At 38.4% G+C, this 72,089-nt stretch overlaps 1 protein-coding gene and 2 non-coding genes across 4 annotated transcripts; 2 read left to right on the top strand and 1 right to left on the bottom strand.

Annotated features, from left to right (window-relative positions):
• Nucleotides 1-1,340: 1,340 nt before the first annotated feature.
• LOC121247956 lies at nt 1,341-1,447 on the top strand. Its single transcript, XR_005937356.1, has one exon. It is a non-coding gene; the product is annotated as a small nucleolar RNA R71 (small nucleolar RNA).
• An 18,315-nt stretch (nt 1,448-19,762) lies between these two features.
• Nucleotides 19,763-19,870, bottom strand: LOC121247961. The gene has a single exon (XR_005937361.1). It is a non-coding gene; the product is annotated as a small nucleolar RNA R71 (small nucleolar RNA).
• Nucleotides 19,871-35,470: 15,600 nt separating this feature from the next.
• LOC121246673 (hydroxyacylglutathione hydrolase 2, mitochondrial-like) lies at nt 35,471-60,692 on the top strand. Of its 2 annotated transcripts, none has more exons than XM_041144905.1 (8): nt 35,471-35,625; nt 36,757-36,939; nt 57,558-57,761; nt 58,343-58,466; nt 59,342-59,442; nt 59,878-59,952; nt 60,052-60,150; nt 60,418-60,692. In XM_041144905.1, exons 1-8 carry the CDS (start codon nt 35,497-35,499, stop codon nt 60,562-60,564), a joined length of 1,062 nt encoding a protein of 353 aa, XP_041000839.1. In that variant the 5' UTR covers nt 35,471-35,496; the 3' UTR covers nt 60,565-60,692. The 2 variants fall into 2 exon arrangements, with proteins under 2 accessions (XP_041000839.1, XP_041000838.1); XM_041144904.1 differs by having other exon boundaries at nt 59,869-59,952.
• The last annotated feature ends 11,397 nt before the right edge of the window (nt 60,693-72,089 follow it).

The raw sequence follows: 72,089 nt of genomic DNA, 5'->3' as shown, positions 1-72,089 counted from the left end.
ATTGCATCATATATGTCATGAACGGGAGTAGGTAACCTTGTGTTGCATGTCTCGACACTTCAAAAGTCCGTCCAATCCCAAGTGAAATTTGGGGTTGTCACAGAGGGTGTTGAGGGGGAGAGTAATATGGTGGAGTTAGGTGAGATTGTGGAGAATCAGTTGCAAGGTGGATCTCCACTGAAGGATCCTAGTGCTTCTCCTGTAGTAGATTTTTTTATCATGGATGGTGGTAATAGATTGGCTTGGGAGGAGGGAGGTTCGTCCAGGATTGTAGATGACTTGTTGGCTCTGGAAAGAGGGGATGGGGCTTTGGATTATATAATAGAAAAGGATCACATGTTGGATCATGATGAGGAGATCTCATTAAACCACTTTGCAAAGGGGGAGGGGCTATGACTCCAATAGTGAAGCGAAGTTTTCTCAAGGCCATTGGAAACAGAGAGGTGGTATGATTTTATGTCATTCTCAGCAGGTGTTATCCCGTTCTTCTAAAATGAATTGATGATTGGTACTATACTAGTGTGGAATGTGTGGGGGATTAGGTACGTCGAAGCGAATGCTTAAGAGTTTTGTTTTGAAGTTTAAGGTATTGATTGTCTCTATTGCGGAACCATTTGCAGGGGAGGAGAAACTCCCAAGTTTGGCAAATTTCTTGGGTGGGGGGCAAGCTTTGGTTGTTATGGCTTGATGATTTTACATTGGATATTGTTGATATGTCGAATCAGTTGCTTACAATTTTAGTTGGAGGAGTGAAGTAGAAGATGTCGATAACTTTGGTCTACGCCAAATGTAGCTATTTGGAAAGAAGGGAGTTATGGCATGCTTTAAATTACACTAACAGTGTTTAGGTGTCGTGGTTGGTGGTGGATGATTTTAATACCATCCGAGATGATGGGGAGAGGGTGGTAGGTAACCTGCGATCTTTAGTGGCAATGGGTGATTTTAATGGATGTCTAGACTCTTATGGCTTATTAGACCTTCCTATTAGAGGTCGCAAAACGTCTTGCTGTAATGGCCAGCAGGAATGATTTCTTGCGCAATGATCACAAATAACATTAGTTTGAATAGCATTAACATTCATTTTACCTATTTGTTTGGATAGATTTGCCAACTGAGCCATAATTGCAGAAATAGAGTCATGCTCAACGACGCTGGCTGCCTTCTTTGGTATTGCTCTATCCACAGCCCACTGATAGTTGTTAGACACTAACTCTTTCAGAAGTTCATATGCGGCTTCAGGGGTCTTACTGATTAATGCTCATCCTGCGACTGCATCAACCATATATGAATTTGTGTATCCCAAACCATTGTAAAACGTCTATACTTGGAGGCAGGCTGGGAGGTCATGATGTGGACACTTGCGTAATACATCCTTGTATCTCTCCCTTCCCTCACATAATGATTCACCCTCAAATTGGGTGAATGTAGTGATATCATTCCTTAACTTTGTTGTCTTGGCTGGAGGGAAATATTTCCCTAAACATTTTTGTGACAACTGCTCCCAGGTGGTGATGATGCCAAGTTGCAAAGAATTCAACCAAGCTTTTGCTTTTTCCCTAAGTGAAAAAGGAAAAAATCTCAATCGAATTGCATCATCTGTCACTCCGTTGTATTTAAAAGTATCACAAATTACTAGAAAATTTGCAATATGGACGTTTGGATCCTCTTGTCAAAGCCCGTCAAACTGGACGGTTTGTTGGATCATTTGAATGATGGCCGGCTTGATCTCGAAGTTATTGGCTTGTATAGCTGGCCGCCTTATACTAGATGTTGCCTCATTGACCGAGGGCATTGAATAGTCTCTTAACGTCTTATGCTCCTGATCGGCCACATTAACTTTAGATGCGACGACCTCTTTCTTTTTCTCTTTATTGATTCAACGTAAGGTTCTACCTATCTCTAGATCGAAAGGTGTATGCTCTAATGATTTAGATTGAGACATACACTTCTGATTCCTGAAAAGAAAAACCAAACCGAGATCTAATTTAAACCAATAAATAAAATAAAATCCAAAGTAGTAAAAATCTAGGTGGTATCAATATCAATAACAAATAACTATTCCCCGGCAATGGTGCCAAAAGCTTGTTTGCTTAAAAATATATCTACAAGTGCACTGAATTGTAACAAGTACTAAATTGTTTTAAAGAAAACGATTATCAAACCCACAAGGAATAGTTATGCTATTGAGTATTGAGTTTGACTAAATTAATTACTATTTGGAAAACTAAAATTTGAAGAATGGTTTATTTAAATTAAACTGAAAAAAAGAATATTAAAATTAAGATTTTAAAAATAATAATAATAGATCTAGAGCATTTGACTTCACCTAACAAATCCTATACAATTTATTCTTGTTATAGAATCCAAATTATCCAAAGTTGATGATAAAAATCCCGTAATTATTCAATATTTTCTCTCGAACAATACCAAAAATATCTCCAACTAATAACTAGCTTTCATAATGGAATTGAAAAGAAAAAAAATAAAACTGGTGTGCTTCGTTGAAGTCGGTTGATGAAGCATGTGGTTCTCGCCTCTGCCCTCCAGTTCCGCCTTCTTAAAAGGATACTTCAAGAATAAATTCTGGAACTCTAAACTCAAACTCAGACTCTAAAACATAAAACTAAGATTAAGAATCAAGACTCTTTATTCATCCCACAAGACTCCCAAATAAATGTCAAAACTCAAATCCGAAAACAAAATAAACGTGGCTACAATCTAGCCTAAAAATCTGGAAAATAGTTTCTGAAGATAGATGTTAACATAAAAGGAAATTATCCCAAGAATATCTGAATTATCTAAAATGGAAGATTCAGTGATATGTGGCTTGAATTGTGAAATTCAAGAGGATTTAGTTTTCAATAGATTGATTGCAGAACTCGGAAGGGTCACACCAGGTAGATGCCGTGTGCATTGAATATAACTGGTGGGAAGATCACAAATGAACGGGCACATAGGTCACAAAGACCACACGGCCCTCTCTTCGCCTACTGAGTGGAAAGACTCCCGACCGGGATTAAAGACTCATCTCGCCTTTTCTAGTTGTTGCCCACGATGTCTTTTAAGTTGGTCGTTTAGACTAGTAGCCCAATCTAACTGCCTAGAGACTTGTTGCCAAATCTTCGTGCCTTTTGGTCGCGAGTCTACTCGCCTACCGAGAGGTAAGTTTTATCGCCTTTGGGTGAGAAAAATCTCTTTGCTGCCCACGAGAGAAAAAATCTCATCGGCTCTCTTCGATCTGTATCCGTAGTCTCTTCTTTTGTACCAAAATGCTCTCATTTTGCACTAAATCTTCTCATTCCTTGAAATCCAAAAAAATAAATAAAAATATGTAGAAATAAAATAAAATCAATAGTATTAAAGGGAAAATGACACTTTTCATGAATAAAATAGTGATAAAAATCACATAAAAATTATACTTATGAAATACCTCCAAACTTAAGTTTTGCTCGCCCTTGAGCAAAGAAGAAAAGAAAAGACAATTAAAACAAGCATTTGTTTGATTCATAAAATTCATTGCCTCAAAAATTGTCTAAAGTATATAATCCAAATGAATCAATCAAGTCCAAAAGTTAATTCAAAACTCAATTTCACCTCATTATCCAGCCCCACATTCATGCATACCCATCATTCATTCTCACTTCATTATTAGCTCCCCGGATAGTTTTATGCAAACAAATAAATAAATAATAGATCTCTAAAAACTCTATAGGCTTGCTTTTCAAATCACTCTCCACTAATGTAGAACATAAACTATTATCAGGGATCAATATGTCTTTATTAACCTTGTAATGTAAGGCTAGGGTGAGGGCTACAAAGAAAATGTAGGATTCAAACAAAGAAAGAGAACTTAAGTTTGAACATCAACAAAATAAATAGAGCATTCTCACTTCTAACCTAAACATCTCTTCTCAATCATGTAAATCTCTCAACATACCTCTATTTACTGTACTTTCAAGTATCTCTCTCTCTACCCCTCTATTCTGCAGATCGGATTTTTTTCTTCATTTTTTTTTTGAAATATTCCATACCTTTTCAACTGCCTTTGTGGATGACTCTTGTCAGCCACACAGTAGATGAGTTGACTTTTCACACCCCCAAACTTATGATTTTGATAATAATGCTATAATTACTTGTAGACCTTCTACCTCTCTTGCCTTTCATGCTCTTATGAGTTTGTGATTTTGTGTAAACTTAGTTCTCTTGAAAGGTAAGGATATCAATGTTTAAGCTCAAATAAGGTAGGGAATATGAGGTCTACAAGAAAGAAAAATATAAGGCTAAAATATATTTCAATAAAGCTCAAAGGTGCGACTAGAGATAAAGAGAATAAACAGGTAAGCTTGAAAAGCTCAATCGGTCCAAAGAATGCCTTAATCATTTCCCCAGTAATATTATGTCTAAGATTTCACCTCGAGTGTAATCAAACAAGTTCTAGAATAAGTTGAGACCATACAAATTCACAAAATTTGCGTAAAATTTCTCGAGGTACTCAAAACAATTAATGATCATAAGAGACATTTATTAAACATAGGAAATATCAAATTAAGTAAGATCAAGTAAATAATTAACAACTAGACTTAAGCAATGAGAATTTTTCCTAAAAATTATAATCAATTTCAATCATATTCTTATCATAGGTTTTTTTTTAGTCATCAAACCATACTATTTTTATCATCATTATTATTATTTTATTATTTTTTTAAATAAATGAAATAATATAATTTCCCCCTAAACTTAAATATCACATTGTCTTCAATGGGAAAAAGGAAGAAAAACTAAAGCAAAGAATGAGAGAAGGTAAGAGATGCTCCTCTGATCATTTCCAGTTTTGCTAATTGAGTATTTTCATTGAAGGTGTAGCCAAGCACTCCTTGGAGATCTCTTCGCCTCTTTGTTCCTACAAGATGAAAGAAAAGGGATAATATGAAGCAAACATAAAACTTAATAATAATAAAAAAAACATGGGTTGCCTCCAAAAAGTGCTTTATTTAAAGTCTATAGCTAGACATTGTCCTCTCATCATTTATTACTAGCGAGATCGACGGAACACTTTTCCGAGTTAAAGGCTCCATCGATATAGGGTTTTAATCTCTTTCCATTTACTTTAAATGTACCTTTTGTCTTGTGATGGACTTCAACCACCCCATAGGGAAAGACACAGGTCATCACAAATGGTCTTAACCACTGAGAGTGCAACTTTCCTAGGAAGAGTCGAAGTCTTGAGTTAAATAATAGAAATTTCTTCCCAACTTTGAATTCCCTACTTAGAATATGCTTATCGTGCCATCTTTTTGTTTTATCTTTGTAAATCTGAGCATTGTCATAAGCATCATTGCGAAACTCATCCATCTCGTTGATCTGTAGTATTCTCTTTTCGCCAGCCGCTTGTAAATCGAAGTTCAGTGTTCTCGTCGCCCAATAGGCTTTGTGTTCTAGCTCCATAGGTAGATGGCAGGCTTTCCATAAACGAGACGATAAGGTGACATCCTGATCGATGTTTTTAATGTTGTTCGATAGGCCCATAGGGCATCCTTTAACCTTCTCGCTCAGTTCGTTCGAGAGACACTCATGGTTTTCTTTAGTATACGGTTCAGCTCCCGATTAAACACCTTGACCTGGCCGCTCGTTTGAGGATGGTATGGTGTTGCCACGTGATGGGTAACGCCATATTTAGCTAGTAGTTCTTCAAATTGGCGATTGCAAAAATACTTCCCGCGATCATTGATTATGGCCCTCGGCGTGCCAAATCGGGAAAAAATGTTCTTCCGCAGGAAATTCACTACGACCCTCGCATCATTGGTTGACAAGGCGACTGCTTCCACCCATTTGGAGACAAAATCTACAGCAACCAAAATAAATTTGTTAGAATATGAGGATGCAAAAGGACCCATGAAATCTATACCCCAAATATCAAATAATTCAATCACTAAAATATTGTTTAAAGGCATCTCATGTTTCCTAGAAATGCTGCCAACCCTTTGACAATGATCACATAAATTAACAAAATTAAAGGAGTTTTTGAAAATAGTCAGCCAATAAAAGCCGCATTGTAAAACTTTTGCTGCTGTTTTTGCTCCATCAAAGTGGCCACCTGCTTCCAATGAGTGGCAATGTCTGAGTATGCTCTCTATCTCTTCCTCGGGCACACATCTCCTGATTATCTGGTCCGTGCAATGCCGACATAGAAAATGTTCCTCCCAAAAATAATATTTCAAGTTAAAGAAGAACTTCTTCTTTTGTTGATAGGTCATCTCAGCTGGTAGAATTCTGGACACCAAATAATTTACCATGTCGGCATACCATGGAACAACTTGTATAGCCATTAATTGCTCATCCGGGAAGGTCTCATTAATTGGAAAATTCTCCTCGCCAGCCCCTTCTGTAAGTTCAAGGTGAGATAAGTGGTCGGCCACTACATTCTCGATACCTTTTTTATCTCTTATTTCTAAATCGAACTCTTGTAGTAGCAAAATCCATCTTAACAGTCTTGGTTTGACATCCTTTTTCGACAGCAAGTATTTAAGAGCGGAGTGATTGGTGTAGACAACCACTTTCAAACCTATCAAATAAGAACAAAATTTGTCAAAGGCAAACACAACTACTAACAATTCTCTTTTAGTAGTTGCATAATTAAGTTGAGTTCCTGTTAAAGTCCGACTTGCATAATAAATAACATGAAAAATTTATCTTTTCTCTGAAAACAACACCTATAGCATAATCGCTAGCATCACACATTAATTCAATGCTAGGTTATATCAAAGTTCTAGAAAATAGAATTAGTTCATAATAGAATTGAAAAGAAAAAGAATAAAATTGGTGTTCTTTTTTGAAGTCGGTTGATAAAGCATGCGATTCTCACCTCTGCCCTCCAGTTCCACCGTCTCAAAAGAACACTTCAATAATAAAGTCCGGAACTCTAAACTCAGACTCAAACTCTAAAACATAAAACTAAGATTAAGAACCAAGACTATCTATTCATCCCACAAGACGAGATTAAATAAATGTCAAAACTCAAATCCAGAAACAAAATAAATGCGGCTACAATCTAGCCTAAAAATCTGGAAAATGGTTTCTAAAGATAGATGTTAACATAAAAGGAAATTATCCCAAGATATCAAAATTATCTAAAATGGAAGATTCAGTGATATGCGGCTTGAATTGCCGAATTTATGAGGATTTTGTCGTCAATAGATTGATTGTTGAATTCAGAAGGGTCCCACCGGATAGATGTTGTGTGCTGAATATAACTGGTGGGCAAGTCACAAATGAACAGGCGTGGAAGTCACAAAGACCACACAACCCTCTCCTCGCCTATCGAGTGGAAAGACTCCCAACCGGGACGAAAGACTCGACTCACCTTTTCTAGTTATTGCCCCACAATGTAGTTTAGGTTGGTCTTTTAAGTTCGTCGTTTAGACTATTAGCCCAATCTAACCACCTAGAGTCTTGTTGCCAAATCTTTGTACCTTTTAGTTGCGCCTTCTGGTCGCGAGTCTCCTCACTTACCGAGAGGTAAGAGAAATCTCTTTGCTACCCACGGAAAAAGGCTTCTTGCCCAAATCTCATCGGCTCTCTTCAAATCTCGCTGTCTCTCATCGGTCTGGATTCGTAGTCTCTATTTTTGTACCAAAATGCTCTTCTTTTGCACTAAATCTTCTTATTTCTTCAAATCTAAGAAAATAAATAAAAATATGTAGAAATAAAATAAAATGAATAGTATTGAAGGGAAAATGACACTTTTCATAAATAAAAAAGCGATAAAAATCATATAAAAATAACACTTATTATATATCGCAGTGGAAAGTCAACTTAAGTCAATTTAAAAGAAATATTAGTCATGGTACCGTAACATAAGATTCCAATAATTTTGCATAATTCCAAAATAGTCATCATAGTTGATATGAGTTTCTAAAGAACTTCCAAAACGCGGGGCCGAACATTCGAAAATTGAAACAGACAATCTTTCCCCAAAAGTGGTCCCATAATATTGTCTTGATCTTCAGTGAGACTCGGGCCTTACTCACTTTTCTAAAGCCCGGTCCTTGTCCCTATTGTGGGACCTTCTAAACTTTTCTATGTCTTCAATTATCTCAGTGATTGCTCTATCAATCGACTCGAGATGGTCCAAAATGGAAGGCTCGGACGAGCCTGTAACCATCTTAGATGCGATCCTCTCCGGAGAAAGTATTGCCCTCTTGCGCTTCATCATTTGCATTGACTAAACCTGTCACAGCTTTTATCATTCTGAGTTAGGAATGATAATGGATAAATACAACAGTGAGATGTGGAGAAATCTCAGTAAGTAAATAAATAACGTGTAACAAATATCATAAGCATATGAAGCAAACTTAACAATGAATGCATAGACATGGACTTGTACATATGCTCTTGACCTTTCAAAGACTTTGTATAAAAACATGACATTTCATAACCTTGACTTTCGAAAATATGCTTTCTTCATTTCATACTTATGAGCTTGTAGCATTTCTTGACTTATAACATATCATAACATAACATAATATTGGTTTCCTCATGGCTCCCATATGCACTGTGTGTTTCCTGCTAGTTACCGTATCAACCATTGGCCACTTTGACTAAGGTGACTATGTCTTGACTTTCATTGTGATACCCCATATGATATGGATATGGGTAGGTAGTGTATGAGATTCCATATTGCTTGGGACTCTATTGTGATACCCTATATGACATGGATAAGGGTAGGTGGTATATGAGATCCCATATTGCTTGGGAATGCGAAGTTCTTGCTCTTTATAAGGTTCCAATGGGGCTTCAATTGCATCATTGACTAGTCCTTTTGGAGTATAGGCCATGTGGTTTGGGCCTTCCATTGGGGTGTTACATTCATATATGGCAGCTCTCATTTTGCCTTCACCGTAGGTGCACCCACTAGCTTTTGGTGCTATCCCGCTCCAGTATCCTTTTTTTTTTAGGTACCATTCGAGATCCGCTGACAGTACTTCATCGATCCAGGGGTATCCCTCCATTTTAAACACTCCTAAGAGGACATAAGAGTTCCACTAGGATATTTTCCCGATCTCAGCATTTGGGGTTGTGATAAAAACTTTACTTTTTAAAAAGACTCTTTTTCCTTTCAAAAAAGGTTTTCATAATGCCAATGCATGTGACATGACAATGGACCTTAGAATTTTCATGAGACGCATGAAATACCAAAATGCTTCATCATAACCATTTGATGCCGAAATGCTTTATCATAATAACCATCAGACATTCATTCATGAAATACATATCATGTTACGGCTTGAAAATATTAGAACATGCGAACATGTTCCTTTATACTTACTCGAAGGCATGCATATCAATCAGAAGCATACATTCCAATCATCATCATGTAAGGGCTGAAACACATAAAACCCTAACCTAACCAACCATCATTTGTATCACATCAAACTTAAGATACCAATGATCATGCTTCATCCATTGGGTTAGCCGAAACCTCTTATCTTAGTAAACATGCATTTCAATCGATTTTCATGAACTTAGAATCTTCTAATGCATTAAACAAAAACCTTTAATAAATAATTTCTCATGGGTGGCCAAAACCCTTCCTTGTGATCATGGACAATATTTGCTTGAGTATAGTCCCATACTAAAACGTTTGAGTGACAACCATTCATGTATAAACAAACATTGTAAAAACCAAATCCTAGCATGGCATTCTTACTCCCTTTTTGATATCATACACGTCTTCCTTAAACCTTTTCAATCATGCTTTAAAATAACCATAACAAAAGAAGTTCATAACACATGGAAAAACATCAAGTCCCAAACCATCATACAAAAACCGAATCAACCAACAAGTTCACAAGCCATATGCATAAAATATCCAAGTACAAGTTAGAGGTGTACTTACAAAAATCCTAAATGTATTTTTATAATAAGCAAGCTAAAATACTAGTTAGGATCTTTGCTCAAGAAAAACCCTAACTATATGTTCATGTGTAGTGCTTCTTACACCTTTTTCTTTCCAAGAAAACCCCCAAGTTTTTGGACCCTTCCCTCTTGAATCTGAAACTTGCCCTCTAGTAGAAACCCTATCTATAACTCACTAGTGACGTGACCCTCTTTCCTCAAGACACCATGTTTTTAGAGCTTTAAGACAAGTAGGGTTATATTATCTTTCTTGAAGACAAAATCCTAATCTAACCATGTGAGTGTAGACGTGGTTCATGTGGAGTAACCTTTCAAAATACAAGCTAAATCCATCTAGCTCAAGTGTGCATGTGTGAGAGTATAACTTTCAAATGAACTTGGCTTAAACCGAAACTTCCTCTCCTTTCAATCCATGTGTGTGTGTGTATAGTAAGGGAAACGTTGCTTCATACCTTCTAGTCTCCCTTCTTGAAAATATCTCCTAGCTTTGCTTAACTTCCAAGTGATGTTTGAATGTGAAAAATGTATGGTGGAGAGTGTTTAGATGGTGAGAAAAATGATGGAAACTTGGGGAGGAATTGTGTAGCGATCGAAAATCAAAAGAGAAACATAAAATGGCCAAAGGTCCTAGGGTTTTTGGTTTGTCCCCTTTTATAGACATTTGAAGAAGCCTCTTGCATGAAACAAGCTCATGCATGGATGACATATGGCGCCTCCCTCTTCCACAACCGAATTCACCTTCCTCATTTGCCCATCATTTCATGTCTTGGTTCAATGTATCTAGTGGCTAAAATGTCCTTCCTCCACTCAAATCCTCTTCAATTTCTTACATGTGTTCTGAGTGCCAAGTAGCATGTGAAGAGTGTGTGTGTAAGAGCATGGGCTGCCGAACCCCTTTTTCTTCCCTAGGAGATCTTATTTTCACCATATTTTTGGACAAGCATGTGATTGGTCCTCTTTTGGCACAAAGATCTTGCCCTAGCTGACCACCTCAAGGGTTTCTTACACAAGCTTCTCTTCTAGAAGCCCTTAGGCATGTAGCCTTCTTCCCTCCTTGTTCTCGCTCCTTTCCAAGGTAACTTTTTACTTACCTTCATGCATGGAAGACACATGGCAAAAAAAAAAAAATCCTTTATCCTCTCCTTGTTGCTGTCCAAGGCCTCTTGGCCTTCCCTAGTTCCCTTTTCCCATAATCCTAATCATTTCCTTCTAAGTTCCTTTCCCCATGGTGACATATGTCAAAGGCTTCATTCCACAATCAAAGATCTTCATGCATGCGTGACACATGGCAAAAAGTGCTAGCTTTTCCTATGATAGGCGTGTAAGCCAAAATTCCTAGCTCCTTCTAAGCTCCCTTCCCTTATTTCCATCTAGATTCATCAAGTCCTATTCTTAACCTTATTGGATGTCAGGCACTATGCATACACCTCAAGTTGGGTGTGAGCCCTAATTGCATTGGGCTTCAAAACCCTAATTTCCTACAAGGCCGAAACTCTCATGGGCTCTTTAAAAAAAAATTACACAAAAGCGTAGAAAGTCTTGGTCGTCACATCTTGGAGGTTGTGGCAATGGCATTGTTCAGCAAGGATGGAAGGGAAATACCAATTTGTAACACCCCGCTCCTTCCTTCTGACGTACGTTCTTTCTTTCTGACGTAAGTACATTCTAAGGATGGGGTTATGCAACAGTCTGCCCCTTCTCTCTAATGACTGCGAGCCTTGTTATGCATGCCGAACCCCGATGGCGTGTTTTTAAAAATACCATGTGATTTCTAAAGCTAGCTTTGTGTTATGAAGTTATGTGTATTTTAAATGGAATATTCCCATCGTTATTTAACTAAGTAATATTTTAAATAACTCAATTATAATATCTTTGAAGAGCTCCAAAAATATTATAATTGTGGGGAATCATTTTATATAAATGATTCCAGTTATTTAAAATATTACGTGATTTAAATAATGATGAAATCTTTAAACGAATTTAATGGTTTTATTCTCTTAAATATGTTAAGTAAGATTTCATTATTTTATTAATGATGAAGGAATATTATTTTAAATAATATTCTACCTTAATTCCTCTCAATGTTTTAATTAAGTTAACGTTTACGTATTTTCAAATCAGTATTTAAGGGTCACCGTTAGATCGTTTTGTAGATCCCCAGATGTTGGGTTTTAGGATAAAACCCCAGCTCCTCTCTCTTTCTCCCTCACTTTTCCTTCCCCTCTCTCTCTCTTCCCTCTCTCCTTCGGCTTGCACTGCACAACACCCTCTCTCACCCAATTCCTCCACTGCCTAGCCCGGTGCCGCCGTGCGCCGGTGAGCCTCACCGCCCCTTCCACCGGCACCACCTCACTCCGACGAGTTCCCCCACACCGGTCTCCCTCTCTCACGCTCTCTCTTCCTCTCTCTCGGCAGTGCACAGCCCAAACGGGCTTGATGCTGCTGCGCCGCCGTGCGCCGTCCTCCAGCACCACCACCACCACAGTAGCCTCCCCTCCAACCCGCCATTCTCCTCCAACAAGCTCGGCCTCCATCTCCCTACGGTCTGCTCCCTCGAAGTCCACCTCTCTCTTGCACGGGTTCTCCACACCCACGGCGGAGCTCCACTTCCTCCAGCCACCGCACCACCACCGGGACCTCCTTTGGCCACCGACCACCTCTCCTAGCCATCCCCAAGTCCAGCCGAGCCACCATGCATGCTCACCTTCCCTCACTCTCTCACGGACGCCCATTCCCCTTAGGCCACCTCCACCACCATACGCCGCCACCCACGGCATGTGACCACCCTCTTCGGCATCCTCAGGCCACCACCGACCCATCCCAACCACCCATGGCCTCAATCTGCCACCTATGCTCTCTCACTCTCCCTCACTCTCTCACGGCATCTCCCCCTTTCGCACACGGCCAGTTTCCCCTCCACCATAGTGGACCGCCATGCCACCACCACCGAGCCTCCACAGCTCCACCAGCAGCCTCCCTTGACCTCCCTTAGCCGAACCCTAGGTCCAAACTACCACTTTATGCAGTGGGTAGCCACTACACGTGATGGACAGCCACTATAGACGGCCAGATCTGCCGTGTTACGCTCCTTGCCGCCATCACAAGGCCACCACGAGTCCTTCCAAGACCACACTTAGCTATCCAAACGCCCAAACAACCATTGTACGTGGGTTAGCCGCCACGTACGACCCTTCCGGCGTCATCGGTTGTGACGACCAGCGAGCAACGCATGGGTTATCCTATCGATGGTATAACCTTCTATCCCTCGTTATTTACATTAAATGTTAGTTAGTTGATTAGGCTGTGGACTGTATTGTTAGTATTGTGGAGTTCACTGTGTTGTATGGAGATGTGATGTGTTGTGTATGTGAAGTGTTGGGCGTATTTGTGTACTGTGTTGTGAAGTGTGGTTGTGGAGTATGTGTTGTATTGGTGACGTGGCATGTGTAATGGGAAGAGTACACGTAGAATGTACTCCACGTAGTAGAGTGATGCACCATATGGCGGGTATGCCATAATGGTGATGTGTGGCATAGTGTGTATGAAGGGAGTACACGTGGAGTGTACTCCATGTGATGGAGTGATGCACCATATGGCGTGTACGCCATAGTGGTGATGTAGCATAGCGTGTGAGAAGGGAGTATACGTGGAGTGTACTCCAAGAGGTGCAGCGACACACCATGCGGCGTGTCGCAGAGATAAGGATGGTTGTGTGGTCAATGGGCGTAGAGCATGGTGACTAGTGTCAAGAACTGTGGAACAGTGTTCCGAAGTAGTTATGGTGTAGCCTGTAGTCTAAGGTGACAGGTGTCACTGTAATTGACTTATGGCTAGGAGTATGGGTGAAGTAATAGAACAAGCGTAAGAGTGCGCAATGGAAGCATGACTGGGGAATGTCACGAAGTGACATGCTTACTAGCAATCATGCTTATGAGAGGTGAGGAGTTAGCATAGGAATGGCGCAGCAGGATCGTGACGAGATGTCATCCTGTGATAGGAGTACGTGAGGAACCGTACTCGTGATGAGTTAGGAGTTGGCGTAAGAATGGCATAGTGGGATGTCAGGTGATGTGACAAGGTCACGGTGTAGCTTGGGAGTAGTCTCGAGCTGTATGACATGACGTAAGGCATGGTTGTGAATGGAGTCTTGTCGTGTTAAGTGTTGGGATGAACTGTCAAAAGGGATGGATAGCGTGAAGAGTCATGCTAGCCGGGTTAAGAGAAGGTCGGTATCGGAGTATGACCCTTGTCCCTACGAGCAGGTGATCAACATGTTATATGTTTGTCTCAGGTGATAAAGGGGTAAGGTACATGTGTAATCTGGTTAGACACATGTGCTGGATGGATTCACCATATGTAATGGGTAATCTGTCCTGAGTACAGTTACACGGTGCTTAAGCCTCAGAGTTGGCTTAGAGCCATGTGGCTTGTATGGATGGGAATGAGGATTTAGTATAGGCTTAGATGCATAGAGGTAGTGATGGGTGTACTGTTAGGATTGGGATGCATGATTCTGTCAATTGGAATCATGCGTCGGAATGTGGTTAACAGGAAAGGTAAGACGAACGTCTTAGTGTCTTGATCCTAAGGTGAATCACCTTAGAGGATGAGCACTCGAAGTAGAACGTCGAGTTTGGAAGAGGTAGTGACTTTAAGTGGTCCCCGGAGGTTTTAGCATAGTAAAGGACACGTAAGAGCACGAGATAGGAGGAAAGTGTTCCAAGTGAGGTGTAGCTTATGTGTTTTAAGTTTAAGTTACTTATATACTAGATAGAGAATGACGCTAAGGTTATGTGTATGCATGTAGGTTGCCATCTGACATGCACATGAATGGACTGCATGATATGAAAGTAGCATGGAGTCCAAGTAAGTATTACGTTCATACTCTTCTAGAGTTTTCTAAAATATAAGAAACGAAAACGAAACGCTTTTTCTTTACTTACGAAACAAAAGATTTTCTTTACTTACGAAACGAAAGACACGAAAGATGTTTTTCGAAAAGCATGCTAAGTGTTCAAAGGTATAAGTATGTACAGCCCCTCCTTGGCAGCCCCTTTTCACACACCCAAAATATTAATTGTACGCATGTGAATGGATGACTATACGCTATATCTATTGTATGTATTTTCGAAGAAAATCAATGAACTGATGTTTTACGGAAACCATGAAAAGATTATGTTTAAGCCCATGCTTTCAAATGACGTTTTTCCATAAACGAACTATTAAATGAAAAGGACTGGACTGAAAGGACTGAACTGTAAGAAAGGACTGAAATGAAATGAACGTTTATTGTATGAAGATACGTAACGGCCACATGAATGAATGGAAAGGGTACCAATGAATGGGCAGATTGCAATGCCGGGTAAGTAGTACTAGTAGTGCACCCAGTGCTGCCCCCTGACTGAAAATGGATTCCCAACCCATGGCCACGGGCAGAGTCTGGGTCCAATGGAAGACCGTTAACCCCAACACACGGGGCATAACAGAGTATACCGGCCAATGAAAGTGATAAAAAATATGAATGCATGAATGCACGAACTCTTTAAGAAATGAAGGTACTGACGGGAGACACGTTTTACGAAAAGAAAGCCCCTTTTTAGAAAGAAAAACCATGTTCAGTGATGTTTTCAAACAAACACACGTATGCATATATGCATGTACGTATAATATGTATGAATGATGAATGCATGAATGAAAACCTATGTTGTTATATTTTAACTGTATGAAGTAATGCTTATGAGTCATCGACTCATTTTAGTTTTTATGTATGCCCCTTCCCCCCACAAGAACTGAATGAGAAGTATGCGTCAGGCGGACATGGCCCATGGGGAAGAGCACAGAAGTCTAGGCATGAGCGTTTAAATGTATGAGAGGCCTTTTTATTGTTAAAATTGATGATTTCCGTTGTAAACCTCTTTTATCTCAAATCACATTTTATTTTATAACGTAGAGTCTTGCACCTTGGGTATAGACGCAAAAAGTTTTAAATCGAACGGTAATTCCCGTCGTCTTTTCTAAAATTATTTTGTAAAAAGTACCACCACAAGGACGGGCGTTACACAGTCAGTGGATAGTGTATGGCTTTCGATAAGAACTTGGTTGTGGCAGATTTCTGGAAAAATTATTAAAGTGAGTGTCATTTCTCACTTGGACAGTGCCATTCTTGCTGCTTTAGATGTGTTGGTGCATGATATACCAATTCGGCCTCCTCTACAAGTTTCATGGAAGATACTAAGGGATGGTTGGTTCAAGTTAAATATGGATGACACTTGCAGGAACAACCTAGGTAGTGGGGGGGGGGGGGGGGGGAAGGGTAGTGTGGAATGATAGAGGAAAAATGGTGGCAACTTTTTTGGCTAAGTTTGGTTATGGTACCAATAATGAAGCCGAACTATGTGCCTTAATGCATGGTTTATTGCTTTGTAGGGATCTTGGATTAAAGGATAGAAATTGAGTGTGACTTGATGTGGGTGGTACAGGGGCTGAGAGATTCTTCTTGTACAGCTTGCTATTTATGGGATTTAAGGGAAGAGCTCATCAAGGCTATTCATGGTTTTGATCACACGATTGCTCATCAGTTTAGGGAAGGGAATAAAGTGGCGGATTTTCTGGTAAAGTAGGGGGAGGAGGGGAAGAATTGTACATATATGGGTATCGATGATTTGCTCCACCGTGTGAGAGGTTTGCTTAGATTGGATTATCGTAGTTTGCTTAACTTTAGGCATTAATTTTTTTGGTTTGGGTTTTCTTTGGTTGGATGTTATGGTTTATTAGCAATATTGTTTGTGAGGCTTTGTTAGTAGTATTGTTTGTTTAGGTTTTCCTCGGCCAAAAGTGAGGGTTTGATTCAATAAAGTTTGGAGGTGCTGTCCTCATTTCATAAAATTAAAAAATCATGTAATAGAGTTGCAAAATAATCATGCAAAAGTTCCTTTTCTAAACCATATTAACCATTTATAACCATTTAACCCAATAACAATGTGGGTGGATACCTCACAGCTCCCCTATGCACCGTGGGCTTCCTGCTAGTTACTGCATCACATAACTGGTTCTCTTAACCGGTGTGAGTACATTGAGTTCATATAATACAACTATTTGCAATTCCTATTCACTGCATTTTCAATGTGTTTCACCCACTAGCGTTAGGTGTTACTTCGCTCCAGAATCTTTTAAAAAGAACCCATTCGAAGTACGTTGATTGTACTTCATCAACCTAGGGGTTACGACTCCAATTTAAGTACTCTATAGTGGACATAAGAGTTCTACTAGGATATTCCCCCATCCTAGCATTTGGGGTCATGACAAAAACCGTTTTCTTATTCTATCTTTTCTAAAATGCATAATCCGAAATGCATGTGACTTGTACTTGGGTCAAAAACTTGTTTTCCTTTAATGCATGACCCGAACATATATAGCATGAAACCATGTGACTCTTATGCGATGAAATCATCTACTCGTGCCATATATCAAAAGTGCATCACGATTACGGCTTGAAAGAATTAGAACATGCAATATACTTGGGTGTATCATACGAAAATTCAACACAACATACATCATTTCTAAAGCATCAAACATGTCATTTGAGTCAACATATAAGTATACGATACAATTATAGCATGTGACAAGTAGCAATTCCATAATCCAATTTGAACAACAAATGCAAAGTTTACATAATACATAAGTACACTATTCAAGAGTAAGTTAGATTTTAACTTACAAATATCCAATGTAAAGACAATGCCAACGATCGAGAAAACTAAAAGTGTATTATTTAAATCATTAGACTTAGTATAATCAATTATACTTCAATCCGAGTGTTTGTGTGTGATGAGTGTACGAAAGTGCACTCTAAATACCCAATTATTGGACTAAAATGCTAAAATGTGACTAGAAATAATATGAATTAATATGTATTCTTGAATTGAGTTTTTATTTACTTTGAAATACTCCTGAGCAGATTTTTATGTTTAATTTCAGAGTTTATAAAAGAGCAAGTCCAAACCCAGTCAAATTTAAAGGACTTTCAAGTGGGAATGGCATTGGAACAACCTAAAAAATTTCAACGAGTGTAGGAATCTTCAAATAAGGATAATGATGGGGTTTGAGAGTAATTCGGATCAAGAGAAAATGTCAGTATGAAATTTGCTAGAAGGCAGCCTATACATACTTTAGTATTTTGATCAGATCTTTCCATTCAAATATCAGATTAGTGTGATTCTTGATGCGTTGGAAATCTATCTTAAAGGGATACAAAGTTGTCTCTAATAAGGATTTTCAAATTCAAACTCCTGAAGTGCGTATGTGGCTGCAAGATGAGTCCTAAAATTTAGGCGATTTTGTATGCGGGAATATGAAAGATATTAGGGTTTCTTTCCTACCCTATATAAGTATTTCATTAGCACGAAATTGGGGATTGAAAAAGGGGAGAGAGGAAATAAATTGCCATGGCTGCCGTTTACTTTATTTTTCTCTTGAGAGTTTTGTTGTCCATTATAATTATGGGTAACTAAATTCTCAAGTAGGGTTAAGGATGAACTTGCACATTAGATGGTATTTTTAATTTATGTATTTGGTTTTCAATTATTAAAATTCTTTTGTTTTATCATTCTCAATTCATTGTTGATGTTTTCTTCTCTGAATAATCATAGAATTTATTATGTTTATGGATTCAGTCATGCTTTTTGTATTGAATTGATTAGTTCTTTGATTATGTTTGGATCAATTATTTATCTATATTGATTTAATTCTTTGCTGCAATATAACTTCCAGAGTATATTGTCGTCGTTGGATTTTCTCAATGGTGATAATAATTTACGTATTTTAAAAGTGGCAAATGATTTTTCAAAGGGTTACATTTGGTTTAATCTTGGTTTATAAATCTATACCTTCCGAATTGAAATTTTGGGAATTGAGTTTCCAATTGAGTTATTCAATGATTTAAGAATAATTGAAATACCAGATTTGTGCAAGGGACTTCCGACACTTTACTGTTTTGCAAATTTGAGTACTTTTTTCGTTAGCCACTTTGCTTCACTTTAATTTGCATTTAAAATTAATCTTTGTTCTTTATTAATCATTTAATATTTTTCTTTAGTTTCTTTGTTCCTTCTACTATTCTTTCAATTTTTCTCTCTGTGAAATCGACACCCCAAAGTTGTGCTACAACTACAGCGTTATTCTTTGAGCGTAATCAAATTTTGGCGCCGTTGCCGTGAGATGGTAAAAGAATTGTTAGATTGTTTTTCTTTTTATCAGTTCGAAAAGGCGGTAACTTTGTTCATTCTTTTAGTTTGCTGCATTATTTTTTTTCTTCTTTTTTTTTATAGTATTTTTATTTTTTTAATATTTTGTTACCTTGCATGTATAGATATAGAGACACATTGGGTAGATTTGCTTGTGGATCTGTGGTAGAGTCAGAATCAAATTTTTTAAATTATTTATTTGACAATCCATCTAGTCCCGAAAAAATGAGTGAACACGAAAATCAACCCATTAAAACTCTTCATGATTACCTCCACCCTACACGCACAACCACACCATCATGCATCATGTTTCTAGCTAATACTCACTAACTAGATTTTGAAACAGGGATGATACAGTTACTCCCTACTTTTCATGGCTTGGAAAATGAAAATCCATATGTGCACATTAAGGAGTTTGAGGAAGTAGTTGCGACTTTTCATGGTCAAAATGCAGCTGATGACGTTGTAAGACTTAAGTTCTTTCCTTTCTCCTTGAAGGATAGAGCTAAGAGTTGGCTATACTCGTTGAGACCACGATCTATTTGGTCATGGAATGAGATGACTCATGTCTTCTTTAATAAATACTTTCTCCAACATAAGATCAATGCTTTAAAAAGGCAAATCTCCACCTTTGCACAAAAGGATAGTGAGACTATGTATCAGTCTTGGGAGAGATTTAAGGAGTTATTGAGTATGTGTCCTCACCATAGGTATGAGAATTGGCGCTTAGTGAGCTATTTTTATAAGGAACTTACACCTAGAGAACGCCAATTTGTGGAGATGATGTATAATGGTGAGTTCTTACAGAAAGATCCTGATGAGGCCATAGAATACCTCAATGAGCTTGCTGAAATGGCTCATACTTGGACTGGACCTAATGCTACTGAGAACACAAATAGGTCACGACCTACAGGAAACCCAAATGGTGGTGGAATAAACCATCTCAAAGAAAAGGATAGCCTAAAGGCTAAGGTTGAAATGCTCACTAGGGAGCTAGAAGTGCTAAAGACTATGGACTTAAAGCCAATACACGTGGCTAATCATGCCAAGTCTTTTGGATCATGTTTTGTATGTGGCGGGGTAGATCACCTCGCCCAAGAGTGTCCCACATTTGCTGAGATGAGAGTGATGTATGAGGAATAATGTAATACCTTAGATATGTACAATAAGCCTTTTACACATTTCTCTGATACCTATAATCTAGGGTGGCACAATCACCCCAATCTTAGCTAGAAGTTTGAAAACCAACAGCCTGCACAACCCTCTAGATCATATCCTGCATCATATCATGCACCTTCATCTTCTAGGAGTCCTTTATAAGACACTTTGCATGCTTTTATTGAGGCACATAATAAAACTAATCAAAAGTTTGAATCTTTGATTATGCAGGTTATTGAAGAAAATAAGGAGATAAAAAGCCATGTATCCAAGTTGATGAGCTCTTTGAGTGTGAATGAGCGTGGTAAGTTCCCTTCTCAAACTCAATCCACACCCCAAGGTCAACATATGGCTCAAGAAAATTTGAAGGAGGTCAATGCCATTGTGACACGAAAGAGTATGTCCTTACACATCTCAACAATTGATAAGCCTGAAGATGTTGAAGAGGAACAAAGAAATGATAGTGCTGAGTTGCCTAAGTAAGCTGAGGTAATCAAGAGCCCAGTTAAGGTACCATTCCCTCAAGCTTTAAAATTAAGCAAGTGAACTCTGGATCCTAACAATGAAATCCTAGAGAATCTAAGGCAGGTAAAAATCAATCTTCCTCTTTTGAATGTGATTAAAGAAGTTCCTACTTATGCAAAAGTTCTCAAGGATTTGCGTACAGTTAAGAAGAAGTACCATGTGAAGAAGACAGCATTCCTGACAGAGCAAGTTAGTGCTCTAATTGAATAGTGAATTCCTCCTAAGTACAAGGATCCTAGTTATCTAACCATTGCATGTAATATTGGGAATCATGAGTTTGGGCAAGCGTTGCTAGATTTAGGAGCTAGTGTAAATTTGATGCCTTATTCCATTTATTTGCAGCTTGGTTTGAGTGAAATTAAGCATACTTCTGTTGTGCTTCAATTGGCTGACCGTTCAGTTAAGAAACCAAGAGGGATAGTTGAGGATGTTTTGATCCAAATTGGCAAGTTTTACTATCCTGTTGATTTTTTAGTTTTGGATACTCAGTTGGTTGTTGACTCTGACTCTAAGATTCCTCTAATATTAGTAGACATTTCCTTACTACGGCTAATGCACTTATAAACTGCGGGAATGGGCTGATGAAACTATCTTTTGGAAATATGACCATGGAGGTCAACATATTCCACATCAGTAATCAGCCTAGGGAGGATAATGAGTGCCACCAAACGTACATGATTGACACACTCATAGATAAGGGAGTTCGCATAACTCATGATTCTGATTCCCTTGAATATTTTCTTATTAATTCTAAGTTTAATACTATGACTGATTCATCTGTGCTATTTTTGATGAACCTCATAAGTATGGCCCACATATTTGGCAACTGAAATTTGAGGAGCTGTTTAAGAAAAGTGAAAAGTAGATTCCTTCAAGCATGGATGGTCCCAAATTGGAATTGAAGCCACTACCCTCAAGTCTTAAGTATGCATTTCTCGGCCGAGGTGACACTTTTCTTATCAGTATTTCTTCGAAATTGAATGCTGATAAGAATAGGAAATTTTAGTTGACCGAGTTGGAGAATTGAGAAATGATACTTATGAGAACTCTAAAATCTATAAGGCTAAAACGAAAGTGTTTCATGATAAAAATATTTTGTGAAAAATGTTTAAGCCTAATGATCGAGTGTTCTTATATGATTCTAGACTCCATAAGCACCTAGGAAAACTTCGGTCTAGGTGGACCGGCCCTTTTGTAGTGAATAATATTTTTGCAAATGGGACGGTTGAAATAGAGGTTCCTAAGGATGATCAGATCTTTAAATTAAATGGTCAACACCTTAAAGTATTAATTGATAGGCAAGTTCCAGAAGTGGAAGACATTCCACTTGTAGATACGGTCTATCAATCTTGACCACACCACGCATGTATGTTTTTCTTTATTTGTTTTTTTTCTTCTTATTTTCTTTCTTTTCCTTTTTTGTTTGTTGTTGTTTTCTTTATTTTTGTTTGCAAGTTAGTTTCATTTTGTCATTTTAGGTTACCATCTTTGGTACTTAGCAAACTATCCACGTCACTCATCGGGTGTATTATACCATTTTTAGTTATTCATCATTCAAATTTGATTTTTAAACATTGAGGACAATATTTCATTTAAGGTGGGGGTGGTGGTGCAAATTCAGTATTTAAAATGCTTGTAGGAATTATGTGGCATATTTTCATGTGTCGAATTTTTTTAATTTTGCATCTCACATTCATCTTTTTCACGTGTACTCATTCTCATTCATAGTCATCTTCGTGAATTCACCAAACCCACCATAATCATTTTTTGCTGAAGCATTCACAGAACCCTTAATACACTTATCCAAGCTTTGTGGTAAGATGGTGGTTTGACACATGTAGCTAGAGAACTCTTTTGCTTAAGTATTCATGTGAGTTTTTGAGAGGATTGGGAGCTTACGAATATAGTAAATTATGATAAACGTTCATTGATCTGTTGAATTGGACACTTCTTCTAAAAATATCATTACATGGTCAACTTAGGATATACTTGGGATATGACGAATGTCAACTTAGAATCAACGTTTGAGCCTTTCAAGCTAACACTTTCCATCATAAACCCCTAGTAGCCAACTTTGAGCCAATAAACATATGTAACTTTTTCTATTCATATGCCCATGTTATCCATACCTCTCCACATTGGAGTATAACATATACACTGATTTTTCCTACCCTTGTTACTTCCAAGTGTACACTAGAAGTGGAGTTTTTTTTTTTTTTTTGCACGGAATAAAGAGAGAGAGAGAAAAAAATGGAAGAAAATGAGTTACAAGGTGTCCAAGTGAGTGAGCTTCAAGGCAAATATACCAAGGCTGGGTAGAAATAGCAAAATACCAGGGTGACATAATTGTTCACCAAATTATAAGAAAAATGAAAAAAAAAAAAGAAAAAGAGACATTATTCGAAGATTTGAAAGATTGAAAAGTATATCAAGTGAGAAATGTAGTTTATTGAAAGGTTTAATAAGACTTCCTTTGTATGTACTTGGAAGTTTTTGAATCCTTTGCATCTTTTTTTTTTTTTTGATATAGCACTGAACCTAAGCCATGTTATAACCTTTTGTGTTGACCGTTCTGATCCTAAGTAAGCTTTTGGAAAGAGTGGTGAAAGTCTCATTTGTTCGTGTTCCTATCATAAAATCAATGTTTGCTTGTTGCTTGTACATAACTGCCTAATTCCCCACGAGAGTGTGTGTACACCTATTGTCAACTCCATAGAGAGAATCCTCACACGAAACACTTTTATACCTGTGAATTATGGAGTTGAACCTTTCGCTTGATGTTCTTAATGTTGCATGTGTCAGGGCTTCTAGTTAGATGGATACAGTTTGAAACACACACACACTCTGTGGATTGCTATAGGTGGATTGCTTGTGATAGGGTTAATGAATTCCTAAGATTGCTTTGATATGTGAATCTGGAAAGTGTGCCTTGGTGGCCTGGCCTTTGTGTGTGATTTTCTTTGGTCTCCTTTGTTGTTTTGGCATGAAAATTGCTAGAGACTAGCAATAAGCAATTGGGAGGTGTGATCAGTGCACAAAAGTGCATTCTAAATACCCTATTATTGGACTAAAATGTTAAAATGTGAATAGAAATAATAGGAATGTGTATTCTTGAATTGAATTTCTATTTACTTTGGAATACTCCTGAGCAAATTTTTATGTTTAATTTCAGAGTCTATAAAAGAACAAGTCCAAACCCAATCAAATTCAAAGGACTTTCAAGTGAGTAAGACATTGGAACAACCTAAAACGTTCAACGAGTGTAGCACTCTTCAAATAAGGATAATGATGGGGTTTTAGAGTAATTCAGATCAAGAGAAAAAGTCAGTACGAAATTCTCTAGAAGGCAGCCTATACATACTTTAGTATTTTGATCATAACTTTCCGTTCAAATGTTGGATTGATGCGATTCTTAATGTGTTGGAAAGCTATCTTAAAGGGATACAAAGTTATCTCTAATAAGGATTTCCAAATCCGAATTCCTGAAATACATACGTGACTACCAAGTTGAGTCCTAAAATTTAGGCGATTTTGTATGCGGGAATATGAAAGACATTAGGGTTTCTTTCCTATCCTATATAAGTATTTCATTAGCATGAAATTGAGGGTTGAAAAAGGTGAGACGGCTCAATTCTAAAGGAGGAAGAGAGGAAATTAAAGTCCATGGCCGTCGTTTACTTTATTTTTTACCTGAGAGTTTTTTTGTCCATTATATTTATGAGTAACTAAATTCTCAAGTAGGGATAGGGATGAACTTGCACATTAGATAGTATTTTTAATTTATGTATTTAGTTTTCAATTACCAAAACTCTTTTGTTTTATCATTCTCAATTTATTGTTGATGTTTTCTTCTCCGAATAATCATAGAATTTATTCTGTTTATGGATTCAGTCATGCTTTTTCTATTGAATGGATTGGTTCTTTGATTATGTTTGGATCAATTATTTATCTATAATGATTTAACTCTTTACTGCAATATCGCTTCCAGAATATATTGTCGTCGTTGGATTTTCTCAATGGTGATAATAATTTACATATTTTAAAACTGGTGAATGATTTTTCAAAGGGTTACATTTGGTTTAATCTTGGTTTATAAATCTATACCTTCCGATTGAAAATTTTGGGAATTGAGTTTTCAAAGTTGTGCTACAACTACTGCGTTATTCTTTGGGCGTAATCAGTGTGTCATGTTATAGGGTTCACCCTATTCGGTTCTAGGGTTTCTTTCTCACTTTGTGACCATTCATGAACTCAGATCTTGAGGAAATGTCCTAGGTCGAATGGAGTTCATGTTCTCCGTACTTGGTAAAACTTCCAATGATGCAATCCTAGTATCCCTAATAGTTGCTAGTGTGCACTGTGTGTGTAAGGAGTATACTTCGTGTGTGTTTATCAACTCTCATGGCCAAGAGCTTCATTAGAAGGGAAACCCTACTTCGAAACCGTAGTGGTGGTTGTGTGTCACCTAACCCTCCAAAGATTCTTTGACTCTCGTTCTTGCTAGTGGTGGTTCGGTCTCCTTGAGAGGAAAACCCTAGACTCTCATACTTGACAAGATCCATCATGGTTATACCAAACATTTCCATCATCCTCCCAACTCGAGACAAGGTGGTGTTATACATCTTTCACTTATCCAAGCCAAAACCTTCTTTATCCAAAGAAAATCCGTGTGAGTGCCATGTGTGCTCTAGAGTAGTGAGTGAAGTAGAAGTTTGAAAATCTCACCATACAAATCCACCCAATGTGATTCCCAACACTCCTTCCTATGCTTGTGAGTTGGAGGTGTTTGGAAGGTAGGATAATATGGTGTTTGGCTAGCTCTTCCTAAGGTGGACGAAAGTGAGAGAGAAGAGAGAGGAGGTAGAATCTGAAAATTAGACAAAATGACCTTTGGGTGTCTTCTGGTGGGGGTGTAGTGTGCCCACCCCTTTAATGAAGCCCTTAAATACCTTTTCAATTCCCCACACACTCTCTCTCTTATCATTACTCCTGAGGGTGACAACTGAAGGGTCCTTGTGCATGGGTGCCAAGTGGCATGTTGCTTATTATTCTCTTGGCTGAAATCTTCATTCTTCCTCCTCATCATTTTCCTCTCGAAAATTTCAAATGTTTTTCTAGCATGGATGATAAGTGGCAAGGTTCTTTGCCTTAACTGAAATCCTAAGTGGCTCTTACTATTCCTGTTTGTGGTCTAGGTTCAATGAACCCACACTATGGACAAAGGGCGTGTAGGTCTTTATGGCCGAAACCCTAAGTGCTTCTCATCATGACCAAAATCTTCATGGTCCCTAGGCATGTGCATGGATTTCATTTGGCATATTGCGTGTGTGTGTTTGCCCTAACCGAAACCCTCTTGTCTTTCTTTCCCAAAGCTTCTTCTAGAAGCCATCATGGGTGCCATCATGGGTGGCGTGTGGCTCCTTCCCAAAGCCTCATCTTCTCCTTCCTCATTATTGCCCCTTCTAGAGACACTAAAGTCTTGTGCATGTGTGGCAAGTCGCAAGAAGAAGACTGGCTTTCATGTTTAGGCGTCTTCATCCCCTTAGCTGAAACCCTAAATGTCACCTAAAGGCTTGTGTCTTCGAACTTTCGAATTTTTCCGTATGTCTCTTACACGTCGGGGTGTAAGAGACACATGGGGGAATTCAAGATTTAAAAAAAAAAAAACAAATGTGGTGTGTGGTGTGTGGGAATGCTGAATATAATTTTTCTTATTTAATAACTAAAGTAGTTAGCATTATCTAATAGGACATTGGTAAATGACCTAACATATGTAAATGTCATTCCCTTACATTATTAGTTCTTTTTTATGGCTATATTTGAGTCAAGTTCGAATGAGTCGAGTGTATCCAAATTTGGCTCAAATTTCTAATATTCCCTCCCAACTTGAGCTTGGCTCATATAAGAGTAGCTTTAAAATTCAATTCGAGCTCGGCTCGATGTGTAGAAAACTCAATTTGAACTCTCCTTGAAGTTCAAATTGAAAGATGCCCAATCAAGCTCTGCTCAGCTCGGTTAAAAAAATTTTAAGATGCATAAGGTAGCTTTGGTCCAGTGGGTGAGAGATATGCTTGTTGTACCATGCAAGCAAGCTCAACCGTAAATTTAGAGTTTCGTCTTTGTCTTAGACAAAGGAACATTTGGTTGAACACGGCAGGACAACCTTTTGAATGTTTCTTATTTTCTCAATTTAGAAAATTAAAAAAAATAAAACAATAAAGAATATGAATCAAAATTGAAATCTTTTTGTATAAGTCAAATATAAAAATTATACTATATAATATAAAAATTTGTACTTTTTAATATATTTCTAACTAATGAGAAACAATAGTAATGAATATGCATGAACTATTTTATATAAATAAATCTGTGAACGCTTATTTATGCATGGCGATGAATCACCTTCCACGCAAAAACACGTATTCATAGGTCATGGCGAGAAATCACCCTCTATATAAAATTCAAGTATATAAACATGACGAGAAATCACCTTCTCGGCAAAACTCATGTATGTATATCATTACCAAGGCAAGTGTGGTGCCCTGTTCCTCACTAAGGGACATGGCAAGGATTAGTGATACCAAGGGTGCCAGCTAATAAGTCAACACCCAAGGTTTGGTTGAGTTAGACGTGCCTCATCCAGATCGAAGTTCACGTGTGAGGTTACAGAGGAAAAATAAAATGAAAAGATAAAGGTTTAGTCGGTAAATTAAGACCTTGCAATACCAGAAGTCTAAATCACATCATAGAAACGAGTGACATCGTTCCTGATTAATTTCATTCTTAGAAATTCATACAACAGAAGTACATTGTTCTTCACCTAAAGGGTGGCATACCAAAATACAAGAGGTCTCCCAGTTTATAAGGAATAAATATGATTCAAAATGATACAAGGCTCTTACCGCGGAGACAAGCCTTCGTACTCAAGGTTCAGGCAGGATCGACTCTTCTTCCTCAGGCACCATCCATGAGTCTAATTCTACATCAAAGTTATGGTTTTAAGAATAAAACCATATATAGGTTAGGCAGCTCTGAAAATATCACTAATGAGAACAATGCTTGTGAATACGCAATGAATAGTTAGTTTTATGCGATAAAAAAAGGGTGAAGGCATGTATTAGTGCATGACAAGGAATCTCCCTCTCTTGAATAACACATCTTTGAAAACACAGTGAGGAATCACCCTCTTGGTAAAATATAGTTATATAAGTATAGCGAGGAATCACCCTCTGATGAATTACTTGTCGTCGCCAAACTTAATACATATATGGGTAATTATGCATGTCGTCGAGGCAAGGAATCGCCCTCTTCACAAGCTCATAAAGTCTATAACACAAGTCACACAGTAGTTCATAGTTATCACATAAATATTCTTCACACAGACATAAGTCACCTGAGGGGAAAATAGGGGATGAGTGCTCCATCATTCAAAATCGGGGAATTTCTCCCACCTGACCAACATGGTGCAAGTCAACTCGCTTATACCCTAACATAGGTCAACTCTCACACAGAGATAAACATATTGCACCAAAAAAATGCATACCCGGCCAATCAACTCGAAGATACCAACACGTGATATGTTAGGGGATTCTTCATCTTAACTACCAAGTGAGGCCAACACAATACGGTGCCACCCTAATCATTCACAGGGACTCTCTCTCTACCCTTATGAAGCTCGTGACAACATCTCACACGAATGGTTCAGGAAAGTCTCCGTCCCATCCCATGATGATTGACACACGGTACACTTACTAACATAGAGATATAGATACTCACACAGAGATTCCATGAAAACAAGTGCAACTCAAATCTCAAGAAATACGAAGTGAAAATATTCGTAAATATAAATGGCAAAACATTTATTATTTTATGATTAGAAAGGGAGAGATTATAGAGTATGCATGAACAACATCCTCACACAATATTCACCCTCCATTCCTTGGCACTATCTCAGAATCTAGCCTACCTCTCAGTGTCGAGATCACTACGTTGTTGCACTGCTCCTTCCTTGTTTCCTTTGAAGAATATGACTTCACAAGATCTCAAACATCCTTTTGTTTTTTGTCCCATGTCTTAAAATCTAGGGTGAGATTGTCATGCGTCCTTCTAACATACTTCTAACTCCAGGCATACTTGGATATGAGTATTTTAGCCTCAACTATTGTACAACAGAATGAAAAAGACAAATGGCCAGGGCATGGTCTGCGCCTCCTTACGGCCTACCAACTCCTCAGTTTGTCATTGAATGAGAGTTTTTCACGTGGCAATGGGCCATACAACTGGGTTCAAATGATATGACATGTTAAGTCGTAACCTTTCCCGTAGACAACTTTCAGATGTAGTGTGGGCTTCCGTATTGGGCACTGCCACTCGTCTAAGCACTTTTGTGTTATCCTGAAAAGCTTCTATATTTGCCCCAATCTTTCCTAAACCATTGCTCACCTTGGGTTGGTAACTTTTGTCTCATCACAGTCATCAGCCTCTTCAACTCCCCATTCTTGCCTTCATAGTAGGTGACTTTTCTACCTTGCGTACAATAAGGCAAGACATTCATCTCCATTTCGCATTGGACTAGCTACACTTTGCTGCACCCATAACTATTTTTCACCAAACCAATGGAGTGGTCCTTCATCTTTCTTTCCACTTAACTCCAGTGGTGGTTTGTCTCATTGCGCTGACAAAGCCCTCACAGTGAGGAATCACTCTCTTATCAAATAAAGTACTCAATATATCATCATATAAATTCTCAGTGGGAAGTCACTCCACCCATTCAACTTGGGGACTCACTCTATCCGGCCGACGTGTGGGCTCATTCACCCAATCTAAACCCATCGATTCGGGAAATCACTCAACTCAGCTCACAAACCTAAAGACAACACATATGATCAACCCGATGAATCTTTCTACTTGGTCAACCGACTCAAAGACATCACACATGATCAACTCAAAGAATCTCTCTATCCATGCTATCAAGTGAGACCAATACGAAGACGTTCTACCTCAATCATCACAGGAAATCCCTCTACCTATATGAAACTCTTGGTAATGTGATGTAGGAATGGCGCATGGACTCCTCAACCCATCCATGATGATCGACAGACGGTAAGACTCAACACTCGAAAACCACAAAAGTGAGATATTGGCTATTATCCAATGGCTTTTAAATTGTGGGACTATAAGTCGTATCTCTGACGTCCGTCTAATCCAGATATGCTTGAATATGAGACTTTTGATCTCGTCCATCCATTTGTCCTCTAACCTTGCAAGATGACAGAGATTGATACGAATAAGGCGTGCATGTCCTTTACAGTTTGTCTTTGGTCAAATCTCACATTCCGTCCTCTAATGAGAGTCTCCCACGTGGCGCTGGACCATAGCTTTGAGATCAGACGATATGACATGTAGGTTTGTAATCTTTTTTCTGTAGGCTCACTCTAGATGTGACATCTCTTATGGAGTATGGACTTCTGTGTATGACACATGTCGCCTCTGAGCACCTCCATGCTGTTTCGGAGAGCTCTCACGTCCGTATCATTCTTGTCCTTAACCGTTGCTTGCCCTTGTCCTGCGAGCCATCATTTTCTAGAACTATCAGCCTCTTTAACTTGTTCTCGTCCTTTTACGGTCAGTCGGCACAATGTTTGCTGCCCGACACAGGGTGAAAAGTCCTTTCTCACCTGGTGTTATACTGTATCAACCAAGCTTTCTACAATATGATGCTCACCTTACTTTTGGTTTGGCCACACATCGCCAGCCCAGTTGCTTCTTTTTTGCTAACCCTTCATTCTTGAAAGTGGATCTCTTTGCTTACTTCGGCGCAATTCTCACAATGTAAATATGCATCATTAAAGCCATGCTTGAAAAAATTAATATCTGTTATGCACCAACATAAAGGAGAAAGAATACGCAACTTTTTTTCTTTTTGTCGGAAGTAAAAGGGATCTAAGAATTCAAATTGAAGAAATTGCCATTTGTCATGTTGGCCACTTTCTAAAAGCTGTTGGTGAGGCATACACATTCCGTGTTGGTAACAAACTCGTTTCCTGATAAGGAAAAAGGAAAGAAAAAAAATAAAAAAATCTTTCATTGTACATTCCCTTTACTCTACATATTATGGAGAATAACTTCACTACGTGAGTCTGATTTGAGAAGCAGGGCGACAAGCAAAAGATTAGGAGGTACAGAAAGCGATGAGACTTATTTTTTTAAGGTGAAATGGATATGATCTTAGGGAATGATAGGATGCATCCGATTTCTTTTTTAGAAATAAATGAGAATTAGGGTAGAAAGTCAATATTAAAAAAAAAAAAAGGCAAAAGTCCAAATAGGAAATAGAAAATCTTCCCAAAGTTTGACGGGAGTAAAAATATGGTTTATTACTTTAGAAGGGTTTTTTCTTTATTAAACTAGCAATCAAGCATGTATAGGTGGATCGTTCTCGATAATTTTTTTAAAAAATATATGGAGAAATGTAGATCTATTTATTGAAAGAGTTCTGTTATATACAATCATTTTTGCGTACTCCTTGTGCACACCACCTCCTTGAGCACACTACTGATGTGATAAAGCGATTATTTTATATTAAAAAAGTGACTCAGCTAATCACATTAATAAAATACGCAAAAAAATACAAAAGTGACTGCACATAGAATTTTTGTTATTGAAATACAATGTTGGACATATTAGAATTGGAGTTATTCTAATAGTTCATTTTAGAATATCTTAAAATTCTGTAAACAGTAGTTAAATAGTTTGTGAATAGTAGTAAAATGGTTTGAGTTAAAATGTTTTATTAGATTTTATAAAATGAGCAAGAAAAAACTGAATACAAATATTATAAAGTTAAAAAATTATTTTTATTTTGAAATTTGAAAAAATTGTATTATTTTTTGTGTGTTTTGTTTGAAAGTTTGGAAAAATTATATTGAGTTTTGTGTTTGGATAATGATTAATGATAAGATGAAAAAATTGAATATTTGAAATTGAAAAATATTTTGTATTTGAGTGATATTTGAAAAGGAAGTTATAAGAATATTTGAGAGTATCTTATGTTCCCAAACAAGGCCTTAAAGTAGAATGCACTACCATGACTTTCAAATAGAAGTTAACTCAAACTTTGTGTACAAAATTATAGAGATGTAACTTCTTCTTTTTCTCAATTATATTCAAAATAAAGATAACTTTTATAAAATAACTAAAAAAACATAGCAAATTTTCCTTTCTATTTTAGAAGGTGTATCTATTATTACTTTCACTAGTTTAGAAGTTGTTTCTTCAAATATTGAAAGGCATATTATGATTGGCTTCGTTCACTTTCATAAAACTTTTCATCTCATCTCATCTAATCATTACAACTTTTCTAAATTTTCACACAAAATAAAATAAAAAATTCAACTTTTTCAAATCCCAAAACAATAATAATATTAAAAAAAATATATTCTAACAATATTTTATTCAATTTTCAATTTTTATCTCAGCTCATCTTATCTGCGAAAATAAAAGAGGCTAAATGTTTCCATTTTTGTTTAGGAATCTCATGCTTTGGAATTATTTGGATTTTTTATATTTTTTATGAGAAGTACTACGGTCACAAGTGGACTTTATAAGAGTAAACTTACCAACCGATATTTCATGCTATTCGTTGATCTACTTTACAACAAGAGTAAATTTACAATGATGTACCACATTAAGTCACGCCAATTTGTAAATTTATTTTTATGAAATCCCTTAATAGTTAAAATATTTCATTTTTTTAATAACAAATACTCCGTATTAATATTGAAAATGTTAGTCATTACAAGTACAAAGATGCTCCAACAAAAACATGTTTTTTTAGATAACTGATAAGCTTTCATTCCATAAAACTTGAAATATGACTTTCAGCCATTACAAGGGTCTAGATACATGGATTCACATTGTCAATGTCTATTATCTCATTACAAATTACAACTTCTTCTTTCGTTAGTCTATCTGCAACATTATTAGCTTGCCTTTTGACATGTTTGATTTTCCATCTTGTATCAGTAATTATATTGTGAACATCCTCCAATAAGCATCCAAACTTTCCATTTTGCTTTCCTTGATTTGAGATAGCATTAACAACCTGATTAGAGTCACCTTCAAACCTGACATTTTGTAAACCAAGTTCCTTGCAAAAGAAAGCAGTTGAAAGCAGTCCTCTTGCCTTTGCTACTTTAGGATGTGAACAAAAATTTAGTGGCTGCATTAAAATAGTTTGGAGATGTTATCTTGAGATCCTCTTGCCATTACTTATCATGAAAGCAGCCCTATTGCCATTACTTATATAATTCCAGCTTTTCAGTGTAGTTTAGAGTTGTTATCTTGAGATCCCCACCAGAAGTTAGACATTATACTATTAAGCTTTTGGCACAATGCCTTTGGTACTAAAAACACACTCATGGTATATATAAGAATGGCTTGGATAACCGCTTTGATCAATATTTCTTTTTCAGCTTGTGAGAGAAATTTAATTTTCCAGTTTTCAACCTCTTGCTCACAGTTTCAATAATTCTTTGAAAAACTATCATTTTTTATCTATAATAAGAGATGGTAGGCCCAAGTATTTCTTCATATTCAAAGAACCAACATGTTGGCTTAACCACATTGGAAAGGATTCTTTATGAGTTTTCAAGAAAGACAAATTGTGCCGACCTTATAATATTTTATTTATTTTTTTGAGTTGGGAAGAGGGTTTCGAACTCCAAACCTCCATTTTGGAGGCTGGAAGTTATGCCAATTAGGTCAGAGGCATTATAATATTGAATGGGTATGAGAAATGCCTAAATGCTTATTTTTTTTATTTTTATTTTTTTAAATTGCAATGGCCTATATTGATTGATGTTAAACAAGAGTGAATACAAATTGGTATTGAATCAAAAGAAGTGGTATAACCACTGATGCATAGAGCATCCTTACTCAAGGCATGAGCAATAGAATTATTTGCTCTAAAAATATGCCTTGCTGACCAATGAGTGAAAGAGTTGAAAGTTTCCCTGGTATCTGCTATTAACTTGCCTGCATAAGTGATTGAGTCATTTGGTGAGTTGAGACTTGTTACAACCTGTAAGGAATCACCTTCCATGATGATGTCTTTGTAGCCTGAGGACTTGCAGAACAATGAGGCCTGTAGAGTAGCATAGGCCTCTGCTATTAATGGGTCTTGGTAGAGATCATGCTTCATTATGAGGGTGGTTAGAACTCGACGCTGCCCGTCTCTAATGAATGCTCCCACTCCTATCTTGCAAGTTATTTTGTCTATGGTTGCATCCCAATTCAGTTTTAGGCTGCCTTTGGGTAGAGCTTCCCATTTAGTTAGCTGCTGGCAGGTGGTTGTTTGTGTCCTCTTCTGTTGTGAAATCTGATGTAGCTTCTCCACCAGTTGTCTTGATTGCTGCTGGCTAATATTTGTTGGATGAGAGAATAGTCCCTTGAGAATCAAGTTATTCCTCCTTTTCCAAATGAGCCATGATGTAATGGCAAAGGACATCGGGTCCTCTTGTTCTAGGCATTTAACAAAATCATCTACTAACTCTGCAAAATTATGAAAGAAAGGGATTGTTTTCTGCAGTTTCCTGGTACTCTGAGCCCAAGTGTCTCTTGCTGAGGGGCATTCCCATAGAATGTGTTCAATAGATTCAGGTTGTTGCTTGCAAATTGGGCAAGTAGGATCTTCAATGATTTTTCTCCTCACTAAATTGATTTAGATAGGTAAAGAATTTAGGCAGGCTCTCCAAAGGAAGGATTTGGCTGCATTAGGGATGTTTAGATTCCAAAGTTTTGTCGTCCATAGGGCCTGTGATGTTTGGAGAGTTAAAGATTGACCTTACTTTTGATTTTCTAACTCTGTCACTAGATATAGGCACTTTTGACACTGAACTGCCTTGAGGTAGTGCATCTCCATTATAATATGTCTGGGCTAAGATAATGACTTAGTGGTATTGTTTTGATCAGGTAAGCTTCCTCTTTTGTGAGATTAGGTCCTCTTTCCATTGGTTTGTTGGTTTGTCTATTAGGAGGGAGACTTTGGTGTCAGCATGCATGAATTTGAAAGAGCTTTGGGGCTTGAGAGTGTTCTACTTGGAAAGCCATTTATCCTTCCAAATGCCAGTTGTTTCCCCTTCCTCTATTGTCCATATCAGACCCTTCTCATTAAGCAAAGGTCTAGCCGCCAAGAAACTTTGCCAAAGAAAAGATGACTTTTGGCCTAGAATGGCAGTGAGGAAGTATTTTTTATGAAAATATTTCTCTTTTAGCATCTGAGCTACCAGAGATTTAGGATTAGAAATCATCATCCAACCTTATTTTACTAGAAGAGCTTAGTTGAAATTTTCAAAGTCTCTTATTAAATGTTGCCGAATTTATAAATTTGGTCTATCATCTTCTAAAATCTAGCATTTTTATTTTCCGAAGTTTCTTTTTCTTTTCTTTTTTAATTTTTCCCGTAATATTTATGTATTTTTTTCGGCTGTAAGATGATAAAAGAGAAGTGGACGTGTAATACTTAAGAAGCTATTAAAATAATGAACCAAAAATTAAAATTAAAATTAAAACGGGTGGTGTTAGCGGTGATGGGGGCTTGTGTGGGAAAACAAAGAAAGAATAGAAAAGGCAATTTCATTTTCAGCCCAAAAAATAAATGAGTTGCCTGCCGAGTGCCACCTACAAAAAGTGCCAACCCAACCACGCGTACGCACTCTGTCGCTCTATCTCTATGCAGATGATTTCCAAAGCCTCCACTGCCATGGCTGTCTTTCCTTGCTCTAGGGTCTCTCTCTTTCTTTCTTTTACCTCTTTTGTTTGTTTTGTATATTACTTTTTCGCTTTTCGTCTGAATATGTGCAGAGTTATAACACGCCTGTTGCAAAATTTCTTTTTCCTTTCTTTTGCGTTTTGATTGACTGTGATTTTGTGGTCTTTCTTCTGATCGTTATGGTGGAAATGTTATGATATGCCTTGAGGTTTTTGCTTTTTGTTGGCAAACATTTTTACCCACTTGAGAAAATTACGATGTGGACTGGAATTCATGAGCAGTAAAATGCATGGTATTACTTGAGGTTTTTCCTTTTCTGTTGGGGTAATATTTGTAACCTTTTAAGAAAATAAGGATCGGAGTTCTCGAGAACAGTTCGATTATTATTTTTTTAATGTCTTATATAGTTCAGTTCCTTTTTTCTATCTGAATATCTTGAAATGGTGGGTGTTTGCTATTAGAAATAGAATCAGTGACTTGGATTTGAACTACTGTTCATGATTTTGTTCATTAGGAACTGTAATCTAGCTTAGCAGTCAATCAAGTAGATTGTGACGATCCTATCATACTATTTCAGAAGAATGGTTGAGGAAGCAATGAGTTTTTTTAGTAATGAGTAGAGTTTTTTGTGCTTAATTTTAAAGTGTAACTTGAAATGGTAACTTTGTTAGAGTTTTGGGATTGTATGGGAAAATGGTTTTTGTAATTGAAAATGACTTTTTTTTCTTAAAAAAGAAAAACTCTATTTTATCCTTTGGCATAGTTTATACAACTGGGTATAGTTTGGGATTCGGTAACAATTTCGGCATAGTCCAGCAAATGGTTTTTAGCGATACAGCATCTTCCCCAAGTTCTAGTTGACTCTACATGTAATTTTAAAAAGAGTGTGCAATGCGATGTGCATTCACGAGTCCACTAAACTCTCTTTGCTATCTTCATGCGTAATTTTATTTTCAAATGGAATCAGCTATCTGCCCGTGGTCCAATGCCATACATTGAAGCATATTGATTTTGCTATTTTCATGTGTATTTCTAACATGGTTTTTCTTTTGATTCTATGATACAGCCACTCTTATCTTCAACCTTAGTTTTGGAAAATATTAATTGTAACTCTGTATTTATTGAATTCAAAGTGCCTTCTCCTAGGTGAGGAGTGGTCTTCACGTATGGCCAGGCATGAGACAACTTTGCTTCAGAAAGGGCCTTTTGTATGGGTTTCTTCGATTCTTCTCGACGCCATTAAAAACCTTGCGGGGAGCTAGTCGGTCACTTAGAGTGAATCAATTTTGCAGTGTAGTTAATCTGTCTTCTGCATTGCAAATTGAATTGGTAAGCAAATCTCTTCGTCTTATTATTATTATTTTTTTTTGGTTCTTTCAAGGTCTTGGTAATACCTGTGCATAATGATTTGCTTGCAAATTGTATACGAGAGACGACGTATCCTCAATTGTCAGGAAGCATACTATAGTCCACCTATTAACACAACGAAAAAGTGCTAGAAGTTCATTCAAAGTAAAAATAGAAGACTTTACGCTGTTGTGGACCATTATCCAATAATACAGAGTATTAAGAATGGTTGACTTGAGTTCCAACTCTGTTTTTTTGTAGTCTTCGAAACTATGCTCATTGTTTTCCCTTTAAAACACACCACAACTAACAAATCAGTGTCATCTTCCATAGCAATGCACACTGATGGCTGTTAAAGTGTCCTTACCAGCATGCTAGGAGATCCATTACCCTAAAAGACATAACTCACTCTATCCCAAATGGGCGAAAAAATCTGTCGCATAATGAGATCCCACATTACTTTGGAGGGAGAAGTTCTTCCCATTTATAATGATTTTGAGGGGCTTCGATTGTAATCTTGACTGGTCCTTTTCAAGTACGGGACTAGATGTGGCTTGGTCTTTCCTTGGGTTGTTATAAACGGTATTTGAGAAAATCTTTAACCAGGAATATGCGACATGAGCTATGCCACCTATAATGAAATGCCCTGATGAGCATGTCAGAATTTAAGAAGAGGATATTGTTATAACTTAGATTGAGAATAGAAGTTGGTGAATTGAGGTTCTCCACATTGTTTGGGGAGAGAGGGGGGGGGGGGGGGGAGTTCTTTTCTCTTTCTTATGTTTTGAAGGTGTTCCAATAATAACGTTGACTAATCCTTTTGGTGTACAAGCCCATATATGGCTTGGACTTTTTCTTGGGTCATTACATCCCAACATCACATATCATGCTAGAAGTAGATCTTCAACCTATCACCACCACAAATGTAGTAAAAATGACTTCCCTCAACCCTTTGAAAGAGAACATCAACCGCTGGTTTAGTTCCATTCTTTACGTTCTCAAGCACCCTCTAAGTGTTTCTCTCTCAAAAGCATACCGTCACGGCTATTTCCCCAAACCAAGAAGTGACATCTTTCAACTCCGAAGATGATGTCAACAACAGCTCCAATGACAAGACCACGACTTTAAAATGTTTAGATATCATGATGAGTATGGATTGATTGATCATTAACTGGCAAAATAGTCCATCAAACCACTGACAGCAAACACCATAGCAAGATATACTATCCAATGCATGAGTAATGCTTAGAGCCAACACTAAGAGTTCCACTAGCCTTCAACGGGGAGCATTAGGAATGAGTTGGAGACACATTGACTAGAGAAGAGAAATATATAAAAGAAAACTAGTTATAAGAATATAACCCTAGTATCGATGTTCATATACGATGTTGAGACTAGGGTTTGCAATGAGAAGAGAAAAGTTAGTCCTAACCTCGCCTTTCTATGATTACATACATTAGAAAAGATTTGCCTTTCTATGGGTCATAGGTCACCATCCTAGCCCCAATACCTTATACCCTAAAATCCTTTTGGGGTCAAACTTATAATAGTTTAAGCTAATCGTGCGTTTTCTCCAAATCTCTGAACCGAACCTATAATAGTTTAGGTAATAGTGTAAACTTCCTTAATCATTAATCATTAGGCGTGCTATGTTTTATGCATGGATTTCTTGGGTTGTCTAAGGCCTGGTTTGGATAGAGAGATGCTTCCAGCTCATCCCATCTCATCTCAATATCCAAACACTACAAATACAAACACTTTTCAATTTCAAATCTTCAACTTTTTCATCTAATCATTACCTTATTACAACTTTTCCAAACTTCCGAACAAAACACAAAAAACAATTCAACATTTTCAAATCTCAAAACAAAAATAATATTAAAAAATAATATTCTAACAAACTTTATAATATTTTTATTCAACATTTTCTCTCGCATTTCCCAAAATCCCATAAAACATTTTAACTCAAACCATTTTTAACTCATCTAATCTCAACTCAAATATCTCACTATTATTCACAAATCATCTCAACTCACTATCCAAACCTGACCTAAGTCTCTTTGTTGCCACTATTCCTCACCTACATTGCTCGCCTATCACTGACTCTACTCAGTGAAATGCCTATGGTATGTTTGGTGTAGTGCTTGTGACATGCTCAGGTTAGTGCTAGCCAAGCAATGCTTGCTCGGTTTCATGCCCATGTGACTTTCTCTCTCTCTCTCTCTCTCCTATTTACACCAATACGTCATGACAACCCTATGGTTGTAATACATCTAATGAAAAGGGTGTTTACCTAAGGCAAACCAAGACACATAAGGGAAGGGGAAGGCTGAGCCCTACTTGTAACCCTAATTCCGCATGGCTTGTGGGGAGTTTAGGAGGTTGTGACACTCCGGATTTTTGCTAAGTTTCCATTTGTAATTCTTGTGGATATTATTTTTTTATTTATTTATTGGATTATTGGCTTAGTGTTGGAAGAATTCTTTAGGTCACTTTCTATTTTGTTGGAATGGATCTTGGAGTTCTAAGTGACTATTTACTGCAAGTATGAGTAGGAATACGAGTATGTTGAATGTTGTTGTTATTGATCGTAAGTTCTTTGAGGTAGTTAGAGATGGGCGATGGGTGAAAATTACAGAGAGGGGCTGGAAGTTGGTGAGAAGTCTACATTTGGAGTTAAGCTCGACTTGTTGGTTCACAAAAGCTTTGGAGGACTGCTCAAAGGTGGGAAGAAGGGAGTTTTATTCGGCTCACAGAGAAGGGGACAGGGGCTTCATCGCCTAGAGGTGTGCTAACTCCCAAGGGGCATTCATCTCGTTGGTGGAGTTCAGACAGGGGGTCGGAGAAATAATCTTCTCATTCTTGAAGGGAGAGATGGGAGGGGGTGGAGTAAGCTGGTGGAAGTGTTGAGGGTGGTAGGTAGTTGTCGTGTAGCTGAGTCGTCTCCTCCAATGGTGGTAGCGGCGACGACAGCTCAACCCTCGACATCGTATTTGGAGGCCCTAAAAAAACCAAAGGTTTTTTACCCACCTTCTCAACCTGTCAGTCTAAGAGGAGGTGCGCTGTTGCAGGCTGGAGATGTCGCTGCTTCAGTAAAGGTGCAGAAAAGGGAAGGGGTTGGCAGTGGAATTGTTGGTCTTAATAAGGAAAATCTTCTATGGGTTGTGATGGAGATGCAGAGGAAAATAGAAGATGTGCAGGCTGATTTATGTTTATTGAAATGGTGCGTTGAAGATGATGCAGGGGTGGAAGTGGGCGTGAGCCAAGGTTATCAGAATGGGCCATGGTCAATGGGCCAGTAGAATGGTCAATGGGCCAACGCATCTCCTCAGGCAAAGGAGTTGATGCTGGGCCTTGGGGTATTTAGCCGAAATTGAAAAGGCCCATGTGGAGGAGATGCGTTGTGTTTGCCTCAGGCCCATCGGCGGGTGGGCCTCAGCCACGGTTGCCGGTGAAGGTGGCGACACCTCCGATAGAGGCTAGGTTGCCGGAATCTGTTCCGGCGAGAAATGAATCGGGATCCTTCCTTGTGTGCGATAGACGCCGGTATTTCGACGGCCACAGAATCGATGGCAGCTCCTTTGCCATTAGTAAAGGATACGTGCTTTGAGGCCTCTTCCTGCTAGGAGATGCCGGAGAAGGGGGGTGTATAGAGACCTCGCGGGATGGCTGCCAGGTGGAGTTGGTGGTGCTACCGCCACCGTGTGACGCCGTTGTTGTTTCAGGTACCTAGAAATCGCCTATAATCATGATGGGAGGGTCCCCTCCCCAAATGGAGGTCTAGTGTCATCCTGAGGACCATCTTGACTCCATTGTGGTGAGGAACTTCGGCTCTGAAGCTCAACTAGAGGCTGAGGAGGCAGGAGTGGAAAGCGTCTCTAGAGGGATCATCCGAAGTGTTTGGAGTTGTACTTATGCAGATTGGGCCTATCTAGCATCGAATGGGGCTTCGGGTGGAATCTTACTAATGTGGGATAAAAGAGTTGTTGAGAAAATAGAGGAGTTTGTGAGAGAGTACATAGTGGCATGCTCTTTTAAGAGTGTGGCAGATAATTTTGTCTGGGCTTTTGCAAGAGTATACGGTAGATGCTTCTTATGGGAGGAACTTGTTGGATTACATAGCTGGTGGGAGATTCCTTGGTGTATAAGAGGGGATTTTAATGTCATCAGATTCCCTAGTGAAAGATCTGGTGAGAGTAGGATGCGTCTAACAATGACTGAGTTCTCAAATTGTATTTTTGACTTAAATCTTATGGATATTTTTCTTTTGGGGGGTTCTTTACTTGGTCGAATAATCAGACATGGTCCTGGTTGGACAGATTCCTAATTTCATCAGAGTGGGAGGGGCATTTTTCGGAGGTGTGCCATTTGCTCGGATAATTTTCCTATCCTGTTGGATTGTGGTGGCATTCGTAGCGGGCGTCGTTACTTCAAGTTTGAAAACATGTGGTTGAAAAGTATAGGTTTTGTGGATAAGGTTAGGCAATGGTGGTCTTTTTACCAGTTCCATGGTAATCCCTCTTACATCCTAGCCTGTAAGTTAAAAACTTTGAAAATTGACCTTAAGTTGTGGAATTCACAATCCTTTGGAGATATAGGGGAGCGAAAAAAATTCATGGTGGAGGAGTTGCAACAGTTTGAGCGGATACTTGAGGCTAGAGCCCTTTTACCAGAAGAGTTATTGCGCAAGACAGAGTTGGTTTCAGAATTAGAAAGAGAACTATCTTTTGAGGAGATTTCATGGCACTAGAAGTCAAGAGCTTTGTGGTTGAAAAAGGGGGATCGGAGTACTAAGTTTTTCCATAGAGTTGCTAACTCTCATAGAAGAACCAATACCATTGAAATGCTAAACATTAATGGTATGGAGTGTAAGGAGGCCCCGTTGTTCTGTGACCGTAAGGAGGCCCCGTTGTTCTGTGACCATGTGGTGGAGTTCTATGAACAATTGCTTACAGAAGGTGAGGGATGGAAGCCAAAACTAGATGGCCTCGGTTTTGACACCATTGAGCCACAGGAAGCCTCCTAGTTGGAGAGGCCTTTTGAAGAGGGGGAAGTGTTTGATGCAGTCAAATGTATGGGTAAGGATAAAGCTTTAGGCCCACATGGTTTTTCTATGGGCTTTTTCCAAACTTGTTGGGAGGTGGTGAAATAGGACATTATGAATGTGTTCCAGGAAGTATCTTTGGTTGGCAAGTTTGAGAAATGTCTAAATACTACCTTTATTATGTTGATCTCGAAGAAGATTGTAGCGGTGGAGGTTAAGGATTTTCGACCCATTAGCCTTGTGAATGGGGGTGTATAAAATTATTTCCAAGTTTCTTGCTAACAGATTGGGGACGGTTTTGGGTAAGATCATTTCGAAGCCACAAAATGCATTTGTTAAGGGACGACAAGTTGTGGATTCAGTCCTCTTAGCGAACGAGGGACTGGATAGCAGATTAAAGGCGGGTTCCACTAGAATTATTTGCAAACTAGATATGGAGAAGGCTTATGACCACGTAAATTGGGATTTCCTCTTGTGCTTGTTGGGGAGATGCGGCTTTGGGACTAGGTGGCGTTCTTGGATTAGTTGGTGCATCTCTACAGCCAGATTCTCTATATTGATTAATGGCTGCCCTACCGGCTTTTTCAGCAGCTCTCGAGGTCTAAGGCAGGATCTCCCTACTTCTCTTTGTTATCATTATGGAGGCCTTGAGTAGGATGATATTGGCAGTGGTTACGCATGGTTTTGTGGCTGGTTTTTCAATTGGTTACCCCAACATGGGCATTATTACTCTGTCTCATTTACTTTTTGTATATGACACGCTCCTATTCTGTGAGGTAGATAGAAACCGGTTGAGGGCAATGAAGGCTTTGTTATTATGCTTTAAAGCAGCGTCAAGTTTGAAAGTTAATTTTGACAAGTCAGAGTTAGTGCCAGTGGGGAATGTAAGCAATATTAGGCAACTAGCTAGTATTCTTGGGTGCAAGGTAGCTTCTCTCCCCATTACCTATTCGGGATTGCCATTGGGGGCTGCCGCAAGGGTCTCATCCATATGGGATTCAGTCATAGAGAAGATAGGAAGGAAATTGGCAGGGTGGAGAAGACTATATTTGTCGAAAGGTGGCTGTTTGACTCTTATTAAGAGTACCCTCTCTAACTTACCGACGTACTTCTTATCTTTGTTCCAATTGCCTGCCAGGGTAGCAGCTCGGATTGATAAACTTTATCGTGATTTCCTATGGGGTGGGATAGGGGATGAATTCAAATTTCACCTGGTCAGCTGGGATAAGGTGTGCGGACCAATCTCATCAGGTGATCTGGGTATAAAAAATCTGAGAACATTCAATCAGGCCTTACTTGGAAAGTGGCTATGGAGGTATAACAAGGAGCCTGAAGCCCTTTGGAAATTGGTAATTGATTGTAAATATGGAAGCATGTGCACTGAAGAGATATCTGGGGTCAGCGGTGTGGCAGTTTGGAAACACATTAGGAAGGGGTGGGGGGCTTTTAGTAGCCATTCTAAATTGGTGTTAGGGTGGGGTTCTCGCATTAAGTTTTGGAGAGACATATGGTGTGGGAATGAGGTTCTACAGGATGCATTTCCAGCTATTTTCTGAGTGGCACGTAACCAGGATGCTTCAATAGAGGACCTTATGGCTCTATCAGGAGATCAAGTGTAGTGGAATGTCATGTTTAGTAGAGCAGCGCAAGATTGGGAAGTGGACACCTTTGAGGCTTTTTTCAGCCTTCTATATTCTGTGAAGCCCAATAGACGACAAGGTGATAGGATGTGGTGGACTCTAGCGGGTAAGGGCATTTTCTCAGTTCGATCCTTTTATAAGTCTATTTCCCAAGCCGTAAACATTCCATTCCCATGGAGGAGAATTTGGAGAAATAAGGCTCCGCCTAAAGCGGTCTTCTTTAATTGGACAACAGCGTTGGGGAGGATTCTGACTACCGCAATCTGAGGAAGCCGTGGATAGTTGTACTTGACTGGTGTTGTATGTGTAAGAGATTTGGTGAGACAGTGGAACACCTCTTGCTACATTGCGAGACATCTAGAGCCTTGTGGGTGGAAGTCTTTAGCCAGATTGAGCCATCATTTGTTATGCCTGCTTCTGTGGTAGATCTTTTGGCCAGCTGGACACTTCCAATTGGAGTTCAACAAATCAAGGCAGTGTGGAAAATGATCCCGATCTGTATTATGTGGTGTATATGGCAAGAGCGCAATGATCGGACTTTCAAAAACAAGGAGCGGTCTCCAGAGGAACTGCAAACCCTATTTTTCAGCCCTTTATTTCTATGGGCCATTGCTTTAGATTTTAATGGCCTAAATTTTCATGACTTTTTAGTTTTCCTTACTTCGATAGATGGGTCATCTTTATTAATATATTCTTGATTACTTATAAAAAAAAAAAAAAAAAAAAAGTTCTAAGTTAGAGAGCCCACAAGAGGGAAATAAAAGAAAAAGGCCCATGGAATTCGGCCCTTAAGGATTTTGTTATTGGAAGGCCCAAGTTGACCCATTGGATAAGGAGGAGGCGCCACTTGGCATTGGGAAGGAGTTTTTGGTCATTTTGGAAAAAGACATAAGTGACACTTGTCAATCATGCATTAGATCCTTAGATGAAAAAGTAGAAGAAGCAAAAAGGGACTTAGGGTTTCGGTTGGAAGGTGTTAGGCGCCACTTTTGCAAGGCACAAGTTTTTAAATGGACACATGTCAAGGTTAGGGCAAAAATTGACTTTTAGAGTTTGAAGATGTGTCATACTTGGTAAGATAAAAAGCATGTTCTAGAAGGCTTTTTGTAAGGGACATGGAACATATAGCCGACGACAACAAGAGGGGGGAGAAGAAGAGATCCAAAAAGTAACCTTGAGAATGACACAAAAAGTCACCTCAAGTGACATGGCCATTTTGGCACCCAAGAACACATCCTCACGCCACATGTCAACCATGCACACTAGAAGAGTGTCTTAGAAGATTAGGGTTTTGAAGAAATTACCTTTTGACCATCTAGTGCATTGAACCTAGACATGAGTAGAAGAGCATGATGGAAAATGGAATAAAAGAAGGATTCGGATGAGAGGAGGAAGGGCACACGACACCATGCAACTTTTGGTCTTCTCCATGCAAGTCCCTTCTTGAGGGAGAAGGGAAGAAAGCTTTGCCAAGTGTCCTCCATGCATTGGTTGGTGAAAAGCAAAAGGAGGCACTATATAAAGGTTTAGCCGAAAATGGAGGGCACTTTTGCTCAAAACCCTAATCTTCCTAAGATTTTCCTCCAATGCATGAGTGACATGTGGCATGAGGAGTGTGTGGGTTCTTGGGCTTGCCGAAATCACCATGTCACTTGAGGTGACTTTTGTGTTATTCCCTAGGCAGTTTTTGGATCTCTTTCTCTCCCTTTTAGCCGTTGGCCACATCCTTGCTTTTTCTTCAAAAAGTCTTCTAGAAACTTGTCTTTTTATCTTCCTTGGTATGATGCATCTTGGAACTCACAAAGTCACTTTTTGTCCTAAGCTTGACATGTGTCCATAAGAAGCTTGTGTCTTGCAAAAAGTGGCGCCTAACACTCCATCATCTGAAAATCCTGTCCTTTTGGCTTCTTCCACTTTTTCTTCCAAGGTTCTAATACATGGTTGACAAGTGTCACCTTAGTCCTATTCTAGAAAGACCAAAAATTTATTTTCTTGCCATTGGCGCCTCTTCCTTGTCCTATGGTCTAACTTGGGCCTTCTAAAGCAATACCCTCATGGGCCTACTTCCTTGGGCCTATTTCTTCTATTTTCTCTTGTGGGCTAGAGAACCATACACTAAAGATCTAAATCCAACCTAAAAATAGAAAAGGCCTAATGAATTCTTCTAACACTTAGTCAAAAATTCAAAGGTAAAAATCATCATCCATACAAAAATGTAAACGTGGTTCCTCATAAAAATCCGGGGTGTCACATCCTCCCCCCATTAAAAATAGATTTCGTCCTCGAAATCAGCACGTGATAAAACTCGAAATAACGCTAATCACTAGGAACTCCCTACCTATAGCACTTGCTGTCTTGGAATCTTCTGATGACGGGGTGGTACGTCATCCTCTTCTGTCACCGAATCTTGCAGAAAATAGAATATCATGTCTAGATCATAATCAAAATACATATTCACCCATATCTCATTTAGCTTATGCTCTATTTCAAGCTCTGTATCTTCGATAGGTTGACCTTCACGGAAACAAATATCATTCGTAGATGTATCTGAGGTCTCAAAAGGCAATGTACCTCATCACTCGTTTCTCTGCTGCGTGACTCGATTCTGCTTCTTGATTAAAATTGCACAAATAGGCGCTTTCCGCATCTTTCCAACTACATTGAGGTTGTCGCTCCTCATGTGGTAATGCTTGTCGTAAATAGAGACTTCCTTGAAAATCCGCATCCATCACATGCGTACGATGGTGTTCGAACTTTTCCATCTGCCTCGATTGAGCTACCATCATTTGCTCCCTTCTCCTAAGACAATTTCTAAGACAGCGCTCTCTATGCTCTCTAATTTGTGCCACTGAAGACATAGACATTTGTGGGTTTCTCCTAGGTCGTGTCATGCCCTGTTTGAAGGATATGATAGGTCAACACTGTGTGCACTACAAGTAATAAATTCGTACAGAAACATTTCATTCATAACAAGAACAAGTACAATCAGTCATCCAAGATGTTCAATCATGGTAAAAAAAAAAGTCTAAGTTACAAACAAGTGAGGATAGTTAGTCCTCATCACATCTTCTCGTTCCCAGGTCACTTCTTGAAATTTGGGGTTATTCCAAAGCACTTTGACTAAGGATATCTTCCGATTCCTCAGCTCTTGTTCCTTTTTATCCACAATCTGCATTGGCCATTCCTCATAAGTTTGGTCCTAACCGAATACTGCTAGGTTCCATTACAACAATTGGCCTTTCTCCAAAACTCTTCTTCAAAGATGATACGTGAAAGACGTCGTGCACTCCTTGCATGTCGATTGGTAGATTTAATTGATACGCTATTGCACCAATCTTTTCTACCACTTCATACGGTCCAACGTATCTGGGACTCTATTTTCCCTTATTGCCAAACTGCACAACTCCTTTCATAGGTGAAATTTTCACGTACACCCAGTCACCTACAGAAAACTCTAGATTTTTGCGTCGTCTGTCGGCGCAACTTTTCTGTGGACTTTGGGCTGCTTTCATTCTTTCCTGAATCACTGCTACTTGCTTCCGCACTTCCTACAAATATTCAGGTCCTAGCACTTTCGTTTCTCCTACTTCATCCTAATACAGCGGTGATCTGCACTTTCTCCCGTATAGTGCTTCATAAGGTGCCATCTGAATTGTAGTTGGAAACTATTGTTGTAGGCGAACTCTATTAAAGGTAAATGGCTTTCCCAATCGCCATTTAGTTCCAACACACATGCCAGCAACATATCTTCCAGTATCTGAATAGTGCGTTCTGTTTGTTCGTTTGTCTGTGGATGATATGCACTACTGAACTTTAAATTTGTGCCCAACATCTTCTGTAGACTCTGCCAGAAAAGCGAAGTGAATCTTGTCTCTCTATCGGAAACTATAGACTTTGGCATTCCGTGCAAACGAATTACTTCCTTGACATAAATTCAGGATAACTTCTCCATGGAATCCATGTTGGTTATGGGCAGAAAGTGTGCACTTTGTTAGTCTGTTGACTATAACCCAAATCGAATTATTTCCTGTCAACGTCCTTGGCAAACCTATCACGAAGTCCATCAACACATCTTCCCATTTCCATTCGGGAATAGGTAGCGGTTGTAATTCTCCTGCTGGTCATTGATGTTCCACTTTCACCAATTGGCATACTGAACATTTCGCAACGAATTCCGCCACATCTTTCTTGATTCCTTCCCACCAAAATCTTTCATTCAGATCTTAATACATCTTAGTGCTGCCAGGGTGAGCTGTATAAGGGGTGCAATGAGCTTCCCTTTTACTTCCTAGGCACTAGGGAATTACCTTCCTTCCCTTGAAATATATCATTCCATTCTCCCCATTCATGAAGTGTTGTGGTCCTTTGCCTTCGAAAATTCTTTGTCGTAAGCTTTCCAGCTTATCATCCTTATATTGTCCTTCTCGAATCTCTTCCTCGGTTAACGAGACAATTTCTTGCACTACAGTTAAAACAGCAACCCTTGGTGGATTTCCAATCAACAAACTCTGCATCTCCACCAATAACGATGGCAATTTAGCCTAGGCCTTGCAATTAAGGGCATCCGCAACTACATTAGCTTTTCCAGGGTGATACTTATTGAAAGTCACTTATTGTCTCGATCCATCTTTTTTGTCTCATATTCAGGTTCTTTTGATTGAATAGATACTTGAGGTTTTTATGATCCGTAAACACCCCACATTTTTCTCCATACAGGTTGTGTCTCCAGATCTTCAATGCAAAAACTACTGCAGCTAATTCTAGATCATGAGTAGGATAATTCTGCTCGTGATTCTTGAGCTACCGCGAAGCATAAGCTACTACTCATCCTTCCTTTATCAGAACACATCCTAATCCCATCTTAGAAGCATCGTTGTACACCACGTAAAGCTTAAGAGGTTCAGGTAAAGCCAAAACTGGTACTGTGGTCAGCCTCCTCTTAAGTTCCTGAAAATTCTTTCACACTCTTCGCTTCACATATACTTGGCATTTTTCTTAGTTAATGTTATTAAAGGACCAGAGAGTTTAGAAAATCCTTCTACAAACCTCCTGTAGTAACCTGCCAAACCAAGGAAACTACGTATCTCATGGGCATTAGTCGGTCTCTGCCATTCCATCACTGCTTCTATCTTTGCTTGGTCTACTGCCACTCCTTTGCTAGAGATAACGTGTCCAAAAAATTTCACTTCTCAGAGCCAAAACTTACACTTACTGAGCTTAGCGTAAAGCCGATGCTCTTGTAGAGTTTCCAACACAATCCTTAAATGTTCCTTGTGCTCCTTGTCATTTCGAGAATATACCAATATGTCATCTATGAAAACTACCACGAAACTATCCAGGTACTGCCTAAAGATTCGATTCATCAATTCCATAAATGCTGTTGGCGCGTTTGTCAAACCAAAAGGCATTATGAAAAACACAAAATGTCCATAACGAGTTCGGAAAGCAGTTTTTGGTTTTTTTATCTTTTTTAATTTTGATAAGTAAAAATATTATATATATATCAATAGGAGTAACCAAGTACACTGGATGTATACAAGAAAATCCCTAACCCATTCTAGAAAGCTCCTATTGCCTCAAAAGCCCATGAAAAACTACCCAACATACATCAAGCCCGAGTTAGAATAAATCACACCTCCCCTACCCCAACCCAATGTTTCCCATAGCCCAACCTCCGTCCGAAATACCCACTATCCGAAAGACTACCCAACATACATCAACCTTTATGCCCTCGACTTGAGCTTCCACCCTTAGTGTCATTGTTGATTGCACAAAAATGATGCTTCAACTCCCTGCTTTTCTTAAAGCTTGATTTGGTATCACGCGAGTGGCTTGCCTCAAACTCAGTTATTAGAGCTTTAAACTGGTCTTCACATCCTCCATGTGAGATTCTCACAATATGCTGAATCTCATTAACCTTTTGCAAAACCCAATCCGAAGATGATCCATCTATATTGTTTAATGGAGGAAGATATACCAAGGGGACAACGTCTTCCCCTGATGTAGCGCCCGACGTAGTTCCAAACGATACCAACGATAAACCCTTGTTCAAATCTTGTGCCTCCTCAACAACACCAATGATACTCTCCATTGGAGTTTCTGGGTTGGCAGCAAGTCCCTTCACCTTTGGCGACCTTGTGTGTGCAGCTTCGACGGACCCTACTTTAGACGTCGGCATTACACCATGATCACATGATGGAACCAAAGCCAAGGGTCCCATCGTTGTTATCTATGTCTTCCCACCGTGCTCCAAGCCTTCCACAGACTCTGCTCCTGTCGTGGACTTCTCTGATACCCAACCTGTCGCCTTCTCTGCCAATATGACTGGGGACAAGTCAGAAACCTCCTCCAAGTGTTTCGTAGAAGCTTGCGTGCATTTCTGTGTAGGAGCTGTTGTCATCGGGGCCGAGATAAGGGTCTCCTCTGGCCTAGGACTTCCGTTGGACCGTGAAACTGACCCAGAAGTGGAGCCCTTCTCAAACACGGACAAATGGAGCTTCGGCCTCCATTTTAGTTTTGGAAGGCGAAGTGGGCTTATGCGGCCTAGCCCAAGTTTGGCCTTCCCTTTGTCTGGCCTCAAACTATTACACCCTGCAGACTTCCTTTTTCCTATTTTTAGAGGCTTCAAACGTTGGCCGAAGCCCAAGCCCAAACCTTTGATTATCTTAAAAATCCAATACTTACTCCAATCTAAACAATTTCAAATCCTCATTCACGCCTGTTACCTCCTTTTTCAGACTATGCAGATTCCTCTGCAACTCGTTTTCTCCTTGACAGCTATCTATTTCAGGTAATTGGTGTCTTGCCGCTTCCCTCTTCAGACTCAGTCCCTCCAAAAGTTTCCCTGCCATGCCTCCCTTTTTGTGTTTCTGTTCAACCGCCAGAGGATGACTTGGAACTCCATGTGCTGCCTCCCTCTTCCCTACACCACCCACCGCCACCTCTGCATACGACTTGGACTACCTCACAATCTCATTCCCCTTCTCTACCTCTCTGTTCATTTATGGTGCAAGGACTGGAGCCTTCTTAGCCAAACTCTGTTTTAACTCCATAGAAAAGCTCTTCCAACCCTTTCCTTCCACTCCTTCCGAGATTGCTATGAGACCATGACCCTCCCTACCACCACCATAGTTAGTTACTTCCAAAAAATGCCCATAAGCGTTCAACCTCCTATGAACAAACAGTGCTTTGATTCCATCCCTATAAGTCTTGAAGAAGTCTTTCCCTCCCTCCGATAAAACACATTCTTCCACTGTACTGGCCAGCCAATAAACACTGGCATGACTGAGCACCATCTCCTTGGTTATCTTCCTGCCCCTTTCTGTGATACGACAATACTTTCCACCCTCCATAGACACTATAAACACCTTTGATTATATTAAAAGGTGTTTAAGAATGCCCATGATTAAACTGCCCTAGATCAAACACCTTTCACCAGATCAAACTTCCCATCGTTGGAGTGAAACCCCGAAAAAACCAGATCTACACGGCGAAAGAAAAACCAGACTGCTCAAAAACTCGATCGCCGAAGATGGTACCAGCGTCAAAAGTCTCTTGCTGGATTCACCGGTCTTGTTTGTGTCGATGGAGGTGCTGAGAACCCAGATCAGCCGCCTGAGGAGAGATGACGGAACACAAACCAGAAACGGATCTAGTAAAAAATAGTGTCGCCGGAGGCCTGCCAACGCTAGACGACGCTCGGCAAAGTAGCCGGGGGCCGGCGATCTTGTCAGTGCCGGTGGTGCGCAGTCACTCACCGTACGAGAATGGGTGGGTGGGTGAGTGTTGACGTTGACACTGGAGCCATCTCTGTGCGAGAGAGAGACGGTGGCAAGATCACGGGGATGGGGGGTTAGGGTTTAGAGAGGCCGCTGGTGAGAGTGGGATGGCAGCAGAAGCTTGAAGGGACGATGGAGGCTAGGGTTTTTTGGGAGGGAAAAGTTGTGTACGGAGAGAAAATTGTCAAAGTAATATAGAGAGGGGCATTACAGGGTGAAGCCCTCGTACCTGGTTTTTTATCTTAAGTTGATAATATCTTGATCTCAGGTCTATTTTTGAAAACACCGATGCTCCTTGCAATTGATCCAACAAATCATCTATCTGTGGTAATGGATACTTGTTCTTGATGGTTACCTTGTTCAGATCTCGATAATCGATGCACATCCTTAGGGTACCATCCTTCTTCTTCACAAATAAAACAGGCGCTCCCCATGGGGACGAACTAGGACGTATAAATCCCTTCTCCAAAAGCTCCTCTATCTGCACCTTCAATTCCTTTAATTTTGCCGGGACCATTCAGTATGGTGCCTTATGTACTGGGGCTGTAGCTGGCTCTAGCTCAATTGAGAACTTCATTTCACGATTCGGGTGTAATCCAGGTAGATTGTCATAAAAGACCTTATGAAAATCCTTTATTATTGGAATCCCTTGGACGACTCCCTTATGTTCCTCTATCAATTCAGTCATAACTGCGAGGTAAGCAACTGCTCCATCTCTTATACTCTTCTTAACTTGTCCTGCCATTACAATTGATGGAATTGACCCAATCACTTCCCCCATATAATATATCCTGTCTTTTGACGGCAAGTCAAAGACTATTTCCCTTCATCGACAATCTATCTTAGCATAATGCTTCAATAGCCAATCCATTCCAAGGATAAAATCAAAACCCATTAGATGGAAAACAATTAAGTCAACAGTTAGGGTCAAACCCGCGACTTCCAATCCACAACCTTAATCATACGGGTATACCCAACTATCTTCCCGTTAGGTATTGCTACTAAAACCTTCCGAGACAGAGGTTCCATACATAGCCTACACCTTTGAACACAGTCGTAGGACACAAAAGATTGTGACGCTTCAAAATCAAACAAAGCATATGTCACGTGTTGCATCAATCTAACCTTACCTAAAAGAGATAACTACAATTACTCAAAACTCTTAGCCGTTCTATCTATTAATCAAGATAGGGTTTGGAAATATTACCGGTAATCACTGCGGCATTAGCTGCCTCTTCTGTTTCCAAATCCACCTTTCTTGGTGTGATTGCATAAACTTTGGCTTTCACAGGGGTTTTCACCATGCCTCCTGGCGTGGCTGTTCCTCCAGGTGTGTTCTGCGAACATTCTCGGATCATGTGACGAGTCTGGCCACATCTAGAACATGCTCCCATTGCGAGTCAGCATTCTCTACTATGCCTTCGTCCATTTCTTCTACATGGTGGTGGTGTAACCGGTATTGCATTCCCAACTACCTTTTCTTTTCCCTTATCCATAGCATGGGGAACCTCCACTTTCCCGGGTGAGTAGGGCATTCCTCTCTTCCGGTTCATATGAACTTGAGAAATTAGACTTCTTTGTTCCGCTTCTGCGATAGACGCTACATTCACCAATTCTTGGAAATTCTCAATCTGCAAGCACGCAACTTGATTCTGAATCCTCGGCTGCAATCCATTCTGAAATTTTCTAGCTTGTATCTTTTCCGTTCCAATCGAGGGGCAAACCTTCCCAACTTCATGAATCGGGCTAATCACTGTTCGACCGTCGTATTGCCTTGTACCAAGTTGGCAAATTCCAATGCCTTTTGTTGCTTGGTCGTCTCCGGAAAGAAACGACTATCAAATTCCTTCTTGAACCGCTCCCACATGAGCATAGCCACATCTTCCAACTCTTGTGCCAATAATTGCCATTTCGTATCCCACCATATGCCGGCCTCTCCTTGGAGTAGATGTCCAGCATATTGAACCTTCTGTTCCTCCGTACATCCACTGATATCATAGGTACATTCTAAATCAATGAGCCACTTGTTGGCTCGCAACGCTCCTTCCGTTCCCAAGAAATTCGGGTATCGATAGACCAAGAACTGCTCAAATAGGCATCCCCAAACATCTCTTCTATGGAGGTCTTGCCGAACGTTTTATCCTTGCTCCATTTGATTTCTCACTACTTCTGTCATTTGGCGAATAGCCTCCGCTATAGCCTGATTGCCTTCCAATGGTTGGTTTCCAGTATCTTGCTCCCTACGCCTGGGAGAAGCATCGTCTCGTCGGTTTCGCACCATGACTTCTTCTTTCTCCTGAAATGCATAAAGCCATTCATGAGTCAAGCTTTCCTAAGAAGGAAAACACCAACTTCCATCCATTGCATCCACGAGTTTCCACGCGTACTCTTTCTCGATATGATTCTTCCAAGATTTAAGCCTATAGCTATAAGATCAAAGCCTATAACTACAAGATTGAAGCCTAGCTTTGGTACTATGAAATTCCCTAGGACAACTTGTGGGTTTACCCAGAGATGTAATTGCTCTGATACCACCGCCCGCAACGCCCCCAGCCCCCGCTTGAGATTTGAAGGTGACTGAATGCGTCGAGACATGTAACATAATGATACATACTCCTCGTACATGACAGGTAAGATGCAATGCACCTAACATCTAGCAGTATGCAATAAAAATCGCAGTGGAAAAATTCTTTTCTATCTACTTAAGCACGGTGGCGAAATGAATAAGACACATGGTACCAATAAGTGCAAATATCCCAAAAGCTTTCATATAAGCATAAGCGCTTCAAAATAAGAGTTGTGTTACCAAAAGATTTCCAAAAATAAGTAGTCTATCATAAAGTTATTCCCAAAACACGGGACTCTTCAAAAGTATAGAGGCCATAGATAATCTCCTAACTTCTCACTTTGCAATTTTCCCAATACTAGAGATCCATCAAGGGACAAAACCCAAAAGACTCCATGAGACTTCCGAATCTCGGGTGAAAAAAGTCCTACTTCCCTAGCAAGTTCCTTTCCTTCAACATACGCCTTGCTAGCCTCCTTGAGGATACACATTACTTGATCCAATTTCTGTGAAAATTGTGAAGTCTTTATTGGGTCAGTGAGCAAAGTACTAAATCCGGGATCGTTCAGACTAACTAACAAGTCCTAAAGAAGCAGGGCTGTCATCTCTAAGGCAGTTGTGGCATAGAGGCATCATCCCTTAATGGTGTATTTGTCCTCTATCCGGGTGCCATCTAAATTCATGATAGGGTCTTGTGCACTTGTTACAACTTCTACCATTCCGGGTTGGGAATGGTAGTGGAAACTACCACAGTGAGATTTCGAGAAATCTTAGCAAGTAAATAGTCAACACACCACAGATAACACAAGCATATGAAAGCAAACCACAAATGAATGCATGTGCATGTACTAACCTTGACTTATGCAACTTGACCTTTCCATAAAACAACTTTTCGTCTTTTAAACTCTTAACACCTTCATGTCATTTGAGCTCGGGTTCTTGTTCATATCATAACATATCATGTCATTTCCTTATCATTTCATGTCGTATTATATTGAGATCACGTCTCATCATTTCATATCATTTCATGTCATTTCATATCATATCATGGCATAACATGTCATGTCATAACGTATCATGGCATTTCCTCCCAAATCCGAAACCTATCTTGCATTCATTTCCTCATCTTACCCTTCTTCCTTTGTCTTGGTTCAAAGCACTTAGTGGTCGAAAGGTCATTTCCTCCAAAACCCTAATCTTCCTAAGATTTTCCTCCAATGCATGAGTCACATGTGGCGTGAGGAGTGTGTGGGTTCTTGGGCTTGTCAAAATCACCATGTCACTTGAGGTGACTTTTGTGTCATTCCCTAGATAGTTTTTGGGTCTCTTTCTCTCCCTCTTAGCCGTCGGCCACATCCTTGCTTTTTCCTCAAAAAGTCTTCTAGAAACTTGCCTTTTTATCTTCACTAGTATGACGCATATTGGAACTCACAAAGTTATATTTTGTTCTAAGCTTGACATATGTCCATGAGAAGCTTGTGTATTGCAAAACGTGGCGCCTAACACTCCCATCATCCGAAAATCCTATGTCCTCTTCACTTCTTCCACTTTTTCTTCCAAGGTTCTAATATATGGTTGACAAGTGTCACCTTAGTCCTATTCTAGAAAGACCAAAAAATCCTTTTCTTGCCATGTGGCGCCTCTTACTTGTCCCATGGTCTAACTTGGGCCTTCTAAAGCAATACCCTCATGGGCCTACTTCCTTGAGCCTATTTCTTCTATTTCCTCTTGTGGGCTAGAGAGCCACACACTAAGGCCTCGTTTGGTTGCAAGACTCAGCTGAGATCAACTCAGTTCAATCTAAATTTAAGTTGAGATTAACATCCAAACACTCAACTCTCAAATTACTAAACTCACATCAACTCAAAACCTCCTTATATATAGGATCCACAATCTTTTTCAACTCAACACATTTTTATAAGTGGGACTCACAACTTTTTTCAATTTTTCATAAATAGTACTAAATTCATCTTAACATCCAAACACATCTAAACTCATTTTAGATGGGCTCCACATAACTCACTCCACCTACTCAACTCACTATTATTCATAAAGATATCAGCTCAGCTCAACATCCAAACGCAGCCTAAAAGATCCAAATCCAACCTAAAAATAGAAAAGGCCTAATGAATTCTTCCAACACAGAGTCAAAAATCCAAAGGCAAAAATCATCATCCATACAAAAATGTAAACGAGGTTCCTCATGAAAAATCCAGGGTGTCATAGGTATGTAGCCTTGTGTTACATGTCCTGACACATTCAGTCACCGTCAAATCCCAAGCAGGGGGTTGGGGGCGTCACATAGGTGCTCTAACAACTTCAGTGGCTGGAACATTCAATGGATATGTGGTTGAGGGTCATGGTGCCGTGATGGTGGTGGTTGGTGGGTGGTGTGCTAGGCATGTGTGTGAGTGCTTGGGTCTGTGGTGGTTTAACCTAGGACGTGTGTGCTTGAGGGTGTGAGGGAAAAGCAAGAAGACTTACCGACGAAGTGGGGTGGCGCACGGTGTGGGGAGCCTAGGTTGTGGTGGCGAAATGAGTGATTTGTAGAGCGTGCAAGGGGTGCGGTGCAAATCTTGAGGAGCAAAGTGGGTTGCCGATTTCTAGGGTTCTATAAATAGGGTTTTTGTGGATTGCGAGTCCAACTGGGATAAAACTTCTAGTGTTGTGACCTAGGGGTATCCAAAATGGGCTTGGGGTCTTGGTCATCCTGGGGTCTTGGTCATCCTAGGGTTTTCAGCTAGACTTGGTCATCCTAGGGTTTTTTGGCCAGACTAGGAGGTGTGATTGCCCTAAGAGTTATGATTATGTTGGATATTGTGATTGGGTTAGGAGTTGTGATTGGACTAGGAATTGTGATTGAAGTAGGTTTTTTTGTCTTGACCTAGATGGCTTACTCCCATGGGGCTCTTAATGGGCTTGGGCAAGCCTAGTACTTGGGCTTGCTCGCCCTCCCTTAGTCATAGTGGGCTTGGGCTAGTTGTAGTGTCAAATCCAAATTTTGCTTTCTAAAAATAGAACCCTAATTCTAGTATAACCCTAACTTTTCTAAATTAGAAACTTGAAGGTTCAGGGTGTTACAGGTCTTATATTGAGATTATCTGTTGTCACTACAGTGGAGTGGAAGACGATTTGTAAAACAATTTCAGGCTAAAAAACTCCGTCCTTTCTTTCCTTCGACAAGTTCCATGGACCTGGTACACAACATTGAGGGTGAGGCCCAGTGGTAGAACCTCTTGCTATTTACTAAAAGGACCAGACTAGCACAATGAAGTGAAATAAAATCACTTAGACAGGTGTTGGTGTATCACCAGCTTTGCCATTCACGCTTTGACACTGTTCAGTTTTGTCTCTCATACTGGTCTTACTAGATTCTGCCTTATAAGGCAGTTAATTGACATATTTCATTCTTTTAATTAGTAGCTTTACCCACACAAGCAGGGTTTATCATGTAATGTGTGTTAGTGTGGTTGAAGGTCTGTATGCACCGTCAACCAAAGTTTCTCGGTTTTAGATAATGAGGTTATCCACTCCATCACTGGTTCAGATGCTGGATTTGTTTTCATTTTCAGGTACCATGTCTCAAGGACAACTATGCATATCTTTTACATGATGTAGATACAGGCACAGTTGGTGTTGTTGATCCTTCTGAAGCTGTACCCGTTATAGATGCCTTGAGGAGGAGAAATCGAAATTTGACATACATATTGAACACTCATCATCATTATGATCACACTGGCGGGAATGCAGAGCTAAAAGAAAGGTACGGTGCAAAGGTATGATATATATATATTTTTTTGGGTAAGGTCTGATATTGTTTTGTCATGCTAGATGTTTTCTTCTTCAATATCGTTAACTGTTGACTCTCAAAAGAACATAGCATGGCCTCTTTTGTGTAATACGAGGACCCATTGCGGAAAAGCCTTTGCTATGGAACTATAATACTGAAAATCTGATACTCATCAATTCAACTGCATAGTATTTGAAAAACCTTTGCTAAATTGCAATGAGTCTAAATGGATCTTTTCTACTGTTAAGAAATTACTTTGCTTTTTTCATATGTCAAATTGTCATAATTTAGCAGTACATTTGAAGAATTGCTGAGAATTGTTTTAAAACTGGCATAGCTGCTACTCTTAGGACAGAATAAGAATTTTCTAGAAATTTGTTTGTGATATATATTTCTTGGAGCTAATTTGGCTGCATTGGTTAGGATTGAATGATGGATTGTATGGTGTCCGTTTAGAAGATTTCCCATGAACTTCACAAAAGTCATCTTGCCTTTCTTGAACCTATTTGATTTTTATATTGATCGCAATGGTCATAAAGTTTTCCTCTTACTCTTTGTTACCTGTAGGTGATTGGTTCAGCAATAGACAGGGATAGGATTCCTGGTATTGATATTGTTCTGAATGATGGAGACAAGTGGATGTTTGCAGGCCACGAGGTGCTTGTAATGGAAACCCCGGGACATACTCGAGGTTGTGCTTATTACCTTGTTAAATTAGAAAATCCAATGGAAAAGCTTTCATTCGGCCAATCATGCTAGATTATTGTCCTTAATGTTTGGTTAAAAGAATGTTTTTTCTTCCCTTCTTTTCTTGTTCGAACAATTTGCTAAGAATTTTACAAGGAACAATTTTCTTGTTACTTCAATTTGTAATACTTTAATCATGTTTGTTTTATTGTAATTATAAATGTATAACATTGACAGTGATGGAAATAATCTTGCAATTTATATAAGTGTTGCATAGTGGTTTTGATGATCATGAGTTGCATTTATACAAGTTGGAACTGAAGTAAAACTTTTTCCATGTCTAATTCTACCATCATATATGATCTTATTGTTAAACAAAGGTTTTTCTATGTCATTAGGCTTTCCCTTCATGGTTAAAGTTTGCAAGAAAAAGAAATTACTTAAATTATGTGATTTCCAAGACAGTAGTTCCATTATATTGTAACTCAAAATGATCCATTCCCCTTTGCGTTTGTAAATTTAAATAAACTACCTGGGAGTTCCACTCTCTCTCTCTCTCTCTCTCTCTAAGTTTTTTTCTTCATATAAATTAAATAACAAAATTGCCTCACTTAAGTTTGCTAAACAGTATTTGTTAGTTCTTTGCCTGAACCATCGGATTGGTGGATGACAAGAACATTTGGAAATTTGCATGTATAAGGTGTTTTAGACTTTTTAAGATATATAGGTTTATGACCTACCTGTAATTCTAGTTACTTTTATTTGCAAGTGGATTCATATCTCCGCAAATTTCACCATTATTCTGGACCTATAGCAGATGGTTCTAGTTTTTCTGCCTTGATTTCCTTTTATCATTATCTGCTCTTCTGTTGCATGCAGGCCATATTAGCTTCTATTTTCCTGGATCTGGGGCAATTTTTACAGGAGACACTTTGTTCAGCTTGTCATGTGGCAAGCTTTTTGAAGGAACCCCTGAACAGGTAAACTTGCATTCTTTATTCTGCCCTGTTCAAAGATTTGATATCTGCTGAAGAGGGTGCTGTACCTTTCTTATCATCTTAGGTTGATGTTGTATGGTCATTTCATCCCTTTGTTTATAAATCTGTTGTAAATTTGATATTTCTCGTGTGTAGGGAGAACATAACTGATAACTATGAGTGGTGGAATTGAAGTTTATCAATACTAAATATTTAAGACATTCATGTTAGAAAAGCTTGAATAATAGTTAGCTGATCGGCCATGTAGTGACTTAGGAATTGTTTCTGTTTCTCATGTTCTTCACGTCTCATCTGTTTTGGCTTGGTAATAGCATATTTTTGCAAAGATCAAAGTTTAGTTACTCTGAGAAAACTGGTAAAGATTTCATGCTTTTGTCATTATTTATGCAATATAACAGTTGATTGTAGATGTTACAGATGCTATCTTCCCTTCAGAAGATCGTGTCTTTGCCAGATGATACAAACATATATTGTGGTCATGAATACACATTGGTCAGTCATCTGTCATCAACCTTTAGTGTTTCCTACTCATTTTTCTCGTGAATCTTAAAAGTTATAGAGGCCCTAACTATGAGATCTGCATTTTGACAGAGTAATTCAAAGTTTGCTTTGTCCATTGAACCCCAAAATGAGGCACTCAAGTCCTATGCTGCCCATGTAGTCCATCTTCGAAGCAAGGGCCTGCCAACGGTACTCCCCCCGAGACTTCCTTTCCTTCATAATTAGTAGGAAAGTCTTTTCAGTATCGAAATTTGAAGCTTTTGCACCATGAATCTTAAGAGATCCTTAATTCAGTTACTAGGTCACATGATGTGAATGTGTTTTGTTAACGTGTTTTTCCAAGCTGTGTATTTTCTATTTCGTGCATGTCTTCCCGTTGAATTGATCAACATTTTATATAGTCCTATCATTATATATTTTGCTAGATCAATGCTGACTCTGTTTCTGGTTTCTCAGATTCCTACTACATTATCGATTGAGAAGTCTTGTAATCCCTTTCTTCGCACTTCAAGTATGGAAATCCGACGGTCCTTAAATATTTCAGACGCAGCTGATGATGCAGAAGCCTTGTGTGTCATCCGTCAATCAAAGGATAATTTTTAAGATGTTTTTGGAGCCTATTTCTTTTGTTGTATAGGAAATGGTAAGCCATCCGTCATAAACTCCACAGATCTTTATGTCAATAGTGTGACATATATTTTTTCTTTGAAATTTCTTAAGCTAGACTACTAGTTATGTTGCTTAAAAAAGGTGATTGCTGCATTCCTGGAAGTAAATACAGTACTCAAAATTTAATTGTTCCATTTTAATGAAAATTGGTTGATGATCAAACCAAATGTTACACTTGAGTAAACTTAAGTTTAGAACTTTTCGACCATTTTGCTGCTGTACGTGCCCTTGATCGAGCTATACAAATAAGACATCAAGATTAGACTCGGATACTCTTCTTTGAATTATATTCATAATCAAGTAGAGCACACCACTTTTGTCTTTCGAAACAACTTGCAGAGCAGAAATGGGTAGCTCCAACTCAGGGATTTGTTAAGGTAGACTGGGGAGTGACAATTTTAAGTTGGTAATGGGGTGATTGCTCGTGATCCAGAGGGTCGGGTCTCGTTACATTGGTGGTGCCTAAACAGTTTTGCATTGATCCAGTGGTTGCTGTGATTTGGGTTTGTAGAAGTTCATTATTGAAGGGAAGGCTCTTCAGGTTGTTTAGGCATTGCAGAGAGAGGACGATAATGGGGAGCAGATTCGTGCATTCAGTATGCACTGAAAATTCTCTCTTTTTTGCAAGGATGGGAAGTTCATCATGCTAAAGGAGAGGCTAATGGCCCGTGGGGAGCCACACTGACACTGGTAGTTGCATCCACTAGAATTTTTAGAGATTACCTGGTGTGTTATTTATTAAATGTTTTAAATTGTGAGTTTTTTTTTCATTATTTCACCATTAAAATATTTGCGAGATCAATTATGATAACCCTTTTGTTTTAAGTTGCCCGCAAATAAATTGTGGTGTCAATTATGGCAATTAAATTTTAGTCATTTAGTAAAGAGTGGGGCTACTATGCCGTTTCACTTTTACCGTTGGACGTACTGTCCAGTGTTTTTTTTTTTTTTCACATTTTTTTAATACATAGAAATATTTTTAAAAAATAAAAAAAAATACACTAATACATTTAAAATCACTTCTTTAATCATTAAATAAAATAAAAAAAAAATTTGACCAACGGTTACAAAGTAGCTTTTCACTTTTAGTAAATATGTTTTCGCCCAACAAAAGTACAACTCAATTTTAAGTAGTCTTGATTTTGTCTCTGCATAAATATTTTTAGAAATAACTTTCTGTGCTATAAGTTAGTACGAAAGGGGGGGCCCTTAGTTTTTTCAATGTAATGAATGTTAACTGAAACTTCATTTTTTTTTTTAAAAAAAAAAGGTAAATTTTTATGAGAAAAATAGTTTTAAAATTAAATCATTAATACAAAAACTAATTTTTTATAGGAAAAAACTAATTAGTTACTTAGTTGAAAAAATAAAATAAAAATTTCACATGATTGTTTCACGAGCTATCCCCTGTTTTTTTGGTAACATTGATGGATTGAAAATGATGATAATAATAATAATAATAAACACAAGGCTCAAATCCTAAATACCCAATTGAGCAGACGGTTTGATAAAAATTAAAAAGAAAATGTAAAACATGCCAAGCCACCCACCATTTTATTTTAACAATTAGCAAATCAAACCATTGTGCAATTAACCATGTGATCTAATTTCGTCTTTGCATAAGATAAAGCTATTAGGTGCAAATGCGAATGAACAATCGAATGAAACTATATGGCTATTGTCTGAAAAATTGTCGAGAGAATATTTTTCGATGATAAAAGAAAGAATTTCAAATGAACAAAGAGCGCAATGCAGAAACAATCTGGATTATTATTACTATTTTTTTTTTTACACACTCTTCTGCTGCAGCATATCACATTCATGACCTAATTCATGCTAACACTAATGAAATGTGATAAATTGGATTGCATAAAGTACAAATTATTAAAAGACATAATTGGAAAGACAAATCACCACATGTCCTGCCGTATAAAATATATTTCGACGATAGTTGCCATCAAACTTTCGAGATCATTAAGTACTTCAATACACTTATTTTTAGTTCTGTTCGGGACATCAGGAGATTAAGGCTCCACTTGGATGCTAAGAGGATTTCAGATTATCTGAATTTATTTATGAATAGTAGTGAGTTAAGATGTTTGAGTATGTCTTGTGTGTCCCATTGAGATATGTTTGGATGTATGAAATAAATTGAGATATGTTTTAACATTTTATAGGAAGTTGAAAAAAGTAGTGGATCCATCAGTAATTGGTTTGTTGTAGTAATGGAATAATAATAAAAGTATCATCAATGAAACTACTGAGTTAAGATGAAAATCGCGAAGTTATTTCCGATGAAATAAGTTGTGGGTTTGGATGGAGAGCATATCCATCCGTACGAAACTATTTCAAATTATCTGAAATCACCTTAGCACCCAAACGGACCCTAAGGTCTCAGAGTTTTCACCAACAAGAAGATTAACAACTCCAGCATAACCTTTAATATTTTTAGTTATTGTCCAGGTAAGTTCACTCCTACGACTACTCTAGTAATATGGGGTAAATGTCTATGGATATGTTCATGATTTTATATTCTAATTTCAAGTGATGTGATTTCAAAGTGCTCAGTACTCAAGAAATCAGGTTAAGCAATTCCATGTACCATTCCTGGTGGAGCATTGCCACGTGTTTCACTCAGGTAGAGGGATTCCCCATGTTGATTAGGTGGCTAGAGAGAGTCCCCATGTTGATCTAGTGGGACGATTCCGTATTGTCTTGGTGGATGTATTTCATATGTTGATTGGATAGAGAGATTCTTTGTGTCGAATAGGTTGAGTGATTTTTGTATTGTTTTGCTAGATGTACTCTATGTGTTGATCGGGTAGAGAGATGCCCTTCCTCTCATGAAAGTGCATATTTTCTCATTATGTATTTCAAGTGATGTGATTTCAAAGTGCTTAGTACTCATGGAATCGGGTTGAGCGATTCCATGTACCATTCCTGGTGGCACATTGCCACGCGTTTCACTCAGGTAGAGGGATTTCCCATGCTGATTAGGTGGCTAGAGAGTCTCCCCATGTTGATCTAGTGGGACGATTCCCGTATTGTCTTGGTGGGATGTATTTCATGTGTTGATTGGGTAGAGAGATTCTCTGTGTCGAATAGGTTGAGTGATTTTTGTATTGTTTTGCTAGATGTATTCTATGTGTTGACCGGGTAGAGAGATGCCCTTCGTCGAATGGGTGGAGCAATTCCTCATACTTAGTAATGTGTATGATGATTCATGATTATGTTGTTTTTCTTAGAGGATGACTATTTATGCTATATGTGATTACTTATATTATATGTGGTTTCGACCTTTATCAGCGACGAAACCAACAATTTTTTGGAAGGGGCTAACTTTTCTACCGTGTGACACATTTATATAAAATAGAAAGAGATTACAAATTCATAAAAACATAATTTGCTACATACACATAAATAAAATTCTAAAAACACAACTTAATATATGTTTCAAATTTCTAACGATAATGTTTCATGAAATAATATTCATCCATTATTATTTTTGTTATGAAATATTTAGAATTTATTTTCTTCATAGAAACTATCAAGTGATCTTTTAGAAGGTCATCTTTCATTCGAATATGTAAGCTATTTAGAATTTATTTTCTTCATATAATGCTATAATTGAGACAATAAATAAATTTTTTCTTGCTCAATGAAGTCTAGAGGATAAAATCTTTCAACTATTTTTCATATAGATCATCAACCTAAAATGATTTTTCTTGTATTTTCACTTGGAATTCCATATTAAGAAGCTCAATATTGTATAACAAAAAACTTTGGGATCAATATTAATAAGTTCATAATTTCACCTAAATTTAGTTTAAATTTAACATTGGTGAGGCCACATCCTTGAAATTTTAAGAATTTTAGAGAGCATATGGGGATTATAAATTTGGAAGGGGTGGGGGGGATTTTCTATATTTATAGAATTATGAATAAAATCTAGGGAGTGTTTTTGAATTTTCAAAAAAATTTGGAGGGGGGCCTTGGGACAACATGGGTCGGCCACTGCCCTTTATTTATAGGAAACTATGCATTCATATTCATTACCATTATCTTGCATTGTTAGTATTGTTATGGGTTTTAACTGACTGGGATTTCATTGAAATCTCACCATGATAATTCCACTACTGTTTCACTACCTTGAACCGTCGACTTTTTAATGCAATGCATATGTAGATCAAGAGGGTTACCTTGAGGACTAAGTGCTAGTGCAGCCAGAGGAATAGCATGGAGGCCTTTCCCCCATTAAGTTTATAATCCTTTGTGAGTTAAGATATTTATTATACTTAGGCGACAAATAGTTTATGGTGCTTTATAATTTTTTAGTTGGGAGGAGAACAAATGTTGTTATGTAATTATATTTGGGATGAAGGAATAGTGACTTAGGATATCTTTACTAATGGATGTGTGATTAAGCCCAAACTATTACACGGTGGTACAAGATAGTTCAGGGTGTCGATCCACAGAGAGTCAGAAGAAACACTACAAGATGCAAGCATAAGAGAAAATATTAAATGACAACATAACAAGAATATGCAAATTCTATCTAAAGCACAAAATTAAAATAAGATTAGGGCACGTATAATAAAAAGGCAAGTAAAGTTTCGGGCTTCTATCAACCGAATCCAAACTATATACACACTTGAAGAATTATAGCACCGAATTCCTAATTGAAAGATATGACATTATATTCATCTACTTTCTCAAATTTAATTCTACAATTTATTATTTCTTTAGAAACCACAGTTTTCATATATGAAAATGAATATCAGATCGAAAGACGACACTATGTTCACAAACAATAGTGTAGTAAAAGATCACATCAATGACATGAAAAACAACTATTTAAGTCACAATTATATATTCATAATCTTATAACTCAACGAAATTAAATCATAGCAAGATTTAATATAATTGTCTCAAACCTATAAAAATCAAAGATAAATAGAGAATTCAATCCTACAATTTTAAACAATAAAATTTAATTTATGAATTGAAATAAAATCAAAGTATTTTCACCAATCAATTTCTACCATAGGCTTTATCTAAGATTTAGTTCTCCATGGAAGAACTAAAAAATAAAAATGGTATTTTCCTCTTCTCCAAAACTGTGCCGTCTGTCTTTTTCAAAAACTCCTAATGACATGCTTCTCTCGGGTATAAAAGAAACCCTAACGTTTTCCTGATTCCCCTTAAAAAATCACCTAACTTTTGGGATTTAGATTGACAGCCACATAAGTGCTTCAAGAGTTAGAATTTAGACATTCTTATCAATTTGTAGCCATTTAAGATAACTTTCTAACGCATCAAGAATCACATCAATTGAATGTGTGAATGGAAAGTTATGATCAAAACATTAAGGTATGTCTAGGCTGTCTCCTAGCGCGTTTTGGACTTGGACTTCTTGCAGTTTCTTTTTGTGATTTGTTTCTTTTTTTTTCTTGATCGGAGTTACTCTCAAACCAACCTTATTTGAAGTTATCCTTTATTTGATATTTTGGAAAGTTACCCCAACATTGAAGTCTTATCATGTTGAAGCATCTTTGTTTTGCTAAAAGTCCACACGTCTATCCACATTGAAAGTCAGCCCACGTTGAAAATGAAGAGTCCGTATTACTTAAAAGTCTTGCTCAATTCAAAAGTCATGCTGCGTTGAAAACTCTTGGGAATTATTCCAATTCAAAAGTTCATTTGAATTTGACTGGACTTTAGCTCTCTCTTTTATGGATTCTGAAATTGAATATAAAAATGTGCTTAGAAATATCTAAAATAAATAGAACCCAAGTTAAAAATACGAATTAATTTTTATGATTTCTATTCACATTTTAGCATTTTAATCCAATAATAGGGCATTTACAGTGCACTTTCGTACACTCTTTAATGTGTAATGAACAATTTCTTTGGTACTACTACTGTTAGTCTCAAACTAATACCCTTTACTAATTCTGCTGCGATTTTGATACATGTGAGTGTTTGGCATATGAACATACAAGTTTCCATGAATGCAAGGGATGTGGTCGTCCGGCTTGCATCTCAGGCATGCGGCTCCTCGACAAACCACAAGCAAGGTTTCCATAGCTTGATATCAAAGCTTTCATGTCTCTAGGTACATATAAAATGTCACTTAGGTATAGTACGAGCATGAGGCTATGATATTTAACGAGTTGGGTTTGAATCTCTAGAATCATAGGCTCAATCTATTAGTGAGTAAGTTCGAATCTTGGTGGTTTGGTATTGAGTGTGAGAATGACAAGTGTGGATTTATTTGGCTAGAAATATGATATGGCATGACATAGAGTTCCTCATAACAGAAAACCAAGGGCGATCATGAAGAGGATCAACCTCGTAAAGATGAGAACCATGCCATGACTCGAGTGATTGACCGTATGAAGGACATGTTGTAGTGACATTAAGAATTTTTCAGCAACAACTACAAATACAACATGTTAACCACCCACATGTCGAACAAAGAGGCTATACGTATAAAAGATTCTTAGCCTACTGATATCTAGGATTCTTCAAGAATGAAGGGCCAATGAAGGAAGAAAAGTGGATCAAGGACTTTGAAAATGACCTTCAAAATATGCAGGTGCACAGAGGATCAAAGGATGCTATACGCCATCTACTTATTTCAAGGAGATGCAGCAATTTGGTGGGATACAAAGAGAAAGCTACTGATCATGGAACTGGGGTCCATGGAAGCCACTACCTAGGTGAGGTTTAAGAAGAAGTTTGATTACTGATACTTCCCTGACATTGTTAGGTAGCATAAGTTAAAGGAATTGCCAGTTTGGTCCAAGTTAGCATGACAGTTGAGTAATATGCCACTAAGTTTATAGAGTTGTGGATGTTTGCCCCACATCTCGTCACCAGAAAAGAGATGCGTGTGGAGAGGTTTCAAGATGGATAGCCACAAATACATACCCAAGTGGCTTCTCTACAGATACAAGACTTTTAGAGACTTGTGAATGTGGCATCAATCACTCAGTGTGAGCATCATAGTCTGGCAATCGTGATAATGAGCCAGAAACAAATGACATATGTTGGGAAGGGAGTAGTTCTGGATCAACCTAAAAGTTTGTTTCCAAGATTGGGGTGCGTCCACACACTATTTGTGGAATGAGCAATGGAGGCTGCATGCCATTGTGTGGCCAATGCAATAGATCCCACAAAGGGGATTGTCGCCAGGTTTCACTTTCAAGTTAACAATGCAGTCAGATTAAGCATTACACCAAGGAGTGCCCAAGAGTTGTCCAAGGAGGAAGGACTTGCCCTATCGAAGGAAGATTGGGCCAAATGCAGGCAGTGCAGGTGAGGATGTATGGATTGAGGGAGGTCGATGAAGACGGTCTATAGGCCCAGGATGTGATGCCCCCAAACTCCGCTTGGGTTGACGGAGATTGAAGCGTCGAGATTTGTAACACAAGGTCACATCCCTGTTCATGACAATTAAGGATGTAGTGTGTAACAACCCACAAGAAATTCACTGGTAGAATTTCTATTGACCTTAGGAACCTCGTGAAAACCTCATACATTTTTACGAATCGACCAATCGCTCAGGTTTCAGTCTGTCATCATAATCAGTGTTATCACTCACTATGGTGCTAGATTTATGAGTTTAATTATTTGAGGTAGTTAGAAGCAATGTTTTGAATACCGTACCGGTCAAGGCACTGGAACGAAATATTTCGGTACCGGTACCGTTTCGGGATAGCGTTTCGGGATAGTCGATCTATAAATAAATTATATATATAAATATATATAAAAATTATATTCTAAAATAATAGTCTATATATAAATAAATTATATACAAATACATATATATATAAATTATAAATAGTCTAGTCTGAATTGAGGGTTAAAAAATAAGCTTGTAGTTTGAAAAAACGAAAAAAAAAAAAAAACATAGGCCGAAATATCGGCCGGTACCGGCCGAAATATAGGCCAGTACAGGCCGAAATTTAGGCCGGTATCGGCCGGTATTTTGGCCGGTACGGAACAGGTATAGTACCTGTACCGGCCGGACGGCCGAAACGAATAATTTCGGCCGTACCGGCCGGTACGGTACGAAATTTAAAACTTTGGTTAGAAGTGTCAAAATGCGTTATGGTCTACGCCATTAGACTCAGTGGATTATTTAGGATTTTATGGCGCAATGGCCTATTTTCATAATTCCGGACGAAACGTCTGTTGGAAATTGTGAAATTATTTTTAGGGGCACTTTGGGGTTGAATTTCGGTAAACGATTTCACCAGAGGTTAATATGAATATTTAGAATTTTTCAATACTAGGTTTTTATGCAATTTTTTTAGAGTGAATAGTAACTTCGATAAGCGCACCTAGTGTAGTGTTTTCAAAATCACAGTATGGAATGTCTAAATTAGGTTAGAGAAGTTTTATTTGGACACTTGACAAGATCTTAACCACACATAGTGAATGGTATTAGACACTTGGTACAAAGAGAAACCTTTATATAGATTTGTGAAGGAAATCAAGGTGTGAGATTATGCCACCTAAGCAAAACTTTGTTTCATCTGTTCAACTAAATTGTGCCAGACCAAAGAGGGTTTCAACCCTAGCAAAACCCTAAATGTTTGGAATCCAATTGAAGCCCCAAAAGCTTGATTGAAACTAAAACCCTAAACGGTTTCCCCAAACCCTAAGTTGGCCTCTAAACCCTTTTTAATCCGATTTCTAGCATTGTATTTAATCACTTGATTAAATCACTTCCACATGCTATTAATTAATCAAATCCTTGTCATGACATCATTATCCAACCTTTTAAACCTAATTTGATTGGGCCAAGAAAAATTAGTTTTGGGCTTGATAGCATCTCAAACCCTAACTAAACCCCCTTTAAACCCCAAATTGAAGCCCACTTGATTGGGGCCCACCAAGGCCCACGAAATTGGCCACCTTGGCAAAGCTTCTTGAAGAAGTTTCCTCCCCCACATGATAGACCATCCACTGCCATTGGCTGCACCCAATAGTGCCTTCATGTGAAGGAGAAATCCACTCTATCAACCTCCATCTCTCACAGCTGCTGCAGGCAGTCCATGCCTCTCACTATTCTCCACTTTATGTCATATAGCCAACTCCAATTAAGGGTCTTTCAAGCCCATAACTTCCCCCTCCAGGAGTCTAAAGTCGTGCAAGACACATTTCTCTCCATTTTATCACTTCTTTCCCCCGTCCTTAGAGAGATACCCAAAAGTGCTCTCTCGGGCAGATTTCTGTGTCTTTTTGCGTGGCCATTTCAGACCCATTGTAAGTATTTTCTCACGATGATTCCTTCATAAAAGTTGTTCCTCTTTGAGTCTAGTTTCATTGGATATCTTATTAGTCTCTATGCTCATTTGATCGGTCAAAAGTATTTTTAACCATGGAAAGGTCATTATAGGCGTGAAACTGGAGAGTATGATATGTTTTAGAATTTTTTTACCAAGCTAATGGACATATCTTGGTCCGAAAATTTTATGGAGTGTTGCTAGCATGTGTTTAAGAATGTTCATTGAGTTTTTGTTGCTTGAATAAAGCTTTTGATGATAGATGTTCTTAGCTTTAGAAACTTGAAAACTAGAAGTGAAAAAACAATTTTTGTTTTGTGAAAGTTTGAATATTTCATGGTTTAATCTTATTCCAAAGGCTTTGATATTTTTATATGATGATCCTAAGCCTCTTATATACATGTTAGGATGTTATTTCAAAGATATTTAGTATTAGTTTTAAAGATATGATTTTCTATGCAAGAGGATTTCGATTTGGCCTAAGATTTGATGTTTTTGGGTTAGATCCATGTTTTGTTGAATTTTAGCCATGTGATTTTAAGTTTGATGGTTGGATATTCTTTAGGACACATTGTTAAACCATGAGATGTTTTATTTTTAAGATTACATGACTTTAAGCCATGGATCATGAGATTGATCAAAGATAGTGGGGAGAAATGTTTCTGTTTTGGACTAAGTTTAAAACTAAAAACTCCAAGTGTTGTTTTGTGATTTTTGGTGACTTTTGTGTAATGATTTAAAACATGGATGATCTTAGGATGATGTTATCAATATGTTAGAAATATGATTTGATTTTTTTGGAATTCTTGGAGATGTTTTTATTAAGGTCAAAACTTGTATTTTTAAGGGTTTACTTTTTGTTAAAAAATTTGGTGTTGATAATTAACTTTTCTTAATGGATATTTTAAGTGTGTTTTTAAACTTAGGATAGGAAGATCTTTGTCATAAACTTTTGGTTTAATCATGAGTTTTGAAATTCGAAAGAATTGTAACCAAAATCAAGAGAAATGACCTATGTAGGTTTTGGCCATAGTGAGTTTTCCATAGTTCTGAATGATTTTAAATTTTTCTGAGTTGATATTTAAGTTTAGGATAAAATTTACATGAGGAATGTAAATTTTGGTAATTTTTGGAGTTAGGGGTAAAATAGTCATTTTCCCACATGTAGAGGGTGAAATGGTAATTTTACTCTAAGTTATCTCTTTCCTCATTTCTAATTGTTAGTAATTAATTTCTAACTTTTAGAATACCCTTTTACAGTTCCTCGTGTGTCGCGCTGATTCTCGTAGAACGCGACTATCGAGGTAAGTTAGCTCTTAACTTACTATCAGGTTACTGTGTATGTGTGATGGGTAAGGGAATTACATTTTATGTTCGTATGTTGTTTTATATGCCATGCCATGCTATGTCATCTCATGTTTATCCTTTACCCGAATTATTCTGTCATGAAATACTTATCTGTTACATAATATATTCTGTCTCATGTTACTATTTGTTGCATGTATGTCACATTACGTATGCCATCTGTTACATGTACGTCATGTCAGGTAATATTCACTGTCACATGTTATGCCATGTTATGAAATGTTGTATGTTACATGTTATTCCATGTTACAAAGTTTCGTCTGTTACATGCATGTCATGTTATGAAATGTTGTTTGTTTCATTATGTCTCGACATATGTCATGTTTGTCGTCTTAAGTTCATGTCACGTTATGCTACGTCAAGACTTCTGTCTTTTCGTATTCATGTCATCCCGTTTCAAATACAGTTTGTGTATCTCGAGAACATTCTTGTTAAGTTATTCATGTCAATCACGACCCTAAGTGCTAGAATATGATAATATCTTAGTGAAACTCCTTTGTTCACACCAGGGTGTCTAAATAGGTGTGAAATTCCCTAGGTTGACGAAGTACAGTCAACAGGTTGTGAATGGGGCCTAACTAGTTGGTCACCGGAGCGCGCAAGGCACTAACGCTGATGGAGCCACTTTGTTTTATGGGTGTCCACAGCAAGTGTGACATAAAAAAATATGGGGCCACAACAACTATGGAGCATGAAGTATGGGGTCACAACAATTGTGGAGCATACACTACGTGAAACACAACAATTGTGACACGTAGAATACGTGGGGCCACAACAATTGTGGAGTACGTATTAACA

Source organism: Juglans microcarpa x Juglans regia, chromosome 1S, assembly GCF_004785595.1.
Source record: "Juglans microcarpa x Juglans regia isolate MS1-56 chromosome 1S, Jm3101_v1.0, whole genome shotgun sequence".
NCBI classification, from domain to species: Eukaryota; Viridiplantae; Streptophyta; class Magnoliopsida; order Fagales; family Juglandaceae; genus Juglans; species Juglans microcarpa x Juglans regia.
This window is presented reverse-complemented; position numbering and strand designations above follow the sequence as displayed.

Bases quoted from the DNA above. Each gene is read 5' to 3' on its own strand.
- LOC121246673 (XM_041144904.1), top strand. From the start codon at position 35,497: ATGAGTTGCCTGCCGAGTGCCACCTACAAAAAGTGCCAACCCAACCAC. The intron at 35,626-36,756 runs GTCTCTCTCTTT...GCCTTCTCCTAG, and splicing joins CTGTCTTTCCTTGCTCTAGG to GTGAGGAGTGGTCTTCACGT. The intron at 59,953-60,051 runs GTCAGTCATCTG...GCATTTTGACAG, and splicing joins GTGGTCATGAATACACATTG to AGTAATTCAAAGTTTGCTTT.